The 72089-nt window shown below is 37.4% G+C and overlaps 1 protein-coding gene and 2 pseudogenes across 1 annotated transcript; 1 reads left to right on the forward strand and 2 right to left on the reverse strand.

Annotated features, from left to right (window-relative positions):
• Nucleotides 1-11523: 11523 nt before the first annotated feature.
• LOC149236155 (transcription termination factor MTERF8, chloroplastic-like) lies at nt 11524-13389 on the reverse strand. The gene has a single exon (XM_089461524.1). The coding sequence runs from the start codon at nt 13132-13134 to the stop codon at nt 12037-12039; it is 1098 nt and encodes a 365-aa protein (XP_089317650.1). The 5' UTR covers nt 13135-13389; the 3' UTR covers nt 11524-12036.
• A 7162-nt stretch (nt 13390-20551) lies between these two features.
• LOC149236156 (uncharacterized) lies at nt 20552-48638 on the reverse strand (annotated as a pseudogene).
• A 5144-nt stretch (nt 48639-53782) lies between these two features.
• Nucleotides 53783-54406, forward strand: LOC149236157 (secreted RxLR effector protein 161 pseudogene; annotated as a pseudogene).
• Nucleotides 54407-72089: the final 17683 nt, after the last annotated feature.

The raw sequence follows: 72089 nt of genomic DNA on the forward strand, positions 1-72089 counted from the left end.
GCATTTTTCTCTCACAAACCAAATATCTCAAACAGATCCTGAAAAAGTACAGCATGGAAGATTCTAAACTAGTATGTACCCCAATGGTAATAGGATGCAATCTTAGCTCAAAATATGACTCAGCGGTAGTACATCAACCAACTTACAGATCCATGATTGGCAGTCTGTTTTTATCTAACAGGTACCTGACTTGACAGCATGCATGCAGTGGGAATAGTTGGAAGATTTCAAGCAAATCCAAAGGAATCACACCTTCATGCAGTCAAAAGGATTTTCAAATATCTTCAAGGAACACAGAACTTTGGTTTATGGTATCCTAGAGATACAGATCTTACACTTCATGCATATACAGATGTAGATTGGGTAGGAAGTGTTGATGACAAAAAAAGCACTAGTGATGGTGCATTCTATATGGGTTCCAGGTTAGTGTCTTGGTTCATCAAGAAACAAAGTTCAATTGCATTATCTACAGCTGAAGCATAATACGTGGCTATTGTATCTTACTACACACAACTACTTTGGATGAAGTAAACATTGCAAGACATTCATATCACATGTACTACACCCATCTCCATTCTATGTGATAATACAAGTGCCATCATTATTTCAAAGAATCCAGTCATGCACTCTAAGACCAAGCACATACCCATCAAATATCATTTTCTACGTGAATGAGTGCTTGAATAAAAGGTCAAATTGGAGTATGTTCCCTCCAAAGAACAAGTTGTTGATATATTCACTAAACCACTGCCTAGAGAGACATTTGAATATCTCAAATAGTAGCTGGGAGTAGTTGTTGCATCATCCTGCTGTTAAAATCCATTTTTTTAAGAAAGGTTGGTATATGCGAGTTGCATGAAGCGTAGTCGCGTACATACGCTAGTTTCTGTGGGTACAGTCATGTATATGTTGGTTTGAAGAAAAGCAGTGGGCCAGACTTAGGAGAAAGGGGTCTTATATGGTTTAGTGAATTATCTGCTCTTCTTGATGATGGTTACAATATGATGATGACATGTGGAAATATGTTGGCATTATCTTAGAAGATCTTGGCACAGATTCACATAGTTGTTTTTGATTCAGGTGGAATAGGTTTAGGGGGAGAACATGGTTGTTGGTCTGGATGCTGATTGACAGATGCCATTGATGACTATCATGGTCTTGTTTAAGATATTTGGTCTCTATTATATATGTCATGTATATCATTTAATGTAAAGGTCATGAAAAGACCTAATTTGTAACCCCACTATGCATGGGACGGATGATGTAATGTTTCTTGTATAAACAATTGGTATATCCCCACTTGGTTGGGTGGATGAGTCAAATTTGGTATATCCCCATTTGATTGGGAGATGGATGTATGTATGAGTCTTTGGTGATAGGAAGGTCATTGGTGATGTATGTATAGAGTCATGTTATCTTTTTGCAGACCTTGCTTGTGCTCAGGGGGAGCATGGACTCAATCATAGGAGCTCAATCAACACACTTCAGCATATCAGAGAATTCAGCATGTACTCAGGGGGAGCATGACCCTTTGCCCTTGATGATAAATGGGAAGAGTGAAGAGTGACTTGGTGTCACCATCAAGTCCAAAGGGGGAGATTGTTGGCATTATGACACAGGTGTTGTCCTTGATGCCAACTCACTCAGATGACAGATCATAGTATAGCAGGTTAACAACACAAAGTTACAGATCAGACTTCACAGAATGAAGAAGGAGAGGTATACACAGGTTCACCATTGGCCAAGCCACATATACATGCGGGTTCACTATATACAAGTCGCTTATATGTACACACGCACTTTCACAAAAGGAAAAGCGCGTATACCTTGGAAAATTAAGTTTTTGGTCCGAGGTATTTGGTCCATGGTATTTTGATCCATGGTATTGGTCTAAGTATTGAGTCCAAGGTATTGGCCCTAGGTATTTGGTCCAAGGTATTGGTCCTAAGTGGTCTTGGTCCATGGTATTGAAAAAGGCCTACAAACTATAAAAGGAGGAGAAGATCATTAGGCCAAAGTGTGCAAGTATCGAATATCTGATGAAGTGTGAGATCTAGTATGCAAGTTATTGGGTTATGGTGTATAGCGGGATCTGAACCAAGGATGAACCTTAGCTAATGATGAGGAATCATATCTAATGATGAATCAGGATCTTAAGGTGTAAAATGAAATATATTTTGTGTTGAAGCTCATGTATTTTCTAGATATGAATACTGATGCAGATATTATTATGTAAATGATATGATCTGGGTATAACTAAAGTCTGGAATAGCAACAGAACTCAGGATTTATATTTGCAGGTGTATACACTGGTTGGCTTTGAGAAAAGCGCGTGTACATGCAGGTTCGACACATGGAAGTAGCATATATCTTATAAAATATGTTTTAGCTGCTGATGTTTGTTGTTGCAGAGTTTTGGGTTCTGGTTTGGGTTTTGGATATTGTAGTCTGGTGACAGTACTCTGAATAATCAGATTGATGGGTTGTCTAAGTGAATGATTGATTCAGTTGTGGATGGTTCAAAAGGTGATTGGTTGATGCAGATGTATTTGATGGTTTAATGATGTTGTTGATGGATCCAGTTTGAAAATTTATGAAACGTGGTCCCTGGAAGAAAAGAGAAGGTGGTAGCCTTTTGTAGGCTGGCACCTACGTACTAGTAAACATATCAGCTAGTACAAGAGCTAGGGGTTTGTAACTCCCTTCCAATAGAAGCTCGAGAACAAGAGAAAGTTGTAACCTCCTGCAGGTAGAAGCCTGCGTACTGGTATAAGACTGCACCAGTACAAAAATTGTAAACTGAATTTTCTCATTATTGAAAGAGGACATAGACGAAAGCAACAGGTGGTTTTCACCCACATTGGGTTTCCACCTTATATCTTAGTGTTCATGTGTGTTGCTTGTGTGTGATACTTTATTCTGCTTTTACTGCACTATCTAATGAATTCCTGATATATTGGTTAAAGTTCAATGTATGATAATTTGGATAAATTAGAAGATTTCTGCATATACGCTAGTTGCATTAAGTACAGTAGCGTATACACGCTAGTTCACTAAGTTGAAGTAGCATATACAAATCAGTTTTGAAAATTAAATTATTGATCTGACAATACTGATTCACCCCCCCTCTCAGTATTATTTCCAACAAGTGCTTCAACTAAAACCTATAGAATCGTGGCAAGTAGAGATGTCATCTTAGATGAAAACATAGCTTACAAGAAATTGAAGGATGTACCAATTGACTCTAATGAAGAAGTTCCTATCTTTGAAGATATCTCTAGGGACAATGATGGTCAAGAACCAGGACCAACTCAAGAAAATGTTGAAGGCCCTTGTGAGCCTATACAACAATTGTTCCAGAAAATCAGAAACAACATATTTGGTTGAAAACTACTACTCAAGAGGCAGAAGTACATACAACATCCGGGACATCTAGGGAAAGTAAGAGAACAAATAGGTATTCTAGATATGTCGCATACATGACAAAGCTATTTGAGGAAAAACCTTCCTCCTATGAGGATGCTGCTAAGCATCAAGAATGGAAGAATGCAATGGAGGAAGAATACTAGCCAATAATGAAGGATGATGTATGGGAGATTGTCCCTAGGCCGAGTGACAAATTGATAGTCACTTCAAAATTTATTTATAAAATAAAGCATGTTGCAGATGGGAGCATCGATAAATATAAAGCAAGGTTTGTAGAAAGGAGTTTCTCACAGAAATAAGGGATTAATTATGAAGAAACATTTGCTCCCACAACTAGGTATACGACAATAAGATCACTTTTTTCGTTGGTTGCTTCTATGGGATGGATCATTCCAAATGGATGTCAAGACAAAATTTCCTGAATGTGACCATTGATGAAGAAGTCTATATTCAGCAGCCTCAAAGATTTGAAATAAATCAGAGGGAAACTCATGTCTGTAGGTTGAAGAAGGCTCTATATAGCTTGAAGCAAGCACCGAGAGCATAGTATGCAAGAATGGATGCATACCTCTTGAGACTTGTTTTTACCAAGAGTTATGCAGATCAAAATCTATAAATCAAGGTGGTCCGGAAAGAACTAATTATTATAATCTGATATGTGGATGATCTACTAGTTATAGTTGTAGATCGACTAATTCAAGAATGCAAGAGGTAGTTAGGAGTTGACTTTTATATGAAGGATCTTGGAATTATGCATTATTACTTGGGAATATAACTATGGAAAAAACCGAGAGAGATATGTCCTGGGTCAACATAAATATGTGATCAAGAGGCTTCAGAGGATCAACATGATGGATTACGAACTTATGATGGCTCCTATGGTTAAAAATTGCAAAAGGTTGAAGCATTTAGAGTCTAGTCTAGTAGATCCTACTTGCTACAGGAAATTGGTTGGGTCCTTCATGTATCTGGTGAATACCAGGCCAGCATTTGTTTTGCAGTAAATTCCCTCAGTTAGTTTCAGATGGAGCCAAAGCATGATCATTGGATTGCAACTAAGCATATCTTAAGATACTTTTTTGGAACCATCCATCACCACCTCAAGTACACTGGGAATGAAATCCAACTCATGGGATATACAAATTCAAATTGGTGTGGCAGTGAGACAGATGGAAGGAGCACAACAGGAGGATGCTTCAGCCTTGGACCTTCCATGGTTTCATGGATGAGCAGAAAGTGGGATACAGTTGCTTTGAGCAGTGCTGAAGCTGAATATGTTGCTACAAGTGAAGTCTACAGTGAATCAGTTTGGCTCAAGAAGTTGTTATCAGAGTTGTTTGAAGGATTGCTCATCCCTACATGGATACATTGTGATAATCAAAGTTGCATAAAGTTGAAAAAAGACCAGGTATTTCATGCTAAGACAAAGGATATAAATAACGAGTACCACTACATCAGAGGATTGGTGTGAGATAGGGTCATGGAGCTGCACTATCTACCTACAAATGAGCAAGTAGTTGACATATTGACTAAAGCATTACCAAACAAGAAGCTTGAGTACCTGAGAGGTAAGCTTGGTTTGGTGGATATCTCTTTTGTGGTTGAGAGGGACTGATATTAGATAGTTCTTGTATTTATGGGTCAGGCACTAGACTAGGAATAAAAACCATAAGTCTTAGTGAAGGCCATAAAGAAAAAACGGAGTCTGGAGGATTGAATAAACATCTAGATTGAAACTTCTTATGGATTAAAAAATCCATAGAAAGAAGTTGGTGACCTATGCTCTTTAAGGATGAGGTAGGGAATCCAAGATAAGAGTATTCGAAGAGGACAGATACTATTTGAGGATCCAGGTTTGGGAGTCCAAGATAAGGATAGTCCTAAAATAACATACCTTGTAGACTTCTAGATGGGGTGTGTACCTTGAGAGGTAGTGTGGCAGCTCACATAAAGCCTCCCATCATAATGCTCATAGTTAAAGATGAGCTTGTCCAGTTAATACCTTTAGCAACAATGTTGGTTATGATATAAAAGATGCTTGACAAAAGATCGCTTATCAATCTAACTCTTCTTATGGGAATGCTTCAATATTGAGATTCCTTGTACCATGAATACCTCCCTAATTAAGAGGGAGTGTTGAAAATTGTAACTAGAGTTGGTCTTCATTATGATGTAATTGTAATCATGACACTGTATATTATTTATAAAGAAAGAAAAATAAAAGAAAGAGATTATATTTTATTTTGGATTATGGATTTCATACTCTAGTTTGAGTCAAAAGCATGTTCTTCATGCTTTTTAGGTCTTCTAGGTATTTCTAGGATAAAGAATAATATTGTTCGTGTGTCATAGCCCCATTTGGACTCATTGTAATAAAGAAAAATATTTATTTTATCATGTAAAATCCATGGATAAACCCAATATCAAGTAGGCCTAAGAGCAAAGACAAGTCACCCTAAGGGAGGGAAATTTGACCCTCAAGAAAGGCTATAAATAGAGGGGAGCTTGACCTCATTTGGACACACATCTCACACAAGTTTGATTTGCAATAGTGAAGAGTCGCTGGAGGATGAAGAACAAAAATTGAAGTTTGTCAAGGGTTATATTTCTCTTTGTCTCACTAGGGTTTGTGAAGCTGCCAACTTCAAGAGGACGAAATTATGGGCCAGTTGCCGGAGGCTGAAATTGCAAGGCCGAAGTTTTAGTAGTTGGGTTGATGTATCGAAGTTCTAGAAGTTGTTTTGAAGCAAATCTTGTTGGAGGATGACTTGGATCTTGTAGGGTTTGTTGGCTTGGGTCTTTGGATCTTTGGAGTCTCTTTTGTAAGCATATTATAAAGAAGAAGAGAAGTATTTTCCAGGTTTTCCCCTTGGAAGGGTCTTGCCCTATCTTGGAGCCTATTTCTGGTGTACTATGTCTCTTTGTGATCTTCTTGTTTTTTATGATTGCTTGATGAACATAATCAAAGAAGTAATAGAAGAACATCTCACATCACAAGTAATTATCATGTGAAGAAAAATAAGTTATAATTACTAAGTCTCCATATCTTCCAACATGGTATCAGAGCTAAGGTGCAACAAGGAGACTAAAGATCACAAGTTAGCTTGCACAATGTCAAGAATCATGAAGAAGGCTTTCAGTTTTCTTGGAAATCTCGTTATCTCCATCAAGAACTACATATTGAAGATCATCCCCAAGCTAGTAAAGAAAGAAGTAGAAGGAAACGTGTTCTCTACTCTATTCGGCACCTTCAAAGATGAAAATGTATGGGTTAGTGATAGTGGTGCCTCCAGGCGCATGACGGGAGGATACAATCAAATTCAAACCTTATCAAAGGAAATTCATCTCACTCTATCGAACTTGGAGACAAAAAATGCTATCCAGTGAAAGGCATTGGTATATATCATTGGAGCTTGAACCAAGTGGAAACATTCACCTCAACAACATCTTATATGTTCTAGGTTTGAAGAAAAATATACTTTCTATTTCTTGTCTAGAGGATAAGGGTAATAAAGTCGCTTTTGTTAATGGCAAGGTTTGGTTTAGGATAAGGGCTCCAGTATCAATGAAGAAAGGATGATTGGGGTTCGTGAGGGAACATTGTATAGTCTATATACACCTCTAGCTCAAGCCCTATTTCACTTGGAAGTGAGTCCTTCTTAACTATGACATAGAAGGTATTGCACCTTCTTTGTGCATTGTTGGTAGTAACCAATATTGTATTGTGGAGTGTGGGCCCATGTCTTCTCACATAAGTAGTCCACCACAACATAAAAATGGTTATCTACTAGATCAAAGAGGTGATTGATGATGTCATACACTTGGATGCCAACATTTGGGTATATGAGCTTCTTGTATTCTTCAAACTAGACTAGCACAAACCCCATAAGGTAGAGATTTCATTTATTCAATTAGTTAGATAAATTTAATAATCATTTTCATTTATGTAAAGGAAACACAAGCAATACTACTTTAAAATGTACAAGAAAAGGGAACGAGAATGGATGCCAGTTATAATTATACCTCCCATATGTGGAGCTTGGAATAATTAATAATATAATAAGCCATGGAGAATGATAGTTGCTTATGTGGAGGACAGATGAGATAAATTTTATGGAGAATCAACATTTGCATTCCTCCAATTTATATTCCATCCTACCACTAATCAATTATCAAACACACCACCCACCACCACTACCATACCCTTAATGACATTGACCAACACTTTTGCAGTTAACTTTAGAGCCATTTATATTTCTAGAGTCACAACTCTATGTAATCAACAAGACAAACAAAGGAATTCTCACTCACAATTATGAAGCAAGTGTAGCAAAGTGAGTGAGCTTTGCTTATAGATTTGTTTGCACTGTTGTGATGTTATATAGAGATTTTCTATCTCCAATCACAACTCATGAAATGAAATTAAATGCATTCCATGGATTTAATATCAAATGAAATGAAATGAAAAGCAAAGAAGACTCCACAAGGAGTTTGTTAGTGACTCCCCCTTTTCTTACCAATGGTCGACTTTATGGGAGTGACTAAAACCTTCCTCCATTCCTTCCCACTTATATTGATGGTCTATGCAATACAAATATTTAAGAAAAACTTTCGTCTCTTGAAAGGATCTCGATATTGAATGCCCATATTTTGTAACGATACTTTTAAAATTTTAGATTTATGGGGTTTACTGATCCTTGCATTAAGCTTAAAGGATAGGTGTAGTAATGCAGATTCATGAATCAAATGGGAAGAGTGTAAACTCTTGAGACTAATGAGTCAATAATTAGTTTGAAGATCACAACTATTGCATTCTTTTTCACGTTGTTGAATGTAGTTATGGTTGAATCAGTGCTTTCTCCTTTATGTAATGATGGTTACATGTGGTCAATTGGGTTTAGCTTGGGTAGTTAGGAGAAATGTGTTATTCTCCCTACTTGCGTTCAAATTTTGCATGAAACTTGTTGAGCTCATAAAGAGTATTTCTTATAAGGGCTCTGAGCCTTGTGTGAGTAGCATCTTAAAAACCAAAACATGTGTATTCCTCATACAAAATAAAATGATATTGAAAAAAAGGATGGTAAAGAACTATCTACGAGGTAAAGAAGTGAGATTATCTTTTAAGTCATGGTTGTGAACTTGTGGTCAGACTTTGTACCTACATAATGGATGGTTGTGATATCTAGTGATGGTATTGAGAGTAAAATTTTAACTCAATAACTTCAATATTTTGTTCACATGTGCACTGTTGTTCAAAATCTTGTTGACATTAATGATAAGTATCAGATTAAAGATTCCAAATTGTTCTTGCAATGTGTAATAGGATTATCTCACTTGTGAAGTAAGGAAACTTTCATAGTGTTTTAATACCTCCATATTCATTAAGAGGTTGGATTTTAAATCAACCATGTCTGACAAGAAGTCAACCATGTTTGACAAGATCATAGTTATATGGATTGCTACCTTTGTTTAACCTTGTTTGGGTAGATCTTTATTCTTATATGCACAAGTTATTTACCAAACATTGGTGCAAGTCTTATTTGTGAGAGTTGTAAGCTTGGCAATCATGTTGAACTTATTGACATTGAATCTTTTATGAAATAGAAAGAATCCCTTAATCAAGATAGTTGCTAAAAAAAGTAATGAGAAATCTTGTTTTACTCAAATGTCGTTGAAAATTATCTTATTCTTTAAATGCTCTACAAGTTGGTTGAATAATAGTTGTCACTAAATTAATTACACAAATTGTCATCATTGAACCCATTCCTTTTTGTTAAGTAATATTATTTGTATGATCACATGTATAACAATTAATATTACATATGGAATTGACCTATGACCTTTTGAAGCTTTGTAAGCTTTGTGGTTGCCAAATAAATGAGATGATGATCGTTGTAATAATTGATGAGCTAGCAATCACTGCATATGATAAGATGATGGTGAGCACACATCTATGCAAAGTTTTGTTTACAATTATGATGGTTGTGTGTGACACCATTGAATAAAACCGATTAAAAGAAGATACCCATGAAAATTACCATAAATGAACATGAATAACGAATAATACATAGATTTGAGGTGAAACCAAATACTAGCTTTAAGTAATTCAAATGTTAGCCAAGACTTCCCTCATACAACATGGCAACCACTTAAGATATGCTTAATAATGATATTTGAAACAAGCAATAAATACTTGAAACAATCATTTGGAATGGATTATATGAAATAATGCATTAATTTGTTATCACCTAGGGCTTGTATAACGGGTGCTAATATGAGATTATGCTTATAATTTTATAGAAATACATGAATTTTGAAAGAAACTAAAGTAGTGAAATGGTCAATTCTTTATGATATTTAACATGATATAAATGACACCAAAATGTAATTATTTAGAATAAAATTTGACATAGTACAAGCTTCATGTATTTGCATAATAATTTCAAAATAAAGTTTAAGTTTCTCAAAGAAAGGGAGTATGTGATGCCCCATTTTGTATGGATTTATTTTCTATATAATTTGGTTGTTTGTCCTTCATTGACTTGATGACTTGTCTTATATGTGGCTTGGAAACTAATGAATTTTATGCATTATTTTGGATAGTATGTACACTGCTTGTGTGTAATATATGTGGGTGAGTGCATATGCATGTGACATGCATGTTGTTCTTTGATGATGAGATGATATTTGTATTCTTGTTTGTGGAACTAATTAAAATTTATAAAATGTTGTTGATATGATTATTTTATGGTTGTTCCACACATATTACTAAATAAAACTAGTTTAGACTATAATAGGACCTCGAGTGCATTAGCACTTAAATTTTTTGGCTCCCTCCTTATTCCCAAATTGTCTACACAAGGGTAGTTACATTTTTTTAAAGATGCATGTCATTAAATTTATCTTCATGCTCTTAATACGCTAATCAAGAATTTATTAGGTGAATCGAGTATCTAAAATCTAGTTATATATATATACACACACACACACACACTTACTTTTGACATATAATATGGCATTAATTCATCTTGGATGATTCTACAATTTTTCAATAATTTTTTTTAAAGGTTTAATATCTAGCAAAGATTTACATTTAAAGTTTGAATAATCCCTATTTATTTATTTTAAAGTCATAAGTTTGGGCAATCTTTAATTGTTTTTTTATAAAGTCAAAGCTTGAATTAAAAGTTCAAATCAATTAACAAAGTTCACTGCAATCTTTATTTGTTTTTTTATAAAGTGAAAGTTCGAAATAAATGTTCAATACAATTAACAAGGTTCACTGCAATCTTTATTTGTTTTTTTATAAAGCCAAAGTTTGAATTAAAAGTTCATTACAATTAACAAGTTCACTAAAAATGAGGTTTTTTTCTTTTCTCCTTTTGTCATTTATATCTATAGCACCAATGAGCCCATGAGTTGGACTCATTACTTAGTAACTTGTGAGTTTACTTGTCATTTGCAAGTTTGACTCATCCATGAGTGGTTGATAAATAGTCAAACATAATTCCCAAGGGACATTCAGACTGGATAATCCAATTATATCTCAAAATCATGGACCTACTATCCAACCACCGCTCACCGAATGCCAATGTTCTCCATTATAAAGAACAAGACATGGAAGAATCATGACATTTCTACAAATCAATATTTTTCCAAACCCATTTCAGATAAACTGATTTTATAACAATTTTTTAATAAAAACATTATGACAAAGAATTCACAACAGAACAAAAAGTGTTGTGACTAAAACTCAAATGAAAATGCATTATACTCCAGGTTACAATCCATAATCCATCCAAACCATGTTTGACAACAAGGACAAGGATAGGCAAATTTGCAGAAGTATTATTTAAAATTCTATATACAATGGTTCATTAAAAAAACTTGTAGGATTGCAAGGGACTAAGATCGCCCAAGAAGGCATAACCCTAAAATGATTGTGTCATTTGAATACTTGACTAGGGTTCCAATATAATCGATAACGACTTCATATTTTGCTATAAAAACATATAATACTAACAGAAAATGTGTAGAAAAATACAGAAATTGCTAAGAAATTAAAACAAAAATACTGTTCTGCATCGAAAATGCATATATCGGTAAATGCAATCTGCTATTATATAAGAGTTAAACTCCTCATTTAAAGCCATTAATAACATCCATTCAAATAAGAGGCTAACTCTGTTTATGGTTTGCAAAGATGAGGTATTTGCTGTGAGACACGTATGTGCTCAGACGCACGCTGAACTCTGTAAAGTACAAGATGGCAACACAATAATGTATGGGGTGTGTTGGTTACAAATCAATATTGGCCATTTGCCTTTCTCATGCTGAGGTAACGAAGGAGGTGAGTTGCACCTTCAGTTAAAAGCAATGCTGTGAATCGCTCCGGTTCTAAAATCTGTTTCTCAGAACTGTTAGCTGGCCCCTGCTACAAGCACCCTTCTTTTATGCCAAGGAATCCACAAAAGACTACAAATAAAGGCAGTAATGAAATCTCATATGGATTGAAGCTGCTCACAACGATTGAACTTCATATTGATTGAAGCTGCTCACAACTTTCGCTGAATCCTTTTGACTGAAAAACACTCACTGCAAGTCTCCTTGTCAACGATTAGCTTTCACAGCTTTTTCTCCATAGTAAATATCCCGCAGAACGGAGGAGTATTCGGGATTCCCATTAATATACTTTTCCAAGAACTTTTTGTCTGTGTAATTAACAATTTTTGGAGAAATCCTCTCTCTCTTCAACAGTTGCATGGACTTCAAGGCCTCCATTACTCTATACCGAGGAATTATCCTCTTCTCCAAGCTATATGTCACCAGACTGGAACATCTAACAATATCATCCAATGGAAGTCCCAGTGATTTGACAAGAAAGTCTACATTCCGTTTCAGTTTTTCCTCTGAAAGTCCCAAAATCCCCGGCATCGAACATGAGAGCTTGTAAATTTGTTTTTCGGAGAAACCTAAACTGCTCAAAATCTGCCGTTTTCGATCTATCTTTTCTTTCCCCATTCCTAGTAAAGCACGCAAAGCGTGCCCAAATATCTTGGATCCCCTCTCAACACCCAGACCTTCCACCACTTTAAATGACTCCATAACTTTTTCCTCCGTAACCGTGAGGAGACGGGGTTGCCTTGCCAATAACTTTGATAATGCATCGCCCTCAATACCCAATCTTTGCAAGACTGAAACCGCAGATTCAAGCTTATCCTCACTCAGATTAAGAATCATTGAATTGGTAGAAAGAAGCCTGCAGATATCCTCTTTGTTGATGACAGACCTTAGATAGCTGAGCCTAGACTTTAAGTCCCTTTTGGATTTATATAAGAAAATCCCAGGGTTGCCAAGAACCACCCTTCGAATGTGAGCAGGGGTGGTCAAACCACTTTCACTTAACAACTCCAAACCTTCTTCCAAATCCTGGCTTGGTTTATTAAGCAAGCCCTTGTGAAGTTTAAGGACATTTGAAACATCTTTCTCTGACATACCGCATTTGTTGATGAAAAAATCTGTGACAACGCCCCCATCTGGTGGAGCTGGGGATGGGGTTGCTGTTTCCGTGCAGAATTTGGCGATTTTTATGTGGGGATTTGCATGAATTTCAACAGGACGAAACAGCAAAATTGGGATCGATACATGAGTGGATACTAGGGGGACTTCCTTCATTATCAAACGTTTCAATATTCGATGAATAGACATTATCTTTGCAACAGTGAAATCGCAGATTAAAATGTACCCTTGCTGAAATTAAAAGCAGAAACAGAGAAATAACTACCTGGAGGAGCCCGCTGGACTGGATGTCTGGATGAATATCGTCGTAGATGGTTTCGGAGGGCAAAACGTTTTCGAAGACCAAAAGTGAGCACTGTGCTGCGAGGATTTAGGGTTTCATTTGAGATGAGGTTTAGGGTTTTATGAGGGTTGGAATCCTATGGGGTGGCATGGAAAAAGGAGATGGATGTTTCCATCGGGCGTAGAAAAGTGTATAGAGGATACATTTAGCACGTTGGGCGTTGTTTCGAAAGTGTTATATGGATTTGATGTTATGATCATGACAACGTGGATGATATTTCTGTAAAAAAAAAATTCACACACTAAAATTATAAGATAATTTAATAACTAGTCATTGTACCCAGAGGTGTAAAATAACGTTGTATAAAAGTTTAAGTCTTTTACATTCGTACAAAAAGTTTATTTTTACAAAAAAAAATGGAACCTTTTGAGCTTTGTATTTATGCTCTTTTATAACTTTTTGAGTTTTTTTTAGTCTCTCATGATCTTGGGTCTCAAAATTTTCCATATCTTTGTAAATTTCCGGAAAGCTCTTGATTCTATTTTGAGGGAGGCCTTGCTCTAGAGACTCAGAGATATTGGCATCTCTGCAACCCTATTGATTGCTATTATGTGCCTATATGAGTATGTTCTTGGTCGTCTTCACTGATCAGGTGCTCAGTGCCAAGTGTCGTAAAATGGTCAAAAATGAAAGTGCTTAGAACTGGTTTGACCCTGAACGACTGGATAGAGCTCGTCTTCCTGATTCCGGCGCCGCGAACGGTTTGGAAAACGGTCGCCGTATGAAGAAATTATGCCAAAAAAACGAATTGCCCAATAACATTTAAATTTTGAATTTTCAAAAAAAAATTAAAATAAAATACTGTTTGAGGAAACGAATGGCATGCTGGTGACGTCATCGTAATGGGCGCATATGTTTAAAATTTTGGCCGGGTTGTGAATCAAACCCACGACCACTGAAACAGCATTACAACACTTTACCAATGCACCAACAGCTTCAAATTTGATATGGTGGTGGAGTTAACAATATTAAAAGGTTGTATTACATTTGGACGAAGCCTAAACGGGGCCAGCCCCCATCACATATGTCCTTAACCCCAAGTCTCCACCGTGATTCCAACGGTCTTCCGTTTAATGTGTGGGACGTGTTCACATGGTATAATAAAGCGGAGTTAACCGAAACCTCTGGCACGAAATCCAACGACAAATCGCCGAGCCCGAAATCCCGTTCACATGCACAGTTATGACAAACGGATAACTGGCGGTTAGTTAGCGGCGGAATTGGCGGAGCGCCAAAATTGGCAGCCCTATCTGGACTCTAACTACAGTTCGCTGGAGTGATTCTAGGGCAAACTGGAGGAAATCTTCAATGAGCCATAACTTTGGCTAGGAAAGTCTTTTCTGGATGATTTTTTTTTTTTTTTTTTGGGTCTCTTCGACCTTTTGAAGCCATTTTCATAGGTTTCATAGCCATCTGAGGTCATTTTCATATGTTTTTGCTTCGTGGAAGTTCTAGGAGCCATTAGGGCCAAATCAGTTTGGGAGCTGCATTGAGAAGTATGCAGCTAGTGAATGTGGAACGAAGGTCATTCCTAAAGGTTTTCAACATTTTGAATCCATTTCTACAGCTCGTTTTGCATGTTGAGGCATTCTTCTCACTGTTAGCTTCAAGGAAGCTTTCAGGGCCACTAAGGCCATTTCAGTGCTTGAGCTGTTTGGGGTTGTGTTCATCCATTTTTGGTGATTCAAAAGCCTATGTCTACTATTTTCGACCTTCTGAGTCTAATGGCAAAGGTTTCATAACAAATTGAGGTCACATTCACCTCGAAATTCTCCATGCAAGTTTAAAGGGCCACCAGGGCCAATTGGGGAAAGTATTGTATAAGGTACAATTTCACTGTTTAGTACTTGAGAAAGAGCATGTTTAGCTAATTCCTATCTTTTGATTCTGTATTTACAGTCATATCTATCTTTCAAGACACTCATATTCTTGTATTAGCCTTTGTAGCATTTTTAATACAAGAGGACAAGCCTAGTTTGAGAGGCTTGGTCCAGCAAATGTAGCCCAGGAGGGGTGAACTGCTTCATCATTTTGATGTCTTTATTTTTTAAAGATGGTATGCTAAAAAAAACTGATATAAAGTGTTAAACATCAAATATACATAACTTGCATACACACATAATCACCTATATAGCTGCAGAAAGTTATTTGTTTTATTCCGCAAGACATCAAACTTCAAGTATGTGTATGACAATGACTTCTAAGTGTTTACTTCGTTATTTCTTTAGGCAGAGCCTGTAGAGGGCTAGGTAGCCTCTGAAACTCATCCTCTAGAGGTGACATGTCCGGTGAATGCCCCTACAGTCTATTTGTATAAGAAATAAGAAGTTTTCACATTTTCAGAGGTCACCTGGAGTGTATAGCTCACATTTGAAATTATAGGAAATGGATACCTTGCACCTTTAAACAAGTACATTCCATTTTCAGATCATTCACGCAGCCCATGGGATGTCTGATTTCATTTGAAGCACTATTGGGGTTAAATAGGGTTTTCCATTGTCCCCTACCTTGTTTGGGATCTATATTGATGAGTTGGAAGCATTTCTACACGACCATATCCAGGACACTGATGGTTGCCTCTTCACTAGGTTCTGATATCTATTCTACTCTTTGCTGACGATGTGGTCCTCCTCTCCTCATCCCCAGAAGGATTACAAAGGCAACTGGATGCCTTAGCTTTGTTTTGTGACCATCGACAGTTGACGGTCAACCTGGGTAAAATCAAGGTTACGATCTTCAATGGGGTGAAGAAAACCTCAGACCTTCACTTACTATTCAGAGGAGAGGAGATTGAGATCACCAACACGTATACTTACTTGGGGGTGCAATTCTCAGGTCCCCGCTTCAGTTTGTGACCAGCGCTTCAGCCTCGGATCAACAAAGGATATGGATCCTTAGCCCTTCTCGAGAGACAGTGCTTTCGACATCACTTCCAAGACATCTTGTCCAAGATGAGCCTCATGGACACCTTGATTCGTCCCAGTGTTCTATATGGCTCAGAGATTTGGGGACCGTCTTTACTTGAGTCAGAGTGGGCTTCAGCTGAGAGAGTTCAGATTCTTCTTCTTCGCTGCATCATTAGGTGCAAACTGACAGTGTCGTAGCACATCATCCTTGCAGAGTTTGGAGCTCAGCCCTTTTGGCTAGAGACGGTCTTCAGATTGGTTTCATTCTTACATCATGTCTAGGGCTTGGCAGACTCGATAAAGAGTAGGGGCCATTATCCTTACTTGGCATATTGCTCTTTTCAAACTATTGCCCATTCTACTCCCTCAGGCCAAGCCAAATGTTGGTTTACAGGAGTTTCAAACCTCTTAGAGTCAGTGGGAATTTAGTTGGATCGTCTCCCTCCTTTCTGATATTCCTTAGATGCTCCTAGTCACCTTTTACCTACTAGACAGGAGCTAAACAAGATCATCAAGGAGGACATCTACAGGCAGTTCGCCCAGGTCACTTGAGTCAATCCTCCAGAAGGGTTGCACCTAAAGATGGCCTTCTATGCTGAGCACTTCTTGGAGTTGAGGGACGAGCTCATTGTTCGACTCCAGTATACATTTCACCACTGGATGCATGCTCTTCGCATTCCTCTAGGCCAATTCAGAGTAGGTTCTCATAGACTTCGGGTAGAGACAGACCACCAAGTGGATAGACTAGACAGAGTCTGCCAGGTATGTCATTTACAGGAAGTGGAGACCGAGGTGCACTTCATCCTTGGATGCCTTGTCCACTGCGAGATTAGAGGAAGGTTTCATTACTTGTTCAGAGATTCTCGAACCCTCGCCGACTTTTTCAGGTACCTAGATCAGAGATGTTTGGCCCTATATATGCAGGAGGATCTTAAGTTTCGAGCGCATATTCTTCAGCCTCCCATCAGACCAGACCCCACATAAAGGATCATGAAATTTTTTAGGGTACTACCTTCAGACAGGGGTACCAGGAGAACGATTGATACCAGTACGTATCCAGACTCCAGATCAGTGAGGATCCGTGGGACCTCACCCTGCCACACGAGATCTCAGTAGCAGTTTCGTCTCAGATCCATTCCTGGGAGACAGACTAGGTCCTTCAGCATTCAACAACGTGTGAACCCCCCAAGATATGATTTAGTGGACAGTCTGCACTTGCCATCGGCTCTTCATCGGGCCAACAGACTTTGTTGAGTTTCTTCAGTGTTATTCATTTAGCCTCAGATGTTAGGAGAGATGGGTCTGATCCTCAAACCTATTAGCTCCTAGATCTTCTCCACTAGGGCCAGATATTGATTTACTTCATGCATTGTATCTTTTATAGGAGACTGTTTGGTTCTCCCGCTTTGTATATACATCAGTGTACTCAACAATCCCTTTGACCTACTTTATGGTCATTAGTTGGACATAAATATAATTATCTTATCTTATCTTATCTGCAATCCAAGCAACCAACAATTTCTTAAAACAAAATATTAAACTAAATATAAATAAAACTTTGAATAAAATCTAAGAATAAAAATAAAAACTAATATAAAATTTAAATTAAATTAAAATAATTAACTAAAAGTAATTTTAAATAAAAAGTAATTTAAAATAACTCAAGTTATAATGTAAATAGATAAAATTCAAATTTATATGCTAATATTATCATTCAAACAAAAATTAAAGCTATTAAATAATAAAATCAATGTTATTAAATCAAAGCTAAATATTTAAGTTTAAACCAAAATTAAAATAAATTTAAGCTAAACTAAATTAGTTTTTAACTATAACTAAAGAAAACGAGTAATATAACTAAAATAAAGTAATTAAGATAAAATAAACTAATAAAAACTAAAATGACTACCATAGACCAAAAACTAAAATAGTTATTAAAAGAGCCATGACATAAAATGAAAGGAAACTATAAAGTTCATATGATTGGAAGAGCCTATCAGTAATTTCATATTATCATCAAAGATATGTTGAATTCCAAGGTTTTCTAGTAGCTTGTGTACATCGTCTGCAGTAACCATGCCATCGCGATCGTTGTCCAAGGTATTGAAAATTCGAGATAGGTCCCATATTTGAACAAAGGTCGTGTATATTTTATTTACAAAATCACTACTCGTTTGATCAATCTTACTGATCCGGATTTAAACAGAAACGCAACAAATTATAGAGATAACTGTAAACACAGAGATGCAGCGGAAATAATACTTCATTTCATTAATGTAAAATACTGAAATATGCTTACAAACAGGAATGGAAATAAACCAGCTAGGGCGATGGTAGCTTATCTCTAAGAAGAGATGTGGCAGCTACATGCCTCTGAACTGTCTTACAATGAAGCTCAAGGGCCTTTTTATTATTGAACAATAAGAGCAAATCATAAACAACCAAAACCCTAACCTGAGGAGATGTAACACCAAGAGTTTATGGACCCCGTTGGGGTGAGTTGGACAACCAACTTCTCGGGGTCGTGACTTGGTCATATTATCTCCATTTGACTCACATGATAACCAGTTGGAAAGATCTCTTCGAGGACTACGACGAAAAAGACAATTTCAGACAAAAAATCGTTGGCTAGTAGATTTCCCAAAAAACGTCGTTTAGGGCCTCAAAACAGCTCCGGAAGTTTAGGACCCGAAAAATTGCTAAAAATAGTAAACTGTGCTATAATTAAGGAAACTGAAAAACTGAAAGTAGCAATGGTGGGGGTCCAAGCGGAATTAGCAGGTGGCCGCCAATATCCACCTAGATCACTTACCTCCAGACAAGTGGTGTTTTCCAAGATCACTTATAATATGTGGGTCTTTTGGATTGCAAAGTTCAGGAAACTTAGTTTCCCATTATCTGAGAAACCCAACCATGAACATAAAAGTTGTAGAAACTATAAAATTATTGAACCCAACTCAAGGACATTGATACAATAATATTCCAATACATAGACATGGCATACACATTTGAAATTCCTACTATTGCAGTGCTCAAGTACAGTCGTTCTTGAAATCTAGAAAAACGAGAAGGAAAAATAGTAGAAAAGCACAAGTCGTCTTTGTCCACCAAGGTAGCTGCAAATGTCGGAGCTAAAAAGATCATCGGATCAGCAAAGGGTTTGGCATCATATGGAGCCAAAGAACCCATTTTCTCCCAAATTTTGCTAATGTGGAAGTTGGAGGAGAACTTATTTTAGAAACCAAAGAAATGAAGGTCAACAACTATGAAAGTAGTAAAGGTCTCCCATATTGAACAAATGTCAATTACGAAAAGACCCAAAAAATATCAATACCAAAACATTCAATCAACTTTAATCTCATAAAAGTTCATGCCTTACATGATAAATACACGAGCTATGACCGAAAAACTTACAAACATAGTATATCAGTTAAACTTTGATTTTTTGCTTTGAAGGCTTGGTTGGAAAAAGCAAAGAGATCACAAGAAATGCTCTGCAGATAGGTAGTTCATTTTGTTTTGAAACTATCATATCAAACAAATATAAACAATACATGGAAATCAATTTGCTTCAATGGAAAGTAAACAGTGAAAAAAAAACTCAGATATATGATTACCCATAAAGTTAAACAAATTAAAGAAATGAACTTGTTGGATAACTCCATAACATACTTAAAAATCACTTACGTTTAACTAATGAAATTATTAACATAGATTCATAGCAACCCTGGATAAATTAAGTGTCCAAGCTTATCAAAATAAATAATTGAGTACAAACCTATATATTCCTTTGATTTATTAAATGCCCAACGAAATTAAATAATTGAGTACAAATCTCTCCACACATAAAAGATCTAGTGTGTGTGTGTGTGTGTGTGTCTATAATCAATTTTCTTTTTCCTATTTTCCACTATTAAGTAGCCTAAGGAATAAAAAAACTTCAATATAGACCTCTTTCCACTTATATTCAATCTTTATCTGTTGTGAAATCCTTATTTGCATGACCATTCATAAGGTCCTTGGATATATTTTTCTGCTATATTTTCATTTTTTGGCTCCACATAAAAATATACCCTACGCAAATTACTTTGCATATCCTCTATTTGTCGTTCTATCCTTGGAACAATCTTTGTATCCCCATGCAACATCAAACTCAAACATTGTACTAGTTCCACAAATCCAACACAACATATCTTTCCACACAATTTTGATAATAGCATTCCACTAGTAAGCATACCTTTCTTCCATGCAACCTACTTAAAGAAAAATTAAAAAGAAAAAAATTGAAGTAAAGTCTCCTCGATCGAAAACCTGAACCTTTATAAAGCTCACAAATGATCAGCAGACAAGGTCAGATTTAATGTTCAACAGTTGTGAAAGTCGGTGATGAAGCCTGAGAAGGTGGAACAATCTGAAATAAGGACAATGACTCCACTTGTCTTAATATGCTCAGCCAGTAGTCCATGCCCTCACTGACCTGGAGATCAATACTCCACAGTTTATTGGTATTTATGGCTAAATCATTTGAATCCATGGCAACACTCATTTTATCTGGGTGGTCAAGAAGCAAATCAACTTTTGCACCATAAAATTGTTGCATGGGAGAATGAACTCGCGAGTTCGTTGCGTTGTTTAAGCTCTTGTTGCTTATTATTATTTCTCCTTCATAGTCTGGCCTCATGGCCCGGGAGTAACAACTAACCATTTTTGCCTTGTCGTCATGGCTAATTGCAGGCACCCCTGAGGGGTTTTCGAAATTATTTCGATCATTACCGATAACTATTTGCAGATGTGTTGATAAAGACTGACATTCAAGCTTGTCCATGGTATTAATCGATATACATCTATGATCAATTTCCAGTTCTAAAGAGTCAGTATAGTCAGAATGGAGCACAACTAAATTTGAATCAGTGTTGCTACTATGATAATATATAGTATTGGTACACATGTTGTAGGAAGATGAGATTACTTCTCCTGAGTGTTCTGACAAAACATAAACTGGATCATGGATCTTCCATGCTGATGGCGATCCTACCTCTGAATTATAGTGTTTGCGAGCTTACAGGACTCAAACTGTGGTATCGCATTTCTAATCTTGAAATGAAATGAAATGAAATTTTAATGTCCACGAGACTAGATATAGTCTATGGGACCAGATAGGATAATTGCAAGTACATTCATATACATAACACAACTTTTAATGCTTCAGCTTTACATAGTTTGGCATGTACTGGTAAGAGTCATAATTTTGCATACTTTCGGAATTTTCATGCTCTGGAATCCCAAGGAACTCAAGAGAGTTATATCAGATTCTTTCAAAAGTGAAGTATTCAAAATGAATATATTTCTATAGGTGGTTATGATAATTAAAAAATAGTAAATTTATGTTGTCCATATCCATTTTGATATAAAGTTGTTGGATTTGAAACCAATTCAAATTCAACTATCTTTAATCACCTTATAAGATACATGAAAATTACCATATAACCAATTCTAATCCAACAACCTATAATCAACTAATAGTACATAGTAAGGTAGATAAGGATGGTCGTAATTTCATGGCTAGGATATTTTGAGCTTCAAAGTTCAGTGGGTAGTGGGGCCTGTGAAAACTTTTAAGATCCAGAAAAAATACAAGTTTTGGATTCCTTAGCAATCATTTAAAATTCTAAAGAAATTAAAGCTACATTAAAAAATTAATGGTGGGCTCTTGTGGAGGAAGTGGAGGAGGTGAGATGATGAGAGGGCTTGCAAAGAAACCTCAAAGATGTGGGGCAGTTGGACCAGTGCCCTAATCTCTCGTAACAGTCGATGCAAAAGAGAGAAAGAGAAAGATGGAATTGGTCTTTACTCCATTCTTTCTATCAAACCAGATAAGGTTCTAAAAATCCGAGATTAGAAGAAAGAAAAACAAACTTGCTTGAGGGAAGAGAATATTATTATGTCAAAAAGTTATGAAAAAGTTTTCTTCTCCATGTCTATGATTATTTGTTTGTCTTAACATTTTCCTATGCCATCTCTCAATCGAATAATTTGACATTCCTCTTCAGTTACTCTGCATGCATTGTGTGTATATCGATTGTGTTTTGGACATCTCAGACATCCAACATTGTAGAGTAAAATTAACAGTTGACTTTGCTATGTCTTTGATCTTGCTCCATGTTCATTAAAATATACAGATTCTGTAATTGAAATAAAAATAAAGATACCTCTCAGCCTAAGAAAATATTAATTTCCTTTTCCATCAAGTTTAATTCATTTTTGAAAATATTGAAAGGCACTTTGAAGGCACATATTCAGCCAAAAGCCCTATAATGTCATAAGAGGAACTCCCTCCAATTTTAATTTAGATTTGGTTTAGATTCTTTGCAACTCATTTTTTCCTTGGTAGCCTGTTAACACTATAAATACTTGTTAATGGAGTTTGCTTTAACGTATTTTCATGTAATGACTTCTTTGGTTGCATGACACATTATAGTACAAAACAACGGTATATCTATTACACTCTCTTACAATAAATTCAATTTTAGAGTCTACGAGTACTTAGATTTATACCTGCACTGATTTGTCTTGAGATATACAATATTCATGTGAATCTATTTCTTGGTGTATATATATTTTTAACCCACTTATTGGAAGTGCACATCAAAGGAAACACCTTCGAATAGAAACACATGCTTTTTATAATAGAAAAAACTACAAAAACATGCCTGTCAATTTCTAGGCCTTCTTGTAGTAGTTGTTGATATACGCATTCCCTTGCTCTAGGATGAATGATTGCATTTTTGGGGTTGTTGTTGCATTGAGATAGTGCTAATGGAATGGCTTGGTTGTTTGCAAAGTAATAATACAAGGATAATGGGATGCCCTTTCCAGCTTTCGGAGGATGGCATAGAGCTTCATTTTGCAACTAATCGTTTAAGTAAAGCAAAAAGAGTATATATCAAAAGTATCCAACTATACAATGTTTATGAGAGTTATAGTTTTAAAGAGGGAGTTCCATTTTTTCAACTCTTCATTACTTATTCCAACACAATGTGAACTCCATTTTGTAGGATGACATAATTTATGTTTTAGTTCTCTAGTATGGGATTAAGTGCCACTTTTCACACAAATTTATGATCATATAAGTTGTTTCCAGTAATTCCTAATAACGTGTCAAAGTACTGGCCACAATTGATCCAGAATATGATGTAGAGGATCAAGTGGCAGTGATAAGCAATAGACATAAACGTGATGAAAGCCTCCCAAGGCCAAAACAATGCTCCTTAGTTGCCCCAACTGGGAAGCATACAAAACCTCTTCAGGCCAATGCTTGGTACAAATTCCTTCCCACAGCACCTCCTCTTCGATGGCATGCTTCCAGCGGCGGCTCACACAAGCGGCGATCACCAGAGACTTAGAATCCAAATGCTTCAACACCTCGAACAACACGTCCTCAGAACAAGACTTAATGGAACAACCGTTGTGTTCTTCTCACCTCATTTTATTCACCTTAATATCCTGCCCTTGATGAATCCAAGGAAGAGGAAGGCATTGGCTATGCATCAACTGCAACCGACTCTACGCAGGGCAAATGCTAGTCGAATACTCAACAATAGGCATTAACTCCCCACCTTGAAAGGTGGTCGTACTTCGTGCAACACGAGAAATTGGGCTTGATAAAACTGTACACGTGTTGAATTATGAAGGGAGAGAACAACGAAAATGGAGTGAGGGGATTGGTTGAGCTAAACAGTGTTTATCCAGCCAACTTCATAGAGAAAACGCCTTTCAATCTGTTGTGCCCTACAACAACCCCCCATTTCATATCATTTATATTCATAAAATTATTATATGAAATGGGTCCCTCTAAAAATTAATTGGTATCAATAGCGCATTCTTTTTAAGAGGTCTGCAAACTAAATGAAGACATTATTTAAAACCTTTTGAAAAACCCATTTTTCATCAAATAAAACAATCTTTTATTATTGCGATAAAGCGATCGCAAGATCGCATATCGCAATAACATAGAAAACACAAATAGGTGGCACATTGGTCTCCGCCGATGCGATTTCGCTATCGGCTATCGGCAATACTCCATACACATTTTAAAACGCTCATGACATAAGCCCCGATGCGATGCACAATCGGCGATCAGCTATCGGTGATACTTTATATGCAGTCAAAGCACCTTAAGCCATTTACCCCGATCCGATGCGATTTCGCAATCGGCAATCGGCAACATCCCATGTATAATAATAAGGCGCCCAGGTTTTACCCCTGATGCGATGCGATATCGGCGATCGGGCAATCGGCAATACACTCTCTATGCACATTGTTATGCCTTTTCACGCTGATCCGATGCGATTTCGCTATCGGCAGTCGGGGGTATGCTATTCATATGTTTATATAACACCTATTCTCCCGATGCGATGCGATATCACTATCGGCGATCGGCGTTTCAAAATTATCAACATAAAGGTTTAAAGTGTTCTCGATACCCAATCGTGATATAGCACGGATTTCGAAAAAGCCGTTAAATGGAGGGATATTGTGATTCATTCGTATTTAAAGTTTGATCTCTTAAATAATCGATCACTTGCGCTCAACAGCCAAAATACCCATAGCACGCTTAAGCGAACCATTCAGCCGAATAATGGTGTAATGAGCATTTAAGGGGTGGCAGGCCTTAAACGGCCATTTAATGTATCTGTAAGATCTTCCCATCGATTGGATCCGCAACCATTTTTAAGAGTTAATCTCTCAGCACGCTTTGATTAATATATCTTTCCCGTATTGGATTTTCATTAGCATATTTCTGTGTTACGGTTATTTTTGCCTTTGTGCAGAATTCATCCATAGAGGGAAGCTTGAGCAAGATGGGCAAGAAATCCAAGAAGACCGCAGGCTCTTCCGCTACACCAGTTGCAGGACAAGCTGCCGTGGACAAAAAGAAGGGCTTAATTTCTGATACTACGTGTACGGGTCTCACCAGAGTTACTTGGCAAGGCACTTACAATCTGATTGAAGCCGAACAACCAGTGAAGACAGTAACAGAAGCTAGTGTGGATTTACTTCAGAAGTCTGAGAGCACCCTCAAAGATTTGGCCGACTCTTTCCTTCACAGGATAGCGGCCAGAGAGCAAATTCTCCCATACACAGACGTCGTGCGATGGGCGATTGAAGAAATTCCAATCTTGGACAGAAATTTTAGCACCATAGATGGGAGGATTTTTGGATCATTCAAGGCAGATGATCTAAGGCAAATGTATCATTTGCCCGAGCCAGAGAAGGTATATAACAAGGCGTTCCTGGAGAAGTTTGCAAGCGATAATGAAGTTGAATCCGAACCCATCCGGGATTGGAGACAGAATCCAGCCAAACACAAGCACGAATCTTCCGGTAAGTACTCGGTTGATTCTCTGGCTTCTCCTTATTGCTATGCGGGGATAATGATGTGTAGATTATGGGGATTGCATGACTCTGCTAATTTTACCATACAAATGGTTCCTCTAATGGAGGCAGCAGTAAACAGTATAATTATGGATTGGGCCACTATCCTTTCTGACAAACTAGCACAAGTTGTGCTCGAGTTTAGAAGCAAGACCCAGATTTCTGAAAGAATAATTCCCCCATTTTACTACAGTGCCTATATTCTAGACACCCTCTGTTATAATTCTGAATTCCCCGTACTCGGCTGGAGGTGGACTGCGCAAGACCCCTCACCCATTCATATATATCACCAGAAATTGTGGAAGTCTTCTTATAAACATCATCTATACCAAGTTTGTAATGGCTTTATGTTGCCTATTCATTATTCCATTTTTGATAGACCTGCTCCCAAGATTTCTTATCAAGCCGGATTTGATTTAACCAGAATAGCTAGCTGGTTTGGAGAGGAAAGGTTTACCTACATAAGAGTTTTCGGCAGCCAAGCCAGACCCCATGTTCTCCCTCTGTACATACCAGATAAACTTCTAGCAAGGGAAATTTCTTACCAAATCATTTCCGAGAGTGTTACACAAACACTCAAGAAAAATAAGAAGCAAGGCTGGCCCTCTTTTCCTTTGAGGTGTGGTGTATATACCCTGCATGATCTCAAGCATGTAGAAAAGGAAGCCACAAAAATTCAATCCTTGACTCTAGCGACTCTCCCAAATAGGCATTTCGATCCAAGAAAAGTTGCCTATAATGCATTAGAACAGGCCAAACTGACAAGATTTGATCATCAGGAAGATATCTTTGATGACCTGTTCTCCTCAGCCGAGTCAATAAGCCAAGTTAGGCAATTCGCCCTACAAAAATATAATGATGAAGGGTTGACCAAATTTAATAAACTTAGAGAACAGAGGTTGGAAACTCTGCCTCTAGATTTACTAGCCACAACCCCAGCAACATCATCAAGCGAGTCTGGTCGGTAACAGTCAAGCGAACCTCCTGTTATAACAAAAGATCATAAAAAGGAGCAGGAGGAAAGGCAGAGGAAAGAACAGGCAGAAAAGCAGCGGAGAGCACAAGAGGAAAGATAGAAAAAAGAGATAGAGGAACAGCAGATGAAAGAACAAGAGGAAAGACAGAGGAAAGAACAAGAAGAGCAACAGAAGAAACAACAGGAAGAAGTGCAGAAGGAGTCTGAAGCCGAAAAGCAGAAACAAACCACCATTGATGTCAATATAGATACTCGTATTGACCCCAAATTGCTCCAGGAATGGAAGCAATTTGACTCTATCATCAGTGGGTTGGAATGTTCCAAAGATACAGACACTTCCAAAACAAACGATACACAAGACATCACTTCACCTCAGGTTCTAAGTGGAACCAGCGGCCCACCCGTTTCTAAGGATGTTGAAGTAATACCAAAAGACCCCTCCGACCAAATCATTCTACAGGTAGAAGATATTCCTCCCCTGGATGTTTTCTACAGCCCGAGGCATAGAGCAGTGGTAAAACGACAAAGGAAAAGAAGGAAGATTGATCAACCTTCCCTTTTCCCGGAACAAACTGTTACGGGCAGCGTGGTTTGGAAAGAGGAATTCGACCCCTCCGATGATCTAACAAAACTGTCACAGTATGCAGGAGCCTATTCGGCAGCGACAATCGACAAGGCATCAGAGGTAAGTCTTCTACTGAAGACTAAAGACCAAGAAATTTTTGCATTACAGGCAGAGTTGGCTGAATCAAAGCAGAAGGCAGAGCAGGCGGAACAGCAATTGTTGACACAACAACAAATGAACAGTCAATTAACTCAGCAGTTGCAGGCAGAGAAGCAGAGGATCGACCAAAGCGCGATCCAGAAACAAAAGGAGTTATCGGAGGCATTGGCACAATTGAGGGCAGCAAATGAGCAAATGATGAAAACGAAAGATGAGCAAATAGCTCAATTGTCATCGCAGCTCGAAATAATAAAGGGCACTCCACAAGTGGATGAGTTCAGAGCAGAAGCATTGCAAATAAACAATGCATTAATATCACAAATTAGGCTCCTGTGTCAACAACTCACTGAGGCAGAGCCATTGTGTGAGCTAACTACATCCATAAATCAGCAGGTAGAGAAGGCCAGGAATGAGTTAGACCAAGCCGAAGAAATCATAACTGCATATCTTGACTGGCAAGATTCTGATCAAGGGAAAGCAGCAAATTTGCCCAGGATCCAAGAAACATATAAGGATATACTCTTCACAGAATGGCAAATTCAGGTGATGAAAGCAGAGAGGGCGGCTTCAAGATGTAAATCAACTTCCAGCAACCTAATTGATCTGGTTAACAACACTCTCTACTTAGCGAATATGATTTCCCAATGTACACCAGGAAAGATGACAACAGCAAACATGTTGGAGCAATCATGTTATCCTGACTTGGAGGAAAAGGGGAGATTAATCGCCGGGGTTAACAGTTTGACCTTCGATGCATATTGGCTCTTCCTGATTAAGCCGCACACACAGAGAGCCGCCCTTAAGTGTTTAACAGATGCAATCGGGTGTATAATTCCCGATATTCAGGATGCCACCTATGCCGCCCAGCTCAGTTCGTGCCTCAACAAACTGCCTGAAGTAGAGCCAATGCTTGCGATAAGTCAGCTCAGATTTAAAGGCAAGCAGCCTACCTGATGAATCATGCCGCCGATTGCCAGATCGCTGAGGGAAATATGATCAATATTTATTGATACCAATTTAGTAGGATTTCAGTTTAATAGATATTTAGATTAATTTAGTATTTATCGACCCTTTCATGTTTTTAGAAAGGGTCGTAAAGTTTTGTATTAGACTTAATAGACTGAAGTTTGCACTTTTGTGCTTCAGTCAATATTCTTTTATAAAACTGGACCAGTTGTTCTTAATTCAACAACGAAGCTTTTTATACAATTGTGCACTATTGTCTTTGTTGAGAATTTTTTTTTGCGTTGAAGGAAGAACTACAAATAGCGATTGATATTGGGAGTGTTGCGCAGCTCATATGGTATTTCTATCTATGTCTGAATTCATTCCTTTCATATGAATAGCTATGTGATTCTTCCTGCTATTATTGATTATATGCATGCGCCATAACAGCAGATCTGTATTCATTCCACTATTGGATGTTTTATGATGTGTTTCTTTTTAATCATGTATATTTCAATGATATAAATGATGAGTGTGGTAATATAGCTTTAATCGCTTTGCTTAACTATTTAGGCACAGTAATCTTGAATGAAGTAATATCTATGTCTGAAAGATGGAGTCATCTATATGCCTGTCTTTAGACGCAGACCATCAAACGCTACACTTTAAAGCTCAGATAAGTTCCTGGGATAGATTATAGTTTATGTATTCTTGTTGATAGTGTAGTTATTCGCCCTGCTAGCTTAGATTTTAAATCATCCATTCATCCCGTTTATCCACTTTTGGGAAACTGGTCCCATTATCCCCAGTCGGAGCCACTATTCCAAACAGAAAAGGAGCTGTACTAAGGTCCGGACCGGGTGGTTATCCCCAATGTTGTTGCAGCGATTTTCGAGGCATCAACATTTTTGGCGCTAGAAGGAGGGCCTGACTGTGAATGGCAAACAAACCCAAATCTGCAAGCCATTCTAAGAGTAATTCTCCCTCCAAATCCCCTCGAACTTCTCATTCGAACGCTGGTTCGCCAGTATCCGAACAAGAAGGAGAGGAATCAACTACCACTGCTCAAACCCATCATACTCCAGAACAATTAAGTCTTGAATCACCTGAAGTTCAGTCTCTTATCCATAAACTTCAGAGCTTCTCGATTTTGCCACAGAAATCTGAGGTATCACAAAGCAGTGCGACTTCGCAGTTCAATTTACCTCACCCTCTCACCAGACTTCAGAGCGAAAAGCTCGGTATTGAACCCACTGAGTTTCCTTTACCTAAAAGGAAAAAGGCGAAGAAAACTACCGAAGGATCTGACAGTGAAGAGCTTTCATCCGCATCCTCCATTTCAAATTCTTATCTGCATAGTCAACCACCCACTTCCCCATTACATATTGTCATTCACCAGGGATTAGAAGCTTCAGCATCCCAACCTGCACCTTCCTCAACATTATTTCCTTCCCAGACATCTGGAGTTCCAGCGGTAGTATCAACCACTACTGCTATTATAATGGCAGATCCATGGACCAGACCTGGTGCAGTCAATATGCCTGCACCATTACATCCATTACCAGATCTTCCTGAAAAATGGCTACCCAAGTTTAATCCAGATAATGGGACCCAGGCTGAGGAACATATCAATAATTTCATGTTGGCAGTCAACTTAAAAGGAGTAACAGAAGAAGATGTTGTTGTTAGGCTTTTCCCTTATACTTTGCAAGGATTAGCAGGATCCTGGTATTTTTCCCTACCACCTGGTTCCATTACCAGTTGGAACACTTGCCAAGAGCAATTTCTTACCAAATATGGAGATGATAGGTCTTTGGCTACCCTAATAAATGACCTCTCCAATTTGAGAATAGAGCATAAGGAGCCAATTAAGGAATTTAATGCCCGTTTCAATAAACTCCTAAATAAAATCCCCACAGCCTCCAAACCAAGTGAACAAATTCGGAGCGAATGGTATATAACAGATCTGCCTGCCAATATAGCCATCTTTGTAGACAGGGCTGGGAAACCTACTTTAGCCGAAAACATGAAAGAAGCGCTTGTTGTGGAGAAATGCATTAATGCCCTGGAAAAGAAAGCTTCCTTGGAAGACAGAAAAGCCAAAAAGGTCTCTTTTAAAGATGACTCAAGAAAGAAAACCTCTAAAGACCCCTATGACATGGAAGGTTTGCAAAAGGTTCTAAAAACTTTATCAAATGAAATGGTTGAAATAAAGAAACAGGTAGCTGAAACATCAACCAAAAGGCCCTTTAGAGCTTTTAAGAAAAATGAATCAAAGCCACCAAATGTCATATCTAATGCTGATTCGGAACAAGAAGAAGAGGAAGAAGAATCGATTTCACAAACTAGCGATGAAGAAGAAGTAGTAGAATGTCACGGAATGTGGGATTTTATACTACCCAACTCTGATACCGAAAACGAAGAAGAAGCATTTCCGGTCACTACTAGAAGCAAAAGTATTTCTGAACCTGTTCAGATAACATCAAAGAAAAGAAGTGCTGGTGCTGCTACAACCAAAGAAAGAGTACCTGCAAAGAAATCACCTGTGGCAGTTCCCCAAAACCAGCCTTCAACTTCTAATACTCCTTCAACATCTAAAACATTAGTGGTATCAGATTCAATGGAGTATAATATTGTTGATGATATGAAGAAAACTAAAGCAAACATTACTATGTTTGAACTTAGTAAATTAAAGCATCAGCAGAAATTACTTCTTAAAGAATTGAATGTTGTTCCTTCTACACCTCTTCCCAGTGCAAAAGCTGCTAATGATTCAGGCCAACCTCCTCCAGGAATGGTTGAAGCTACCGATTCAGTTTTGATTGGAGACAGGTCAAATTCTCACACCCCACCCTTCCTTTTAACCTATGAGATTTACAATAGAAACTTGCACAACTGTTTAATTGACTCAGGGGCATCATCTAACATAATGCCAGCTTCAGTTTGCTCTAAACTGAACATAGAACCCCAAAAGTCTGCTATTCATATTGTACAGTTGGACAGGACCAAAGTACAGGTGTTAGGAGAAATTAACTCTGTAACCATTAGGTTATCTGCTGATCCAAGAATAGTGCAGAGGATTGATATCCTAATAGCTGATATACCTGAGTTTTACGGTTTAATTTTGAGTAGGGATTGGTCTGAGAAATTGCATGGGTATATTTCCACTGATTGGTCACATATGTGGCTTCCCTACAAGGGCAAGCCAAATCAAATAAAGATCGATCGGGAGAAACATATGACCCATACGGTTACTGAATTCGAACAAGAAAACCAGCCGGTAGCATTCAACAACAACATTTTGGGAAATTATTCATCAGAGTCATTCTTTGGTAACTTTGTTGCCCAACCATCCCCTTTCTCTGTTAATCATTTTACATCTCAGATTGAGAATTTTTCACAAACAGATAGGTCTAGATGTTTCAATGATGCTGAGAAAACTGTAAATACATTTGTTAATACCTCTTTGTTTTGGTCTTTATATTTCGATGGGTCCAAGTCTAGCGAAGGCTCAGGAGCAGGGTGTATTTTGGTTAGCCCACAAGGAGAAAAGACAATGCTGTCCTATAGGCTAGAATTTGAATGCACTAATAATACAACCGAATATGAAGCTTTAGTTCAGGGATTATATAAAGCAATCGGCCTTAAAGTGCAATATCTAAAAGTATTTGGCGATTCTGAAATTATTGTGAAACAGGTAAGAAATGCAATTCATTGTCTTTCGAATCACCTCAAACATTATCAATCGCTAGTACAGGAACTTACCTCGCACTTTGCTGCATTCAACATTTCTTCTATTCCCAGGTCTCAAAACTCGGCAGCCGATCTCCTAGCTAATGTAGCATCCAAGCTCCTACCTTCTGAAGACTACAGCCCAGATAGATTTTCTGTAGAATTGCTTTTTAGGCCTTCAGTGCCTGACAATGTCACTAATTGGAGAGTATTCAATCATGATGAGGATGTTTTACAATTCTTAATTTCCGAAAAGTCCTATGATAATCAAATCATTGAGGAGGATGAACATGACTCCCAAATGAGAGAAACACCTCAGGAAAATGCAATTCCTAAGCCTGTGGTAAAGCTGGAAGATCTTTATGATATTAAAGACAGGTTTAAACCTGTAACTAATGCAAAGCTCCAAAGCTCTACCCTTAGGTTTGAATTGATCAATCTAGGTACTGAACAAGCTCCTCAAAATATTAATTTAGGATTAGGACTCTCTTTTGAAGAAAAAGAGGCATTCATTAGATTGTTAAAGAAAAATAAACAGGTCTTTGCTTGGAAGTATGATGATTTGAAGACTTATGATACATCCATTATCCAGCACACCATTCCAATGTTGCCCGACCAGAAACCGATTCAGCAGAAGTTAAGAAAAATACATCCAAACTTAGAGAGCTAGATAAAATCAGAACTTAATAAACTCTTGAAAGCCAAGATTATTTTTCCTATCCGACACTCAAACTGGGTCTCTAATATGGTACCAGTCAGAAATAAAAATGGCGACATTCGAATTTGTATTGATTTCAGAAATTTGAACAAAGCGAGCTTGAAAGACAATTTCCCATTACCTACTATGGAGCAAATCCTTCAATCAGTAGCTGGCTCCGAATTAATGTCCTTTCTAGATGGTTTCTCAGGATATAACCAAGTACTGGTTCATCCTGATGACCAGCTTAAAACTACATTCAGAACTAAATGGGGAACATATGCTTATCAGAAAATGCCTTTCGGACTTATAAATGCAGGAGCGACATTTCAAAGAGCTATGGATATAGCTTTTAGAGGGTTGATTAATAGAACAGTAGTCATCTATTTGGATGATATTACTGTATTCTCTAAAGAAAGATATAATCATTTGCACGATTTAAATCAAATTTTTCAGCGCTGCAAAAGGTATGGTATTTCTCTTAACCCTAAAAAGTCTTTCTTCGCCCTTGATCAAGGAAAACTCTTGGGATTTATTGTGTCTAAAGATGGCATTTATATTGATCTTGATCGGATCAAAGAAATCTCTGAAATCCCTTTCCCACACAATAAAAAGTCGATGCAGTCATTTTTAGGCCAGATTAATTTTGTTAAAAGATTTGTTCCAGATTTTTCTCAAATTATATTGCCTCTTCAAACAATGATTAAGAAAAATTCGGTCTTTAAGTGGGGATCAGCAGAAAAGGAAGCTTTTGATCTAATCAAGCAATCAATAATCAATGCCCCAGCCTTGAATACTCCAAATTTTTCTAATCATTTTACATTGTACACCATCGCATCCGACTTGTCTTATGCTGCAGTGCTCACGCAACTAAATGATCATAATTTGGAAGCACCCATTTCATTTTTTAGCTCTAATCTTCAGGGTGCTGAATTGAATTACTCCGATGTAGAAAAACAAGCCTTTGCTGTATTTAAAGCAGTCAAGCATTATAGACCCTTCCTTTTGAAAACCCACACAAAAGTTATAGTTCCTTTCCCCGCAGTTAGGCAACTATTAATCCAAAAAGAACTGGGTGAAAAAAGGGCAAATTGGGTCACAGCGCTTCAAGAATATGACTTAGAGATTAAACCAGCAAAGATTGTTAGGGGTCAAGGTTTTTGCAGGATATTGGCAGGAGCATCCAACATTCCAGAATCAGGCGATACAAGTCAAACTGAAGAAATCAATCAGATAAGTGCCACTGATTCTCAATCTCAATATGCAGATTTAATCTTTTACTTAAAGAATGGTTATGCCCCTCCACACCTGTCTTATAAAAACAAAAGGGCCATTAGGTTAAAAGCAAAGAATTTCACACTTATTGATGATGTGCTTTTTAAGCGGAATTATGATTTTATCCTGTTAAGATGCCTTGAGAAACCTGAAGCCCAAAAGGTTTTGCAGGAGTTACATGATGGACCAGCAGGAGGACATTTTGGAGCTGACACAACAGCTCACAAAGTTATTCATGCTGGGTACTATTGGCCTACTCTGTTTAGAGATGCCCACGAATATGTAAGGAAATGCTTCAATTGCCAGACTTCTAGTGGAAGACAACGTAAATCAGCTTTCCCTCTGCAACCAGTCAACATTGAACAACCATTCGAGCAATGGGGATTGTATATCATTGGGGAGATTACTCCACCATCCTCCAAACAACATAGGTATATCCTTACTGCTACTGATTATTTTACTAAGTGGGTGGAGGCCATTCCTTTGAAGACAACAATTTCCGAGGCAATCATTGAGTTCATAGACCAATTCATCATTACCAGGTTTGGTGTCCTGAATGCTCTTGTTTTTGATAATGCATCCTATTTCTCAGGCAATGCTATGTTTGATTTTGCCATTAAAAGAGGGTTTAAATTGAAGTATTCTGCTAATTACTACCCCCAGGGTAATGGCTTAGCTGAATCTACTAATAAGAATCTGATTAAAATCATTAAGCGAACTATAGAGCAAAATCATAAAAACTGGCACAAATCTTTAATGTTTGCATTATGGGCTGATAGGATAACACAAAAAGCTTCTATAGGATCTTACCCATTCAATCTTGTGTATGGAAAAGAAGCAGTATTGCCTACAAATCTTGTTCTTCCTTCTTTAGCCCTAGTACAGTACATTGGGGAAACTCCTTCTTCTTCTATTCAGCTTAGACATGATCAAATTCTAAAATTAGAAGAGGAAAGAGAAAAAGCTAGAGTTACTCATGCCAAACATCAGCAAATCATCAAAGCAGCTTTTGATTCAGTCTCATCCGGTTCAAAACAATTTCAAGTAGGTGACTTAGTTCTGAAATGGGACAAAGCCCATGAGGATAGAGGAAAACACACCAAGTTCCAGAAGATGTGGCTTGGGCCATTTCAGATCTGTGAAAAGGTGGGCCATTCGACCTTTATATTGCAAGACTTATCAGGGTTGAGAGATTCTCTCCCTTTTAATGGCCTTATCTTGAAGAAATTCTTTAATTGAGGAGGTAACCCCTTCTCCTTTTAGTTTGGTAAATTTTTGTAGTTTGTAGGATTTGTAGAAAATAATGTTGTAAGGTATCTACCATTGACCTTTGCTGTGTTTGAGAGTTTGATCTACAAAAGTACTCTGATATTTGCTTTTAAAATAATGGAACTCATAACCAAAAGGGATAATTTCCAGGAAAATAGGTATCATTGTATTCTGAAACCACATTTCAAATTTTGTGAACTCCTCTCAGAAGTTTGAAAGTATTGTAAATCATTTTCTGTTTTCAAATCGGTCCCAAAAGGTTATCAATATTAAGATAGAAGCTAATCCAATTTCAGCATCTTCAACTCTTAACCTGTCATCTATTTGCTCTTAAGGAGAAAATTGTTCATCCCATTCACTAAAGTTTATGATTACTCAGAGTGTAATTCTAAAATATTTGATATTAAAGATAAGAGGTCTTATTACAAGCCTGCTTACCATGTCCATAGGGAAATAGTTTAACCGACATTACCAATACTGCATACCAAAACAGGGTAATGGCTTGAAATTAAAGACAAGGGGTCTCATCACGAGCCAGCTTGTTCGGTTAGATTACTACTAGTGAATGGCATTGTCAATAGCTGGCCACCAAACCAGGACAATGGCTTTTTATCTTATCAACAACAGAAAAAGGAAATGAAATACAAAATATGAAAACATGTTTTGAATTCATTCTGTTAATCGCACTCTTAATTGAATGGAACAATGGACAATAGCATGGTTAAAAGGTATCCCTGTCGAAACTACAAATGTTTGCTGGCAGTAGAGGCTCTACCTATGACAAAGGAGTTCATTTTAAAAGCTGATTTGGAAAAGTATTCTGTCTTATCATTATAAACCCATAGAGACCTACTTAAAACTTAAAATGTATCTATTTTCTTAAAAAAGAGAGGAAATTAGCAAAAATAGATTCATTTTGGAATGCATATATACCTAGTTATATTAGAATTTTCCCCTTTGGTTAGAATTCTATTTTGCAAAAGTTTAAGTATTTCCTTACTTTTCAGAGATAACTGGTTCTTCCAGCGAATCGCCAATTGTTGTGCCCTACAACAACCCCCCATTTCATATCATTTATATTCATAAAATTATTATATGAAATGGGTCCCTCTAGAAATTAATTGGTATCAATAGCGCATTCTTTTTAAGAGGTCCGCAAACTAAATGAAGACATTATTTAAAACCTTTTGAAAAACCCATTTTTCATCAAATAAAACAATCTTTTATTATTGCGATAAAGCGATCGCAAGATCACATATCGCAATAACATAGAAAACACAAATAGGTGGCACATTGGTCTCCGCCGATGCGATTTCGCTATCGGCTATCGGCAATACTCCATACACATTTTAAAACGCTCATGACATAAGCCCCGATGCGATGCGCAATCGGCGATCGGCTATCGGTGATACTTTATATGCAGTCAAAGCACCTTAAGCCATTTACCCCGATCCGATGCGATTTCGCAATCGGCAATCGGCAACATCCCATGTATAATAATAAGGCGCCCAGGTTTTACCCCCGATGCGATGCGATATCGGCGATCGGGCAATCGGCAATACACTCTCTATGCACATTGTTATGCCTTTTCACGCTGATCCGATGTGATTTTGCTATCGGCAGTCGGGGGTATGCTATTCATATGTTTATATAACACCTATTCTCCCGATGCGATGCGATATCGCTATCGGTGATCGACGTTTCAAAATTATCAACATAAAGGTTTAAAGTGTTCCCGATACCCAATCGTGAAATAGCACGGATTTCGAAAAAGCCGTTAAATGGAGGGATATTGTGATTCATTCGTATTTAAAGTTTGATCTCTTAAATAATCGATCACTTGCGCTCAACCGCCAAAATACCCATAGCACGCTTAAGTGAGCCATTCAGCCGAATAATGGTGTAATGAGCATTTAAGGGGTGGTAGGCCTTAAACGGCCATTTAATGTATCTGTAAGATCTTCCCATCAATTGGATCCACAGCCATTTTTAAGAGTTAATCTCTCAGCACGCTTTGATTAATATATCTTTCCCGTATTGGATTTTCATTAGCATATTTCTGTGTTACGGTTATTTTTGCCTTTGTGCAAAATTCATCCATAGAGGGAAGCTTGAGCAAGATGGGCAAGAAATCCAAGAAGACCACAGGCTATTCCGCTACACCAGTTGCAGGACAAGCTGTCGTGGACAAAAAGAAGGGCTTAATTTCTGATACTACGTGTACGAGTCTCACCAGAGTTACTTGGCAAGGCACTTACAATCTGATTGAAGCCGAACAACCAGTGAAGACAGTAACAGAAGCTAGTGTGGATTTACTTCGGAAGTCTGAGAGCACCCTCAAAGATTTGGCCGACTCTTTCCTTCACAGGATAGCGGCCAGAGAGAAAATTCTCCCATACACAGACGTCGTGCGATGGGCGATTGAAGAAATTCCAATCTTGGACAGAACTTTTAGCACCAGAGATGGGAGGATTTTTGGATCATTCAAGGCAGATGATTTAAGGCAAATGTATCATTTTCCCGAGCCAGAGAAGGTATATAACAAGGTGTTCCTAGAGAAGTTTGCAAGCGATAATGAAGTTGAATCCGAACCCATCCGGGATTGGAGACAGAATCCAGCCAAACACAAGCACGAATCTTCCAGTAAGTACTCGGTTGATTCTCTGGCTTCTCCTTATTGCTATGCGGGGATAATGATGTGTAGATTATGGGGATTGCATGACTCTACTAATTTTACCATAGAAATGGTTCCTCTAATGGAGGCAGCAGTAAACAGTATAATTATGGATTGGGCCACTATCCTTTCTGACAAACTAGCACAAGCTGTGCTCGAGTTTAGAAGCAAGACCCAGATTTCTGAAAGAATAATTCCCCCATTTTACTCCAGTGCCTATATTCTAGACACCCTCTGTTATAATTCTGAATTCCCCGTACTCGGCTGGAGGTGGACTGCGTAAGACCCCTCACCCATTCATATATATCACCAGAAATTGTGGAAGTCTTCTTATAAACATCATCTATACCAAGTTTGTAATGGCTTTATGTTGCCTATTCATTATTCCATTTTTGATAGACCTGCTCCCAAGATTTCTTATCAAGCCGGATTTGATTTAACCGGAATAGCTAGCTGGTTTGGAGAGGAAAGGTTTACCTACATAAGAGTTTTCGGCAGCCAAGCCAGACCCCATGTTCTCCCTCTGTACATACCAGATAAACTTCTAGCAAGGGAAATTTCTTACCAAATCATTTCCGAGAGTGTTACACAAACACTCAAGAAAAATAAGAAGCAAGGCTGGCCCTCTTTTCCTTTGAGGTGTGGTGTATATACCCTGCATGATCTCAAACATGCAGAAAAGGAAGCCACAAAAATTCAATCCTTGACTCTAGCGACTCTCCCAAATAGGCATTTCGATCCAAGAAAAGTTGCCTATAATGCATTAGAACAGGCCAAACTGACAAGATTTGATCATCAGGAAGATATCTTTGATGACCTGTTCTCCTCAGCCGAGTCAATAAGCCAAGTTAGGCAATTCGCCCTACAAAAATATAATGATGAAGGGTTGACCGAATTTAATAAACTTAGAGAACAGAGGTTGGAAACTCTGCCTCTAGATTTACTAGCAACAACCCCAGCAACATCATCAAGCGAGCCTGGTCGGCAACAGTCAAGCGAACCTCCTGTTATAACAAAAGATCATAAAAAGGAGCAGGAGGAAAGGCAGAGGAAAGAACAGGCAGAAAAGCAGCGGAGAGCACAAGAGGAAAGACAGAAAAAAGAGATAGAGGAACAACAGATAAAAGAACAAGAGGAAAGACAGAGGAAAGAACAAGAAGAGCAACAGAAGAAACAACAGGAAGAAGTGCAGAAGGAGTCTAAAGCCAAAAAGCAGAAACAAACCACCATTGATGTCAATATAGATACTCGTATTGACCCCAAATTGCTCCAGGAATGGAAGCAATTTGACTCTATCATCAGTGGGTTGGAATGTTCCAAAGATACAAACACTTCCAAAACAAACAATACACAGGACATCACTTCACCTCAGGTTCTAAGTGGAACCAACGGCCCACCCGTTTCTAAGGATGTTGAAGTAATACCAAAAGACCCCTCCGACCAAATCATTCTACAGGTAGAAGATATTCCTCCCCTGGATGTTTTCTACAGCTCGAGGCATAGAGTAGTGGTAAAACGACAAAGGAAAAGAAGGAAGATTGATCAACCTTCCCTTTTCCCGGAACAAACTGTTACGGGCAGCGTGGTTTGGAAAGAGGAATTCGACCCGTCCGATGATCTAACAAAACTGTCACAGTATGCAGGAGCCTATTCGGCAGCGACAATCGACAAGGCATCAGAGGTAAGTCTTCTACTGAAGACTAAAGACCAAGAAATTTTTGCATTACGGGCAGAGTTGGCTGAATCAAAGCAGAAGGCAGAGCAGGCGGAACAGCAATTGTTGACACAGCAACAAATGAACAGTCAATTAACTTAGCAGTTGCAGGCAGAGAAGCAGAGGATCAACCAAAGCGCGATCCAGAAACAGAAGGAGTTATCGGAGGCATTGGCACAATTGAGGGCATCAAATGAGCAAATGATGAAAACGAAAGATGAGCAAATAGCTCAATTGACATCGCAGCTCGAAATAATAAAGGGCACTCCACAAGTGGATGAGTTCAGAGCAGAAGCATTGCAAATAAACAATGCATTAATATCACAAATTAGGCTCTTGTGTCAACAAATCACTGAGGCAGAGCCATTGTGTGAGCTAACTACATCCATAAATCAGCAGGTAGAGAAGGCCAGGAATGAGTTAGACCAAGCCGAAGAAATCATAACTGCATATCTTGACTGGCAAGATTCTGATCAAGGGAAAGCAGCAAATTTTCCCAGGATCCTAGAAACATATAAGGATATACTCTTTACAGAATGGCAAATTCAGGTGATGAAAGCAGAGAGGGCGGCTTCAAGATGTAAATCAACTTCCAGCAACCTAGTTGATCTGGTTAACAACACTCTCTACTTAGCGAATATGATTTCCCAATGTACACCAGGAAAGATGACAACAACAAACATGTTGGAGCAATCATGTTATCCTGACTTGGAGGAAAAGGGGAGATTAATCGCCGGGGTTAACAGTTTGACCTTCGATGCATATTGGCTCTTCCTGATTAAGCCGCACACACAGAGAGCCGCCCTTAAGTGTTTAACAGATGCAATCGGGTGTATAATTCCCGATATTCAGGATGCCACCTATGCCGCCCAGCTCAGTTCGCGCCTCAACAAACCGCCTGAAGTAGAGCCAATGCTTGCGATAAGTCAGCTCAGATTTAAAGGCAAGCAGCCTACCTGATGAATCATGCCGCCGATTGCCAGATCGCTGAGGGAAATAGGATCAATATTTATTGATACCAATTTAGTAGGATTTCAATTTAATAGATATTTAGATTAATTTAGTATTTATAGACCCTTTCATGTTTTTAGAAAGGGTCGTAAACTTTTGTATCAGACTTAATAGACTGAAGTTTGCACTTTTGTGCTTCAGTCAATATTCTTTTATAAAACTGGACCAGTTGTTCTTAATTCAACAACGAAGCTTTTTATACAATTTTGCACTATTGTCTTTGTTGAGAATGTTTTTTTTGCGTTGAAGGAAGAACTACAAATAGCGATTGATATTGGGAGTGTTGCGTAGCTCATATGGTATTTCTATCTATGTCTGAATTCATTCCTTTCATATGAATTGCTATGTGATTATTCCTGCTATTATTGATTATATGCATGCGCCGTAACAGCAGATCTGTATTCATTCCACTATTGGATGTTTTATGATGTGTTTCTTTTTAATCATGTATATTTCAATGATATAAATGATGAGTGTGGTAATATAGCTTTAATCGCTTTGCTTAACTATTTAGGCACAGTAATCTTGAATGAAGTAATATCTATGTCTGAAAGATGGAGTCATCTATATGCCTGTCTTTAGACGCAAACCATCAAACGCTACACTTTAAAGCTCAGATAAGTTCCTGGGATAGATTATAGTTTATGTATTCTTGTTGATAGTGTAGTTATTCACCCCGCTAGCTTAGATTATAAATCATCCATTCATCCCGTTTATCCACTTTTGGGAAACTGGTCCCATTATCCCCAGTCGAAGCCACTATTCCAAACGGAAAAGGAGCTGTACTAAGGTCCGGACCGGGTGGTTATCCCCAATGTTGTTGCAGCGATTTTCGAGGCATCAACACAATCTAATTAGTAAATTCAATATTTATTTTTCTAATGTTATAGTCATATAAAAATGATATTATTAAGCTAGGACAACAACTTCTAGTTTACCTCTTATTGGAAACTGTTTTTTTATAATGTCTATTTGTCATCTCCATACCAACTATTTTTAAAATATGGTTTCTCATTCCTAAGACACATCATATATGAGATGTATGTAGTAATGTAACCTTCTAGATGTCCCTACCATTGGATGCATATGATTGATATTAATGGTCCCTTTCTTGCAATGTTTGTCTCATCAATTTACTCTTCCATTCCTCATCAAATGTAATATTTTGTCTACCAAATTTCTAGAGATTTTATTGTGACAATGTCCTAATTGTTTTCTCTTCCCTTTTCTTTTGTTGTGAAATAAAGCCCACATTTGATCTTATTTTTTTCATCAAAGAAAATCCCATTTCTTTTTTGTATTAAAAAATTAGTTACATCTTTTTGTATTCACCAAATAAATAAACCAAGTATATGCAACATTTACTAATCATTTTCCCGCTCGAAAGGAGTTAATCTACTTACATAGTAGCCAAACAAAAATATAACAAACTTACCAACAACATATCCCATATAACATAAGTCAACTAAAAATAGAGATGTAATTAACTACCTCATAATACCCTAAAATTTCAACAATCACAAAATAATAGTCCACCAATGGTCTGCTGTAAAAGATAAATGAGGACAAACTAAACCAAAGGAAAAATTCCAAGATTACTAGCTTCATCCTTGTACTCTTCATAATACAGAGTTCCCAACTGTGAATTAAGTCCCTTCTTAGACAAGGAATCAAGTAGATCGTTTAATTGCTTGAAAATGTGGAACACCGAAATATCTTGGAAATCTTTTAGAAGGTCTATGATAAAGAGTAGGGACCGATATCCTTACTTGGCATATTTCTCTTCTGAGATTATTGTCCGTTCTACTCCCTCGAGTCCAACTAGATGTTGGTTTACACGAATTTCAAATATTTTAGAGTCAATGGGCATTCAGTTTGATCGTCTCCCTCCTTTCTGATATTCCTTTGATGCTCTTGATCACATTTTACCTATTAGACAGGAATTGAACAAGATCACCAGGGAGGACATCTACAGGAAGTTCGTCCAAGTCACAGGGTTGTGCCAAAAGATGGCTTTCTACATTGATCACTTATTGATGTTGAGAGACAGACTCATTGTTCGACCCCAGCATACATTTCACCACTGGATGCATGCTCTTCGCATTCCTCTAGGCCAATTTAGAGTAGGTTCTCATAGACTTCGGGTAGAGATGGACCACCAGATTGATAGACCAGATAGAAACTGTCAGATATGTCATTTACAGGAAGTAGATACCGAGGTGCACTTCATTTTTGGATGCCCTATCTACTACGAGATCAGAGGAAGGTTTCATTGCTTGTTCAGAGATTCTCAGACCCTCACCGACTTTTTAGGTATCCCAATTAGAGATGTTTGGCCCTATATATGCAGGAGGCTCTTAGGTTTTGAGCACGTATTCTTCAGCCTCCAATCAAACCAGACTCCACACAGAGGATCACAACATTTTTCAGGGTACTACCTTCAGACAAGGGGACCAAGAGACCGATTGATACTAGTACATATCCAGACTCGAGATCAGTGAGGATTTGTGGGACCTCACCCCGCCACACGATATCTCAGTAGCATATCAATTCCTAGGAGAATGACTAAGTCCTCCATACCTCAACAGTGCGCAAACTCCCCTACGCAGTCCAGTCCACACTTTCCACCAGCCCTTCATCAAGCCAACATACTTTGTTGAGTTTTTCTTCAGTGTTATTCATTCAACCTCAAATGTTAAGAGAGATGGGTCTGATCCTCAGACCCATTAGCTCTTGGATATTCTCCATGAGGGAATTTCATGCATTGTATCCTTTATATTTCACACATTGTACATTTATATTCATGCATTGTATCTTTTATAGGAGATTGTTTGGTCCTCCCACATTATATGGACATCATTGTACTCAATAGTTCTTTTGACCTACTTTGTGGTCAATATTTGGACATAAATATAATTATCTTATCTATCTTATCTTATATTGTCATCATGAGGAGATAACTTACATTAACAACAACACTTTATTGGTCATTTTTACAAAAAAATATGAACTCGAGTAGTCTTAATGGATTTATATTAATTGGGATGGGTGTGTTTTGTTTTGTGATGTTTCATATTTAGGTAGGTAATTACCATTATAATTGTGTGTAATTTGTTTTATGATGTTTTCATTCAAGTAACAAACTACGAATTAGAAATGTCCCTTTTTCACAATCAAACATATGTATTAGTTTTTCCTTAGTTCTTTTTAGCTTTTTCATCCTAGAAAAATATTTATAGATAATTTATGGTTGATTTATCCTATACATAAATTTTAAAGGAGACCACATAAACATCTACATTGTAGTGAATTCATTTAAATTAAACATTTCAAGATACCAATAACCTTTAGTGGTATGTTAAAAAATATTACAAGCAATAAAGCATATTTCTAGTAAGACACATTGTAAACTTTGTCATGTATTTGTGTTTCATTAACGATGTCATGTTACCACTTTGAACACATGAATCACAATACATAATAGACCAAATTTATCCATTTAACATGGTAATCTAATACCTAAGCAACAAGAAAATGAGTACAAAAAGGTTTTTCAAGGAATCTCAAATGCGAGCAAGAGTTTTTAGCTATTTATCACAACCTGTAGAAATTCCTTGTAGATTCAAACTGTAGATTGTAATATGCTAAAACAATTGACTTGAAAACCCTTGTTATTTGTATATTGCATTAATCAGAAAATATGAGAAGATTACAATGCTTTTCTCAAGGCCAAGCAACCTCTGCACAAAATCAATCTGTCTCGCTGCTTCACAAACAAGCTCCAGTCAATACCTAGCTAAATATGTTGCCTACCAAGCTCATATTTCCTTGCACGGTTTCCTAGGGAATTAGCCCATATTTATTTGGGAAAATCCTCATCCATAATTGCGCAATCCATCAATAGACCTTCCTCTTATTGCATACACCACCGATTTAAGTTATATGATTTTACAACTAATAGTACACTGTGTCTGAACTCTAATCTCAACTGCGTCTTTCTCTGATCTGACATGCATGAGTTATTTATGAGTGAATATTTAATTTACTAGTTGAGAAGTGTTGGATACACCCCACTACTAGATCTACCACTAATTCCACCATCAACTAGAACTAGTTTAACTGAATTTAACTTAGTTAAACTGAATTAATTAATTACAACTCAAAAGAACTCAACCTGGGCCCCTAGACTTTAGGAACCACTCAACATGATTCTAGATAGAATCCCAACATGAATTAACTGAGTCAACTAATTCAAATTAACTTAGTTAACTATTACAAGTTGCTATGACAATTAGAATTAGAATTTGATTCCTAATTTAACTCATGGAAAAAATTAAATTAGGATTCTCTTGTTGCATTTTTCGACACTCCCTGTTAACAATAAAAGGATTATCTGCTACCCTGATCTTGCCTCTGTGAAACTTGAATTTTCATCTTGACAATGCCTTTGTCAATATATCTACATCTTGCTCCTTTGTAGGAATGTATTCCAACAACATGATTCTCCTCTACACACAATCTCATAGATGGTGATATCAGATGTCGATATGCTTGGACTGATCATGAAAAAATGGATTCTCAGAGAGTTTTATACAACTTTTATTGTCACAATAAATCACTGTAGGATCCATCTGCAGACCAAATAACCCAAAAAGGATCTTCCTCATCCAACTAGCCTCACAAGTTGCTTGGCTAGCATCCATATACTCTACTTATGTTGAACTGAGTGCAACTGATCTCTACTTCCTGTTGTACCAAGAAATTGTTGCTGACCCAATATTGAAGATTCCCCCTGATTTTCTCTTCATGTCAGATGGACTCCATGCCCAATCTACATCTATGAAGCCTTGAAGCTTCACTCCCTCTGTCCTTCTATACCAAAGACCAAACTGAGTGGTGCCTCTGATGTATCTCAACACATGTTTAGCTGCCTTCCAATAAAGTTTGGTTGGCTTAACCATGGCTTTACTAAGATCGTTAACTGCAAAACACATGCTCGATCATTTGTTCACCAAATACATAAGTGAACACACAAGTTGTCTATAAAGAGTAGCCTCCACTACTTCACCTAAAGTAGCATCATTCTTCCTCCAGTTACCTACTAGAGGAGTCTTTGTGGGTTTGTTGCTCTCCATGTGGAACTTCTTCAGTAACTCGTTGGCATACTTTCCCTGGGAGACAAACAATTCCTCATCTCCTTGCCATACTTCCATACTAATAAAGTAATGCATGAGCCCTAGGTCCTTCATGTCAAATTCACTTGCACTATCCTCTTTGCAAGATTTCATCAGTTTCTCATCACTTGTTAGAATCAAATCATCGACATATAATACTATAACCAACAATTTACCTTCAACCAAAATATGGTAAAGGTTTGAATTTGCTTCACTTTTGGTGAAGCCCAACCCGGTGAAATAGTTGTCAATCTTGGTGTACCAAGAGTGAGGTGCTTGTTTTAGTCCATATAACGCTCGCTTGAGTTTGCACACATGTGACTCTCTGTTGAATTTATAAATCCTTCCTTCTGCTTAATATACACTTCTTCCTCAATCATGTCATTGAGGAATGTTGTCTTCACATCCATCTGATGTATCTTCCATCCCATCTACGTTGACAGTGCTAAAATAGATATGATTGACTAGTGCCTTGCTACTAGAGCAAAGGTCTCATCGTAATCAATTCCCTCCACCTTAGAGAACCCTTTGGCCACAAATATGTCGTTGTGTTTCTCCACACTCCCATCTGCTACTTGCTTTACCTTGTAAAGCCATCTAGAACTCACGACTGACTTGTCTTCTGGTCTTGGGACCACCTCCCAAACATTTTTTTTGATAATCAAGTCATACTTCTCAACCATGGCATCAACCCATACTGGTTGTTGCATTTCTTCCTCGAATGAGGATGGCTCAACCTCTACAGTCTTGCTCATTAGCGCCATGTAGCCAATGTATTGATCTGGTGACCTCCTCTGCCTACAATGTTATGTGGTGCTCACACATTCTCTCTAGCATCATGCATCAATTTGTCAGCCTCTCTGTGTGCATCCTTCCATCTATCGAAGTATTTGCATGAGTGGTTGCTTCCACTCTCTTCTCCTCTGCATGGGTTGCTGCACATCATCCTAAGGTTCCTCCTTTGGAGCTAAAAGTTGATCATATTGATGTAACTGAATCTCCCTCTCAAGGGAACATTTCATGGCCTTATCCTCATCAAAATTCATATATCTATGAACCACCATCATCATGTTGGATAATAGGTACACCTGATAGTTGTTAAGTGTATCAGTGTACCCCAGAAATATGCCCAACTCTGTTGTTGGCTCTAGCTTTTTTCATGCATCCCTGGTAACATGACACCATATTTATAAACCAAAGATATTGAAGTGTGCCACATCTAGTTTCTTACCTAAAAAATCTTCTTCTGGTGTACTCATTCCAAGAATTCGATGAGGGTTTATGTTCTATAAATAAACAATTGTGTTGCATGCTTCAGCCCACAAGTGCAACAGTAGGTCCAGATCATGTAACATCACCTGTGCAACTCCGACAATACTTTTGTTCTTCCTTTCAGCCACCCCATTCTACTATCGGTTATGAGGTGTTATTAATTCTCGTTTAATGCCTTCTGATGCACAAAAGTTCTTGAATTCATTCAACACATAATCTCCACCATTATCTCTTCTTAAAGCTTTAACTTTCCTGCCAATATATTCTCCACAAGTGCTTTATATTCACAAAATTTAGTGAACATCTAACCTTTATTCTGCATGAAGAAAATCCAACACTTACGAGAAAACTCATCAAGAAATATTACATAATACCTGTTCTTGGTCATGGATGTTGTTGAGAATAGTCCACACACATCTGAGTGAACTCGATCAAGGATCTCTTGTGCTCGACTATCTTTATCATGAAAGGAAGCTTTGGTGTACTTGCCCAATGCACACCCTTTGCATGTGTCTCTCTGCTCTAGTGTACCCTTGGGAAGTCTTGTAGAAATTTTTTGCATGATCTTCAAATATTTGTAATGTAAGTGACCCAATCTTATATGCAACAACTCACTGATGTCTCAGCTCTGCACCTTCTCTGCTTTAGTGCTCAAAGCAACACAATCTTCTACATCCAATTTTTAGAGGTTCTTCACCCGAACCTCGATCCGCTTCACCTTTCGTGAGGCTATGTGATAAAGGAAATAATTTCCCTTGCTAAATATCACATCGTAGCCACGGTTCTCAAACATGGCAACTGAAACCAAGTTCTTCTTCAAACCCAGAACATACATGAAATCTTTTAATGTGAGGGGATAACCAAAATCCCTCTGAAAGGTAACATTATTGATGTCATTCAAACTATACCTCCCATCATCTCCCATCTTGATGTGCATTTGGAGGTCCTTCACCTCCAAGTGACTGAAGAACTCTTTGTTTTCGGTTATATGGAATGAGGCTCCACTATCCAAGTACCACACACTACCCATCATTGATATCACCACACAAGTGATGAGGGTGAAATCCAGTTCGAATTTAGAAGCAAGTGGTTCATTTGTCACTCCTCCAGAGGGCTTCTTACTGGCCTTCTTGCATGGAAACTTTGTAGCATAGTGTTCTAGCTTGTGACAGTGAAAACATTTAATCTTCGACATGTCCTTCTTCTTGTCGCCCTAACTGGAATTTGATTTGGAATGAGATGACTTCCCCTTCCCCTTCTTTGCCTTGCCAACTAAGGCATAGTTCTCCTCATCATCATTCTTGGATGAGGATCCATCCCTAGTGTTCCGTCGAATATTTTCTTGTACCAAGTCGGACCATAATCACTCCCACTCTGGTAGCTTCTCCCTCCCATTAACCGAGTCCTAGTAGTTGTGCCAGCTCTTGGGAAGCCCTAGAAGTGCTAGGCTCACCACATCGTCCTCAACAACTGTAACACTGGCACTTCCAAGCTCATCCCAACATTGGGTGAACTTGATCAAGTACTTCGGTATGCCCTTCTCCATCTTGATCTTTCTCAGCTTGTCCTTCAGTGCCAGCTTCATGTGGTCATTATTGTTTTGAAATAGGTCTGTCAAGGCCTTCCACATTGAAAATGAAGTTTCCTTACCATGGAGGTTCAAGACAATATGATATCGAACTCCTTCTAGGATAATCCTTCTCGCCTATGCCACACTTTCTCCACTCTTCCAGATCTTGAGCATCGACTAGCTTAGGAATATCATTGTCTATGAATTCCTTAAGACTGTTTACTTCCAACACTGCCTCCATCATATCCTTCCAAGCAATATAGTTTGAACTACCCTCAAGGGCATATTCAAGTCTCAATCTGTAGAACAACATCTTGTTGGCTTTGAAGTATGATACTGCAAATTCGATTTCTCCTGTAAAAGACAAACTCGTATTCTTCTCTTCTATAGTGATTTCAGCTCTTATACCATGTAGAAATTCCTTGTATATTCAAATTGTAGATTCTAATATGCTAAAACAACTAACTTGAATCTACTCTACTTGTTAGTGGCAACAATAAACAATCAATGAAATCACAATGCATAAATGAGAAAGAATTCAATCACACATAACACAATAAATTTATGGGGAAAGCCACAGCTTAAAACCCATGCTATTTGTATATTGCATTAATAAGAAAATATGAGAAGATTCCAATTCTTTTCTCAAGCTCGAGCAAACTCAAATCTCTCTCACTGCTTCACAAACAAGCTCCAACCAATACTTAGCCAAATATGTTTCCTTCCAAGCTCCTATTTTCTTGTGCAGTTTCCTAGGGAATTAGCCCATATTTAATTGGGAAATTCCTCATCCATAACTGTGCAATCCATCAATAGGCCTTCCTCTGATTGCATGCACCATTAGTTTGATTTAAATGATTTTACAATTGATATTACATTGACCCTGAATTCTAATCTCAACTGGGTTTTTCTCTTATCTGACATGGATGAGTTAATTATGATTGAATCTTCATTTTACTAGTTGAGCAGTGTTGGTTACACCCCACTACTACAAGTTCATCCCACTACTAAAGGTTACACTCCACTACTGGATCTTTTGCTAATTCCTCCATTAGTTGGAACTAGTTTAATTGAAATTAACTCAATTAAACTGAATTAAATAATTACAACTCAAAAGAACTCAACCTGCACCCATAAAATTTAGGAATCAATCTACATGAATCTAGATAGAATCCCAAGACACTAAGTCAACTTAGTTAACTATTACAAGTTTCAATGAGAATTAGAATTAGAATTTAATTCCTAATTTAATTCAAGGAGAAAATTAAATTAGGATTTTCTTGTTGCATTTTTCAGCACAGCCAATAGTGGGTCTCCAAATCAAGTATTAAATTAGATGATTTTAAGCCTAAGGATATATTGTTATAGATATCCCACCACTTCTTTACCAACATCTTTGTATCACCCTATCCATATTCTACTCCTTTCTTATGTACCTCCATGGCTTTGATCCCTCCACAACCACCATTACATTTGACATATGGGTTATTCTTTTCAAAAGATATAAGACATATTTAATCTGATTTGGGGCAAGATGAAAATACTTACAACAGTGTAGTATGGACGAATTTCAATTTGTCAAAATCCACTTTCTTCATGTGGTACCAGAGCATGGCCAATCTAAGATTATAGGCCAACAGAATATGATTATACACCTTGATGAAGAATATGCTTAGTTAGTCCAACTCTGAAAATGACATGGGAGGGGTTGTTGAAAATTGTAACTAGGGTTGATCTTCATTATGATGTAATTGTAATCATGACATTGTATGTTATTTGTAAAGAAATAAAAATGAAAGAAAGAGAAATTTTATTTTATTTTGGAGTATGGGTTTCATACTCTAGTTTGAGTCAAAAGCATGTTCTTCATGCTTTTTAGGTCTTCTAGGACTTTCTAGGATAAAGAATAATATTGGTCATGTGCCATAATCCCATTTGGACTCATTGTAGTGAAGAAAAATATTTATTTTATCATGTAAAATCCATGGATAAACCTACTATCAAGTCGATCAAAGAGCAATGACAAGTCAGCCTAAGGGATGGCAAATAGACCCTCAAGAAAGGCTATAAATAAAGGGGAGCTCGACCTCATTTGGACACACAACTCACATAATTTATATCTGCAATAGAGAAGGTAAAAAGAGTAGCTGGAGGATTAAGAAAAGGAGAAGAAATCGAAGTTTGTCAAGGGTTATCTTTCTCTTTACCTCGCTAGGGTTTGTGAAGTTGTCAACTTCAAGAAGATGAAATTCTACAGCAGTTGCTGGAGGCCAAAATTCTGTTGTTGAGGCTGAAGTTCTAGTATCGAAGTTCTGGAAGTTGTTCTGAAGCAATTATTTCTAGGGGCTGACTTGGGTCTTCGGATCTTGGAAGTCTCATTTGTAAGAATTTCTAAAGAAGAAGAGAAGAATTTTCCGGGTTTTCCCCTTGGAGGGGTTTTACCCTAACTAGGAGCCTATTTATGGTGTAATTTGTCTCTTTGTGGTCTTCTTATTTTTGTTGATTGTTTGATGAACATAATCAAAGAAGTAATAGAACAAAATCTAACATCACAAGTAATTATCAAGTTAAGGAAAATAAGTTAGAATTATCAAGTCTCCATATTTTGGAACATGGTATTAGAGGTAATGTGCAAGAAGGAGACTCAAGATCACAAGTTAGTTGGCACAATGTCAAGAATCATGACGAATGGTTTCAAGTTTCTTGGAAAAATTTCTATCTCCATCAAGAACTACATATTGAAGATCATCCACAAGCTGATAAAGTAAAAACTAGAAGGAAATATGTTCGTCACTTTATCGAGTGCCTTCAAAGATGAAAATGTATGGGTTATCAATAGTGGTGTCTCCAGACACATGACAAGAGAATAAAATCAACTTCAGACCTTGTCAAGAGGAAACTAATATCTCTCTATTAAACTTGGACACAATAAATGCTATCCAATAAGGCATTGGGTATACATCATTGGAGTTTGAATCAGGTGGAAACATTCACCTCAACATCTTATATGTTCCAAGTTTGAAGAAAAATATACTTTCTATTTCTTATCTAGAGGAAAGGGTAATAGAGTTTCTTTTGTTGATAGAAAGGTTTTGGTTTGGGCTATGGTCTCTAGTATCAATGAAGCAAAGATGATTTGGGTTCGTGAGGGAACATTGTATAGACTATATACACCTATAGCTAAAGCCCTAGTTCACTTGGAAGTGAGTGCTTCCAAACTATGGCATAGAAGGTATGGACACCTTCATTATAATATTTTTCCATCTATGAGTCAAATGGTCAATGATGTCCCCAAAATAAAGGAAGACCATGAAGGAACTTGTAAAGGGTGTTCTCTTTGCAAGAATGTAAAGAAATCATTTCCAAATAGTGAAACTAGATCTACTAAAATTTTGGATCTCATACACTCAGATGTATGTGGACCTATGGCAGTTAAGTCTCTTGGTAGGCATCAATGATATGTAACCTTCATTGATGATTATTCAAGGAAGACTTGGTTATACCTTCTCAATTAGAACAAGGACGAGGTATTCGAAAAGTTTCCGAATTTCAAGAATGAAGTGGAAAACCTAACGTAGGAGAAGATCAAAATTCTAAAGTTAGATAATGGTGGACAATACACCTCCAAAGAATTAATAGTTTTCTATAAGGAGGTAGGAATCACGGGGCAACTCATTATTCCCTATAATCCTAAATAGAATGGAGTGGCAAAAAGGAAGAATCGTACTATTGAATAATGTGTCTGAGCTATGCTAAATGCTCAAGATATCTCCCAATTCCTAGGGGGAGAGGAACGTATGATGGTTGTTTACTTGCAAAATCGAAGTCCTCACAGGGTGCTCAATAACATGACATTAGAAGAAGCATTTACAAGAAATAAGCCACGTGTGGATCATCTTCGTATATTTTGGGTGTCATGTGTACATTCATGTACCCATGGATAAAAGAAAAAAGCTAGATCCTACCAATTTAAGGGGCATCTTTATGGGGTATAGTGCTTCATCTAAAACCTATAGAATTGTGGCAAGTAGAGATGTCATCTCAGATGAAAACATAACTTACAAGAAATTGAAGGATGTACTAGTTGACTCTAATGAAGAAGTTCCTATCTTTGAAGATATCTCTAGGGACAATGATGGTCAAGAACCAGAACCAACTCAAGAAAATGTTGAAGGCCCTTGTGAGCCTATACAACAATTGTTCCAGAAAATTGGAAACAACATATTTTGTTGAAAACTACTACTCAAGAGGCAGAAGTACATACAACATCAGGGACATCCAGGGAAAGTAAGATAACAAAGAGGTATTTTGGATATGTTGCATACATGACAAAGCTATTTGAGGCAAAACCTTCCTCCTATGAGGATGCTGCTAAGCATCAAGAATGGAAGAATGCAATGGAGGAAGAATACCGATCAATAATGAAGGACGATGAATGGGAGATTGTCCCTAGGCCGAGTGACAAATCGATAGTCACTTCAAAATTTATTTATAAAATAAAGCATGTTGCAGATGGGAGCATCGAGAAATATAAAGCAAGGTTTGTAGAAAGGAGTTTCTCACAGAAAGAAGGGATTAATTATGAAGAAACATTTGCTCCCACAACTAGGTATATGACAATAAGATCACTTTTTTCGTTGGTTGCTTCTATGGGATGGATCATTCCAAATGGATGTCAAGACAAAATTTCCTGAATGGGACCATTGATGAAGAAGTCTATATTGAGCAGCCTCAAAGATTTGAAATAAATCAGAAGGAAACTCATGTCTGTAGGTTGAAGAAGGCTCTATATATCTTGAAGCAAGCACCGAGAGCATGGTATGCAAGAATGGATGCATACCTCTTGAGACTTGTTTTTACCAAGAGTTATGCAGATCAAAATCTATAAATCAAGGTGGTCCGGAAAGAACCAATTATTATACTCTGATATGTGGATGATCTACTAGTTACAGGTGTAGATCGACTAATTCAAGAATGCAAGAGGTAGTTAGGAGTTGAATTTGATATGAAGGATCTTGGAATTATGCATTATTACTTGGGAATAGAAGTATGGAAAAAACCGAGAGAGATATGTCCTGGGTCGACATAAATATGTGATCAAGAGGCTTCAGAAGGTCGACATGATGGATTGTGAACTTATGATGGTTCATATGGTTACAAATTTCAAAAGGTTGAAGCATTTAGAGTCTAGTCCGGTAGATCCTACTTGCTACAGGAAATTGGTTGGGTCCTTCATGTATATGGTGAATACCAAGCCATACATTTGTTTTGCAGTAAATGTCCTCAGTCAGTTTCAGATGGAGCCAAAGCAAGATCATTGGATTGCAACTAAGCATACCTTAAGATACTTGTGTGGAACCATCTATCACTACCTCAAGTATACTAGGAATGAAAACCAACTCATGGGATATACAAATTCAAATTGGTGTGGCAGTGAGACAGACGGAAGGAGCACAACAGGAGGATGCTTCAGCCTTGGACCTTCCATGGTTTCGTGGATGAGCAGAAAGCGGGATATAGTTGCTTTGAGCAGTGCTGAAGCTGAATATGTTGCTGCAAGTGAAGTCTACAGTGAATCAGTTTGGCTCAAGAAGTTGTTATCAGAGTTGTTTGAAGGATTGCTCATCCCTACATGGATACGTTGTGATAATCAAAGTTACATAAAGTTGAAAGAAGACGGGGTATTTCATGCTAAGACAAAGGATATAAATAACAAGTACCACTACATCAGAGGATTGGTATGAGATAGGGTCGTGGAGTTGCACTATCTACCTACAAATGAGCAGGTAGTTGACATATTGACTAAAGCATTACCAAACAAGAAGCTTGAGTACCTGAGAGGTAAGCTTGGTTTGGTGGATATCTCTTTCGTGGTTGAGAGGGAGTGATATCAGATAGTTCTTGTCTTTATGGGTTAGGCACTAGACTAGGAATAGCAACCATAAGTCTTAGTGAAGGCCATAAGGAAAAAATGGAGACTGGAGGATTGAATAAACATCTAGATTGAAACTTACCAATTAAAAAATCCATAGAAAGAAGTTGGTGACCTATGCTCTTTAAGGATGAGGTAGCGAATCCAAGATAAGATTATTCAAAGAGGACCGATACTATTCAAGGATCTAGGTTTGGGAGTCCAAGATAAGAATAGTCCTAAAAGAACATCTTCTAGACATTTGGATGGGGTGTGTACCTTGAGAGGTAGTGTGGCAGCTCACATAAAGCCTCCAATCATAATGCTCATAGTTAAGGATGAGCTTGGCCAGTAAATACCTTTAGTGACAATGTTGGTTATGATATAAAAGATGCTTCACAAAAGATGGCTTATCAATCTGACTCTTCTTATGGGAATGCTTCAATATTGAGATTCCTTGTACCATGAATACCTCCCTAATTAAAAGGGAGTGTTGAAAATTGTAACTAGGGTTGGTCTTCATTATGATGTAATTGTAATCATGACATTGTATATTCTTTATAAAGAAAGAAAACTAAAAGAAAGAGATAATATTTTATTTTGGATTATAGATTTCATACTCTAGTTTGAGTCAAAAGCAAGTTCTTCATGCTTTTTAAGTCTTCTAGGTATTTCTATGATAAAGAATAATATTCTTCATGTGTCATAGTCCCATTTGGACTAATTGTAGTGAAGAAAAATATTTATTTTATCATGTAAAATCCATGGATAAACCCAATATCAAGTAGGCCTAAGAGTAAAGACAAGTCGCCCTAAGGGAGGGAAATTTGAACCTCAAGAAAGGCTATAAATAGAGGTGAGCTCGACCTCATTTGGACATACATCTCACACAAGTTTGATTTGCAATAGTGAAGAGTTGCTGGAGGATGAAGAAAAAAAATTGATGTTTGTCAAGGTTTATATTTCTCCTTGTCTTGCTAGGGTTTGTGAAGCTGCCAACTTCAAGAGGATGAAATTCTGGGCCAGTTGTTGGAGGTTGAAATTGCAGGACTGAAGTTTCAGTGGTTGGGTTGATGTATAGAAGTTCTGGAAGTTGTTTTGAAGCAAATCTTGTTGAAGGATGACTTGGATCTTGGAGCGTTTTTTGGCTTGGGTCTTTGGATCTTTGAAGTCTCTTTTGTAAGCATATTATAAAGAAGAAGAGAAGTATTTTCCAAGTTTTCCCCTTAGAGGGGTCTTGCCCTATCTTGGAGCCTATTTCTGGTGTACTATGTCTCTTTGTGATCTTCTTGTTTTTTATGATTGCTTGATGAACATAATCAAAGAAGTAATAGAAGAACATCTAACATCACAAGTAATTATCAAGTGAAGAAAAATAAGTTATAATTACTAAGTCTCCATATTTTCCAACATGGTATCAGAGCTAAGGTGCAACACGGAGACTAAAGATCACAAGTTAGCTGGCACAATGTCAAGAATCATGAAGAAGGATTTCATTTTTCTTGGAAATCTTTTTATCTCCATCAAGAGCTACATATTGAAGATCATCCCCAAGCTAGTAAAGAAAGAAGTACAAGGAAACATGTTCTTTGCTCTATTCAGCGCCTTCAAAGATGAAAATGTATGGGTTATCGATAGTGGTGCCTCCAGGCACATGACGGGAGGATACAATCAAATTCAAACCTTGTCAAAAGGAAATTCTTCTCACTCTATCAAACTTGGAGACAAAAAATGCTATCTAGTGAAAGGCATTGGTATATAACATTGGAGCTTGAACCAGGTGGAAACAATCACCTCAACAACATCTTATATGTTCTAGGTTTGAAGAAAAATACTTTCTATTTCAGCTCTAGAGGATAAGGGTAATAAAGTTGCTTTTTTTAATGGCAAGGTTTTGGTTTGGGATAAGGGATATAGTATCAATGAAGAAATGATGATTGGGGTTCGAAAGGGAACATCGTATAGACTATATACACCTCTAGCTCAAGCCCTATTTCACTTGGAAGTGAGTCCTTCTTAACTATGACATAGAAGGTATTACACCTTCTTTGTGCATTGTTGGTAGTAACCAATCTTGTATTGTGGAGTGTGGGCCCATGTCTTCTCACATAAGTAGTCCACCACAACATAAAAATGGTTATCTAGTAGATCAAAGAGGTGATTGATGATGTCATACACTTGGATGCCAACATCTGGGTATATGAGCTTCTTGTATTCTTCAAACTAGACTAGCACAAACCCCATAAGGTAGAGATTTCATTTATTCAATTAGTTAGATAAATGTAATAATCATTTTCATTTATGTAAAGGAAACACAATTAGTAATACTTTAAAATGTACAAGAAAAGGGAACGAGAATGGATGTTAGTTATAATTATACGTCCCATGTGTGTAGCTTGGAATAATTGATAATATAATACGCCATGGAGAATTATAGTTGCTTATGTGGAGGAAAGATGAGATAAATTTTACGGAGAATCAACATTTGTATTCCTCCAATTTATATTCCATCATACCACTAATCAATTATCAAACACACCACTCACCGCCACTGCCTTACCCTCAATGACATTGACCAACACTTTTGCAGTTAACTTTAGAGCCATTTATATTTCTAGAGTCACAACTTTATGCAATCAACAAGACAAACAAAGGAATTCTCACTCACAATTATGAAGCAAGTGTAGCATAGTGAGTAAGCTTTGCTTATAGATTTGTTTGCACTGTTGTGATGTTATATAGAGATTTTCTATCTCCAATCACAACTCATGAAATGAAATTACATGGCATTCCATGGATTTAATATCAAATGAAATGAAATGAAAAGCAAAGAAGACTCCACAAGGAGTTTGTTAGTGACTCCCCTTCTTCTTACCAATGGTCAACTTTATGGGAGTGACTAGAACCTTCCTCCGTTCCTTCCACTTATATTGATGGTTTATGTAGTACAAATATTTAAGAAAAACTTTCGTCTCATGAAAGGATCTTGATATTGAATGCCCATATTTTGTAACGATACTTTTAAAATTTTAGATTTATGGGGTTTATTGCTCCTTGCATTAAGCTTAAAGGATAGGTGTAGTAATGCAGATTCATGAATCAAATGGGAAGAGTGTAAACTCTTGAGACTAATGAGTCAATAATTAGTCTGAAGATCACAACTGTTGCATTCTTTTGGACATTGTTGAATGTAGTTATGGTTGAATCAATGCTTTCTCCTTTATGTAATGATGGTTACATGTGGTCAATTGGGTTTAGCTTGGGTAGTTAGGAGAAATGTATTATTCTCCCTGCTTGAGTTCAAATTTTGCATGCAAATTGTTGAGCTCATAAAGAGTATTTCTTATAAGGGCTCTGAGCCTTGTGTGAGTAGCATCTTAAGGACCAAAACATGTGGATTCCTCATACAAAATAAAATGATATTGAAAAGAAGAGGATGGTAAAGAACTATCAACAAGGTAAAGAAGTGAGATTATCTTTTAAGTCATGGTTGTGAACTTGTGGTCAGACTTTGTACCTACATAATGGATGGTTGTGATATGTAGTGATGGTATTGAGAGTAAAATTTTAACTCAATAACTTCAATATTTTGTTCACATGTGCATTGTTGTTCAAAATCTTGTTGACATTAATGATAAGTATCAGATTAAAGATTCCAAATTTTTCTTGCAATGTTTAATAGGATTATCTCACTTGTGAAGTAAGGAAACATCCATAGTGTTTTAATACCTCCATATTCATTAAGAGGTTGGATTTTAAATCAACCATGTCTGACAAAAAGTCAACCATGTTTGAAAAGATCATAGTTATATGGATTGCTACCTTTGTTTAACCTTGTTTGGGTAGATCTTTATTCTTATATGCACAAGTTATTTACCAAACATTGGTGCAAGTCTTATTTGTGAGAGTTGTAAGCTTGGCAATCATGTTGAACTTATTTACATTGAATCTTTTATGAAATAGAAAGAATCCCTTAGTCAAGATAGTTGCTAAAAAAAGTAATGAGAAATCTTGTTTTACTCAAATGTTGTTGAAAATTATCTTATTCTTTAAATGATCTACAAGTTGATTGAATAATAGTTGTCACTAAATTAATTAGACAAATTGTCATCATTGAACCCATTCCTTTTTGTTAAGTAATATTATTTGTATGATCACATGCATAGCAATTAACATTACATATGGAATTGACCTATGAGCTTTTGAAGCTTTGTAAGCTTTGTGATTGCCAAATAAATGAGATGATGATTGTTGTGATAATTGATGAGCTAGCAATCACTGCATATGATAAGGGGATGGTGAGCACACATCTATGCAAAGTTTTGTTTACGATTATGATGGTCATGTGTGACATCATTGAATAAAATCGATTAAAAGAAGATACCCACGAAAATTACCATAAATGAACATGAATAACGAATAATACATAGATTTGAGGTGAAACCAAATACTAGCTTTAAGTAATTCAAATGTTAGCCAAGACTTCCCTCGTACAACATGGAAACCACTTAAGGCATGCTTAATAATGATATTTGAAACAAGCAATAAATACTTGAAACAGTCATTTGGAATGGATTATATGAAATAATGCATTAATTTGTTGTCACCTAGGACTTGTATAATGGGTGTTAATATGAGATTATGCTTATAATTTTATAGAAATGCATGAATTTTGAAAGAAACTAAAGTATTGACTTGTCATTTAGTGAAATGGTCAATTATTTATGATATTTAACATGATATAAATGACACCAAAATGTAATTATTTAGAATAAAATTTGGCATAGTACAAGCTTCATATATTTGCATAATACTTTCAAAATAAAGTTTAAGTTTCTCAAAGAGAGGGAGTATGTGATGCCCCATTTTGTATGGATTTATTTTCTATATAATTTGGATGTTTGTCCTTCATTGACTTGATGACTTGTCTTATATGTGGCTTGGAAACTAATGAATTTTATGCATTATTTTGGATATTATGTAGACTACTTGTGTCTAATATATGTGGGTGAGTGCATATGCATGTGACATGCATGTTGTTCTTTGATGATGAGATGATATTTGTATTCTTGTTTGTGGAACTAATTAAAATTTATAGAATGTTGTTGATATGATTGTTTTATGGTTGTTCCACTCATATTACTAAATAAAACTAGTTTAGACTACAATAGGATCTCGAGTGCATTAGCGCTTACATTTTTTGGCTCCCTCCTTATTCCCTAATTGTCTACACAAGGGCTGTTACATTTTTTAAAGATGCATGCCATTAAATTTATCTCCATGCTCTTAATAAGCTAATCAAGAATTTATTAGGTGAATTGAGTATCTAAAATCTAGTTTTATCTCTCTCTCTCTCTCTCTCTCTCTCTCTCTCTCTCTCTCTCTCTCTCTCTCTCTCTCTCTCGCTCTCTCTCTCTCTCTCTCTCTCTCTCTCTCTCTCTCTCTCTCTCTCTCTCTCTCTCTCTCTCTCTCTCTCTCTCTATATATATATATATATATATATATATATATATATATATAGATATAGATATAGATATAGACACACACACACTTTTGACATATAATATGGCATTAATTCATCTTGGATGATTCTACAATTTTTCAATAATTTTTTTTAAAGGTTTAATATCTAGCAAAGATTTACATTTAAAGTTTGAATAATCCCTATTTATTTATTTTAAAGTCAAAAGTTAGGGCAATCTTTAATTGTTTTTTTATAAAGTCAAAGTTTGAATTAAAAGTTCAAATCAATTAACAAGGTTCACTGCAATCTTTATTTGTTCTTTTATAAAGTCAAAGTTCGAATTAAAAGTTCAATACAATTAACAAGGTTCACTGCAATCTTTATTTGTTTTTTTATAAAGCCAAAGTTTGAATTAAAAGTTCATTACAATTAACAAGTTCACTAAAAATGAGGGTTTTTTTCTTTTCTTTTTTTGTCATTTATATCTATAGCACCAATGAGCCCATGAGTTGGACTCATTACTTAGTAACTTATGAGTTTACATGTCATTTGCAAGTTTGACTCATCCATGAGTGGTTGATAGATAGTCAAACATAATACCCAAGGGACATTCAGACTTGATAATCCAATTATATCTCAAAATCATGGACCTACTATCCAACCACCACTCACCCAATGCCAATGCTCTCCATTCTAAAGAACAAGACATGGAAGAATCATGACATTTCTACAAATCAATATTTTTCCAAACCCATTTCAGATAAACTGATTTTCTAACAATTTTTTAATAAAAACATTATGACAAAGAATTCACAATAGAGTCAAATGAAAATGCATTATACTCCAGGTTACAATCCACAATCCATCCAAACCATGTTTGACAACAAGGACAAGCCTATAGACAGTGTTAAATTTGCAGAACTATTATTTAAAATTATATTAAAAAAATAAAATATCTATGTATTAAAATGGTACTGTGAAGCCATCCATGTTTAAATACAATGGTTCATTCAAAAGAACTAGTAGGCTTGCCAGGGACTAAGATCGCCCAAGAAGGCATAATCCTAAAATGATTGTATCATTTGAATACTTGACTAGTGTTCTAGTCCAATCGATAACGACTTCATATTTTGCTATAAATACATATAGTACTGAGAAAAAATGTGTAGAAAAATGATAGAAATTGATAAGAAATTAAAACAAAAATACTATTCAGAACATCGAAAATGCATATATCATTAAAGGCAATATGACATTATATAAGAGTTAAACTACTCATTTAAAGCCATTAATAACATTCATTCAAATAAGAGGCTAACTCTATTTATGGTTTGCAAAGATGAGGTATTTGCTGTGAGACACGTATGTGCTCAGAAGGACGCTGAACTCTGTAAAGTACAAGTTGGCAACACAATAATGCCTAGGGTGTGTTGATTACAAATCAATATTGGCCATTTGACTTTCTCATGCTGAGGTAATGAAGGAGGTGAGTTGCACCTTCAGTTAAAAGAAATGTTGTGAATTGCTCCTGTTCTAAAATCTGTTTCTCAGAACTATTAGTTGGCCCCTACTACTAGGCCTGGAATTTCAAATTCCCTCTGCCCATCAAATGAAAATTTCATGACGTTTTTACAGTTTACATGCCCTTCACTTTACGTTTTACGCCGATAAACCACCTTTCATACTAATAAACTAAAATAGTAGCATTGGATCTTCTCGCATTGAACTCTTCTATGTAATAATCAATAACTAATTCTATGTTTGTTCATAAAGCTTCAAAGTAGAATCATATAGTTTTCACATAGATGCTAGTGAGTAGTGTACAACATCCGCAGTGTGAGCATGGTCATCCAAGCCTCCAATGTGAGTATAATACTAATCATCTTACACTGTATGATGTTGAAAATATAGTGAAATTATGGTAATTTACTAAAAGTAACAACTACTAGCATTTATTCATGCTTAACACAACATTCTTTAAACCAAATTACCAAAGTTGTGCTTATAATTGCAAACTTTCAGACTTCACATAGATATATCCATCTCTAACAAAAACAAATGGCTGAAATATCAACACGTGATCCCCAATCTAGACAATTATATCAACAGGTGATCCCCAATCTGGACAATCTTCAAGCAGCAGAAAACTTGAAGGCAAATATGGATAGTGTGGACTTTTAGTTAACCATTCAACTATAATTTTTCACCATTAAAGCAAGAGGATTGAACAATTACAAATCATTCTCGTAAATTTATCTTTGGGTTGACAATTGGATTATCCCAAATGATGCTAGAACATTAATTTAGGATTTTTTTACACAGATCAAGACTAGAGTTCAATTCATAAATGGTTCAATTCATAAATTCTTCTCATGCGTGTACAAACTAGATTGAAGCGATTTTCCTCATAAACTCCGAAATAAGGAAGGGAAAATTATAATCACTAACCTTTTTCATTTTTCTAAAAAGGCTCAGAAAATTCTAATCATAGACCTTTTTCATTCTTCTAAAAAGGCTCAGAAAATTCATTCAAATCATGCACATTTTTCATTCTTCTGTAATATTTTATATAATCACACACATTTTTCATTCTTCTATAATATTTTATATAGTTTTACCATTAACAACACATCTGAAACAATGTACAGAGGACAAAATGTTCAAACATTTGTCAACCCGGAAACATTATTTTTAACATATTCTGGTCTATACGTATATTATATATGAAAATTTTCAATCTCCCCTCACTAACAGACTCGAATTCTAGTTTTATTACAATTTCCAGATCCAAAAAAATAGGATCAGTTTGACTAAAATTAAAAAGAAATATTTGTTTTTCATTTTTTTAACTTAAGTAAATAAAAATAAAAATACAACTGACACTAGTTAGTTTTCAAACTAGTTTTATTATAATTTCCAGATCCAAAAAAATAAGATGTCTCACTAAAAATAGAAAACAAATATTTGGTTTTCATTTTTTAACTTAATTAAATAAAAATAAAAATACAACACAACAATTAGTTTTCAGAAGTCATTTATTGTTGTGCACCTCACTACCATACTCAAACAAATCTAGCATTATAGAAGTCAAAAAACAAAATAAAGAATTTTAACGGCACCATGCATCATTGTATGTGGGTAAAAATAGTGGAATTGTAGTCTATCATATTTATAGTGAAACTATTTAAACAATGAAAACCATGGAAATGTAGTATAAATAAAAAATTTAGTGGAATTTTTCCAAACTATAGTGTATTTCATTGAAATTCAAACTTGTTAGAGAAAATACAAAAAAGTTTTTAATAATAGATCGTAATTATACTTCATTTAAAGTCAATCTTTCTAGAGAAACTACAAAAAACTTTTCAATAGGGATATCTTAACATAACCTAGAAGAAATTTCAAAGCTCAAGAATCCTTCTTGAATTTGTATCAATCCATACCTCATATTCAAGTCCATTCAAAGATATTCTCATTAAAGCATCCAGTGTATCCAACCCTAGCCTTGATTTTTTGATGTCCTTGATGATGTTTTGCTTAGAAAATCCCCTTTCAAAATCTACTGTACTTGCAAGAATAGTGAGCACGGCTTGCCATAATTTCATCATATTAGGATAAGTTTTCTGCCATTGTTTTGTGTTACGAAAGACTTTCCATGTTTTTTTCATAGAAAAACCCTCACAAGCCAGATTTAATGAATCAACAAAAGGGTGCAACTCTCTTTTACAAGCTTTAACATCAAATAAAGCTACAAAACCAACATCACTTGATAGGGTATGTTGCAAATGTTGAAAAAGCTTTAAAAGTCAACATTCTGAATTTTTCTCACGATTACGACGCTCTTCTGGATAATAGCAAGGGCTGAACAATTTTGCTGCATTAAAAAGATGAAGATCTAGAAATCTTTCATTTAAAGAGTCTATGAGAGTCTCTATATAACCTTTTGTGAGTTGTTGACAACTCTCTTGTGTACCTTCAATACAAGGTTTCATAGATTGTTTCCTTTCTTCATTGCATTCAATATTGTTATAGCTCCAAATCTCACTCTTATGGTTTGTGATGCTGCACTCATGGCCTAGGGCAACCCCTCCTTCCAGACCTGGTCCTAAAATTTAAAAAACAATGTTTTATCCCCTATACGCGACATTGCCCTGAGTTAAATGCGTGTACACGCGGGTCTGTGTATACCCAACCCGCGTGTATGTATTAAAACACTTAAAAAAATAAATAATTCCTTATTTTCGGGTGGAGATCGGGGGTTTTACCTGCTGATCACCTGTTAGTGCCCGTGGCCCAACTGTTCCCAAGCAACTCCTAACTAAAAAACTACTTTGGAGATGGTATAAAAAGACATCAAAGGGAAGGCCTAAGAGAGAGAGAAAAGAGAGCAAGATTATTATGCTGAGATTTTCCCCTTAGACCAGGCCTGAAGTCTTTGGTGCTTTCTGCACTTCCCCCATTTTGCATAGGAAACCCTTGTTTCCATGTGTATTGGTGATCATTCATCCTTTATATCACCATTGAGTAAGACTTGGAAGGAGCTCTTGTTGGAGGCTTGAGGCTGGAACGAATCCGGGAGGAAGCTTTGCTTGGAGCCTGTTGAAGGTGTTTCAGGTGAAATCTTTCCGTTATATGTACTTTACTTGCCTTTATATGAAGAAACACATCTTGGTTCCCGAAACAATCTCTCTTTATGCTTATGAGATTCTTGTCTTGAATTCTTATGCAAGTAGTTACTTAAAGATTTTTATAACTAACTTTATAGCATAAAGATGGTTTATATATAAGTATTTGTCCATGTACTGCTGTGTTCTTTGATTTGTTTGTTTTACAGGTCAAAGGAGAAGAAGGGAACTCCAAGAAGGTGTTGTGCCCTACAACAACCCCCCATTTCATATCATTCTTATTTGCAAAAAACTGACATATGGAATGGGTCCCTTTTAAAATTTTGGCATCAATGCTTGTATATTCAAAACGGGCCGAGTAATCAAATGAGTTTCCATGTATTTAAGCCCTTTTGAATAATCATCCTTCAATAATAAATAATCTTTTGTTATTGCGATAAAGCGATCGCAAGATCGCATATCGCAATACCATAAGGGATGCATTCAAGTGACATTGTGGTTTTCGTCGATGCGATATCGCTATCGGCGATCGGTGATATTTTTATTGCACCTCAAGTCAACCACATAACTCACACCCGATGCGACGCGATATCGGTGATCGGCTATCGGCACTTTCTCATGTGGGCCCTCTTTAAGCTATAAACCTCGCCCGATGCGATATCGCTCATCGGCCGTCGGCGGAATCCTATGCGCTTTCATGAGACCCCCGGTCCTTTCCCCCGATGCCATGTGATATCGCAATCTTAAATACGAAAATTACTTTATTCGCATCGGGTTATGTTTCCATACGCCAGCCCGAAGCGATATCGCTTATCGGCCGTCGGCAGGATCCTTTGGTAATGACTATGCGACCATGTCCCCCAGAGCGATGCGATATCGTTCATCGATCATCTGCATTCCTTAAAGCCATCATTTCAAAGCCTAAATTTAATATTCATATCCGGTTGACAAAGCGCGAATCCCAAAATGCCGTTAATGCAAGGGATAAGGTAATGCGTGTGTATTTAAAAGATTTTGCCCCTTCGATTAACGAATCCCTGCACTTAACCGCCAGAATATCTGTTGCACGCTTAAGGGAGTCATTCACCCGGATAACAGTGTAATCATCACAATTAATGGGTAACAGGCCTCAAATCACCATTAATGCATCTGAAATATCCTCCAGCGATTGGATCCGCAGCCACTTTAGAGAGTTAATTTTAACACGCTTCAAATGATATATCTATCCCACTGTGCAATGTCATTGTTATTGTGTTATTACGATTTCTCTCGCAATTGTGTAGAATTCATTCGGTGAACGAAGTCTGAGTATAATGGGGAAAAGATCCAAGAGGACTACGGGCTCTGTTGTTACACCTGGAGCAGGACAAGTTGCCCCGGATAAGAAGAAAGGACTTATTTCAGACACTGCGTGCATTGGTCTTAACAAGACTACATGGCGAGGCACATATAATTTGCTGGAAGCCGAGCAACCAGTAGTTACAGTATCAGAAGCTACTGCGGATCCATTGAAAAAGACCGACGCTACTCTTAAGGAGCTGGCCGATTCCTTTCTTCACAGAATTGCTGCCAGAGAGCAAATCCTTCCCTACACTGATGTAGTGCGGTGGGCAATTGAAGAGATTCCAATTATTGACAGAACGTTCCACACAATGGACGGAAGGATTTTCGGGTCTTTTAAGCCAGAACACCTAAGGGAGATGTATCATTTGCCTGAGCCAGAGAAAATCTACAACAAAGAATTCGTAGAGAAGTTTGCAGCTGAAAACGAGGTACCATCCGAGCCCATTCGGGATTGGAGGCAAAACACGGCCAAACACAAACACGAAAGTTCGGGTAAGTACTCTGTTGACTCCTTGGCTTCTCCATATTGCTATGCAGGAATTATGATGTGTAGGCTGTGGGGGTTACATGATTCTACCAACTTTGATATTGATATGGTTCCCTTGATGGAGGTTGCGGTTAATAGTATAATCATGGATTGGGCCACCATTCTGTTTGATAAGTTGACTGTAGCTGATCGGGATTTTAGGGCTAAGTCTGTAGTCTCCGAAAGGAAAATCCCTCCATTTTATTACAGTGCCTACATTATGGACACATTGTGTTTTAATTCTGAGTTTCCTATTCTCGGTTGGAGATGGACAACCCAAGACCCGTCGCCCATTCATATCTACCATCAGAAACTGTGGAAGACCTATTACAAGGACCATCTGCATCAAATCTGCAATGGCCTTATGGTTCCCCTTCATTATTCCATTTTCGATCGGCCCATTCCCAAAATCTCCTATTTGGCTTCCTTTGACTTGCCTGCTGTCGCAAGTTGGTTTGGGGAAGAACATTTTACCTACATTAGAGTCTATGGAAGTCAAGCCAAGCCGCATGTTCTTCCTCTGTATGTCCCTGACAAACTGCTAGCCCGGGAAATCTCCTACCAAATTATGGCCGAGAGTGTGACCCAAACTCTCAAGAAAGAGAAGAAGAAAGGTTGGCCCTCTTTTCCATTAAGGATGGGTGTTTTTACTCTGCATAATCTTCTGCATGCCGAAAAGGAGGCTACGAAGATGCAAGCTTTATCCTTTCCCACTTTGCCAGCCAGACTCTATGATCCAAGGAAAACTGCTTTCAATGCCTTAGAACAGGCCAAACTAACAAAGGTTGACCATCAAAAGGATGAGTTTGACGACCTGTTCGCAGCTGCAGATTCAATAAGCCAAGCCAGGGAGCTCGCCAAGATGAGATATAACGATGAGAACTTAACTGAGTTCAATAAACTGAGAGAACAGAGGTTGCAAACTCTGCCTCCAAATTTATTGTCACTAACCTCAGCGTCTTCCTCAAGCGAGCCTGGTCGGCAACAGACAAGCCAACCTCCTGTGTTAACTAATGAACAAAAGAAAGAACAGGAGGAGAGGCAGAAGAAGCAGCAGGCAGAGAAGCAGAAGAAGGAGCAAATGGAAAAGCAGCAGAAAGAGCAGAAAGAAAAAGAGCAGAGGAAGCAGAAGCAGATAGAGGAACAGCGGAAGAAAGATGAAGAAGATGAACAAAAGAAACAACTGGCAGATAGGCAGAAAAAGGAATTGGCGGATAAGCAAAAAAGGGAACAAGAAGAAAGGCAGAGAAAGGAGGTAGAGGAGCAGCAGCGTAAAGAGCTGGAAGAGCAGAAGAGGTTGGAGCAAGAAAAGGAGAAGACTAAATCCCAGAGAGAGAAACACAAACAGACCTCCGTAGATCCAGAGTTGATTAAACAATGGAATAAATTCGATTCCATTATCAGTGGAAAAGAAAGCTCTAAAGGCACAGACACCTCCAGGACCGGCGATGCACCGGATACCACTTCTTCTCAGGTTCTAAGCGGAACCAGCGGCCCACCCATGTCAAAGGATGTCGAGGTAATCACTAAAGACCCTTCCAATCAGATTATGCTCCAGGTGGAAGATATTCCTCCCCTGGACATTTTCTACAGTCCCAGGCACAAGGCAGTTGTAAAGCGCTCAAGGAAGAGACGAAGGCTTGATCAACCTTCCATCTTTCCTGAGCAAACAGTCACGGGCAATGTGGTCTGGAAGGAGGAAATGGATCCCTCCGATGATCTGACAAAGCTCTCACAGTATGCGGGAGCTTATTCCGCAGCAACCATTGACAAGGAATCAGAGGTAACTCTTCTCCTGAAAACCAAAGACCAAGAAATTGGTGCATTACAAGCAGAGATAGCGGAGGCAAAAAGCAAGGTGGCGCAGACAGAAAAGCAGTTGCTGGCACAACAACAAGAAAATAATATATTGACCCAGCAACTGCAAGCTGAGAAACAGAGGATTGACCTGAGTGCAATCCAAAAGCAAAAAGAGCTATCGGAGGCATTGGCACAATTGAAAGAAGCAAATGAGCTTATGGTAAAATCAAAAGATGAGCAAATTGCTCAACTGATGGCACAGCTAGAAGATATCAAAGGCACCAAGAAGGTGGAGACTTTCAGAGCTGAAGCAACTGAAATAAATGGCGCATTAATATCTCTGGTTAGACTCCTATGCCGACAACTTGCCGAAGTTGAGCCATTGTGCGAAACATCAACGACAGTGTGTAAACAGATAGAAAATGCCAGAAACGAGCTGGATCAAGCCGAGGAAAGTGTAGCCGAGTATCTTGATTGGCAAGATAGTGATGTGGGGAAAGCAGCAAACTTGCCTAGAATCTATGAAACATACAAAGAAATCCTCTTCATGGAATGGAACACTCAGATAATGAAGGCAGAAAGGGCAGCTTCAAGGTGTAAACTAATTGCTGGTAATATTGTTGATTTAGTCAACAATACACTCTATTTGGCCAACATGATTTCTCAATGCACACCTGGGAGCATAACCACGGAAAACATGATTGAGAAAACAAATTACCATGAACTGGAGGAAAGAAGAAAGTTAATCGCTGGAGTAAATACTTTAACCTCCGATGCATACTGGCTCTTCCTAATCAAACCACACACTCAAAGGTCGGCTCTTAAGTGTTTAACAGATGCCCTCAAATGTTTGATCCCCGACATTCAGGATGCCACATATGATGCCCAGCTCACGTCGCGCCTCCATACTCCACCAGAAGTCGAGCCAATGTTGGCGATATGCCAGCTGAAATTTAAAGGCAAAGAGCCCGCCTGAGGAAGCATCGTCGCCGACTGCCAGATCGCCGAAGAAAAATTTATTGATGCCTGTTAAATAGCTTTTCAGTTTTCTTTTAGATATTTTAGAGTAGCTTAGTATTTATAGACCCTTTCATGTTTTTAGAAGGGGTCGTAAAATTTTGTAATAGACTTAAAGGCTGGAGTTTGCACTACTGTGCTTCAGCCTATATTCTTTTGTGAAACTCGACCGATAGTTCTGAATTCATCGGGAAGGCTGTTTTATGCAATTGCGCACTATTGTCTCTTGTTTGGAATGCTTTCTGGTTTGAAGGAAGGACTGTGACATAGCGATAAATATATCGGATTGATTAAGCAGCTTACATGGTACTATTATCTGCATCTGTGTTCTTTCCGTTTATGTAAATTGCTGTGTTATTATTTCCTTTTGCTATCGTTGTATGCATGTATGCGCTATAAACAGCAGATCTTCATTTCTTTCCACTATTGGATGTCTTGTGATATGCTCTCTCCTTTAATCATGCATGTAGCAATGATATGACTGATAACAGTGTAGTAATTCGCTATTATCGCTCTGCATAATTAATTATGCAAAGCAATCTTAAATGGTTTAAACATCTATGCTTTAGATTAGAGTCATCTATATGCCTGTCTTAAAGCACAGATTATCAAACGCTACGCTCTAAAGATTGATAAGTCCCGGGATTAGCTTATAGTTAGTATATTTAGCCAGTAGTTTTAGTTGTTTAATCATTTCCATCATACCTCATAAGTCACTCATCCATTCCGTTTACTTATAATCTTTTGGGAAACTGGTCCCATTATCCCCAGTCAGAGCCACTATTCCAAACGGAAAAGGAGCTGTACTAAGGTCCGGACCGGGTGGTTTCCCCAATGTTGTTGCAACGATTTTCGGGGCATCAACATTTTTGGCGCTAGAAGGAGGGCCCGACTGTGAATGGCAAGCAAACCTAGGATTACAAGCCATTCTAAGAGTAATTCTTCCTCCAAATCCCCTCAGTCTTCCCATTCGCCTGCTGGGTCACCAATATCCGAACAAGAAGAAGAGGAATCGACCACTACTGCTCAAACCCCTCATGCTTCGGAACAATTAAGTCTTGAATCACCTGAAGTTCAGTCTCTTATCCATAAACTTCAGAGTTTCTCGATTTCGCCACAACGATCTGAAGTATCCTACAGTAGTGCGACTTCACAGTTTAAATTACCTCACCCTCTTACCAGACTACAGAGTGGAAAACTCGGTATTGAACCTACTGAGCTGCCTTTACCCAAAAGGAAGAAGGCAAAGAAAACTACTGAAGGGTCTGAAAGTGAAGAACTTTCATCCATATCCTCCATCTCACCTTCTCATCTGCAAATTCGACCACCCACTCCTCCATCACATATCAATATTCCCCAGGGATCAAGTTCTGTAATATCCCATTCTGTTCATTCCTCAATATCTTCTCCTTCTCAAGTATCTGGAATCTCGGCGATAGTATCTTCTACCACTACTGTTATAATGGCAGATCCATGGTCAAGACCTGGTGCAGTCAATATGCTTGCACCATTACATCCATTACCAGATATTCCAGAAAAATGGCTACCCAAGTTCAATCCAGATAATGGGACTCAAGCAGAAGAACATATAAACAATTTCATGTTAGCGGTCAACTTGAAAGGAGTAACAGAAGAAGATGTTGTGGTCAGACTTTTCCCTTATACCTTGCAAGGATCAGCAGGATCCTGGTATTTCTCTTTACCCTCTGGTTCAATTACCAGTTGGAATACTTGCCAAGAGCAGTTTCTGACCAAATATGGAGATGATCGATCACTAGCTACTTTAATAAACGATCTTTCCAATTTAAGAATAGAGCATAGGGAACCAATAAAAGAATTCAATGCTAGATTCAATAAACTCCTGAACAAGATCCCCACAACTTCCAAACCAAGTGAACAAATTCGCAGCGAATGGTATATAACTGCCCTGCCTGCCAACATAGCCATTTTTGTAGATCGGGCTGGGAAACCAACCTTAGCTAAGAACATGAAAGAAGCACTTGCTGTGGAAAAGCGTATAAATTCTCTTGAAAAGAAAGCTGCTCTGGAAGACAGAAAAGCCAAAAAAGTCTCTTTTAAAGAAGATTCTAAGAAGAAAACCCCAAAAGACCCATATGACATGGAGGGTTTACAAAAAGTCTTGAAAACTTTGTCGAATGAAATGGTTGATATAAAGAAGCAAGTGGCCGAAACTTCAAACAAAAGACCATTTAGAACCTATAAAAGGACTGAATCAAAACCACCCAATGTCATATCTAATGCAGACTCGGAACAAGAAGAGGAAGAAGAAGAAACATCCTCACAATCAGATGATGAAGAAGAAGTAGCTGAATGCCATGGAATGTGGGATTTTATACTCCCTAACTCTGATACCGACAATGAAGAAGCCTTCCCTGTCACTACAAGAAGTAGAGGTACTCCTGATCCTGTACAGGTTAACTCTAAAAAAAGGAGTGCAGGTGCTGTCACAGCAAAAGAGAAAGTACCTTCAAAGAAAACACCTGCTGTTATTCCCCAAAATCAGCCTTCAACTTCTAATTCTCCTTCAAAAACATTGCTGGTATCCGATTCCATGGAGTATAATATTGTTGATGATATGAAGAAAACTAAGGCGAACATAACCATGTTCGAACTTAGTAAGTTGAAACATCAACAAAAGTTGCTTCTTAAGGAATTCAATGCTGTTCCTTCTACACCGCTTCCCACTGCTAAAGCTGCCAATGACTCAGGCCAACCGCCT

The sequence above is a fragment of the Pinus tabuliformis genome, chromosome 8, assembly GCF_031772625.1.
Source record: "Pinus tabuliformis cultivar Carrire ecotype Pingquan chromosome 8, CPIR1, whole genome shotgun sequence".
NCBI lineage: Eukaryota > Viridiplantae > Streptophyta > Pinopsida > Pinales > Pinaceae > Pinus > Pinus tabuliformis.

Excerpts from the sequence above, each read along its gene's own strand:
- LOC149236155 (XM_089461524.1), bottom strand. The coding sequence starts at position 13,134 with ATGTCTATTCATCGAATATTGAAACGTTTGATAATGAAGGAAGTCCCC.